Genomic DNA, 52796 nt, shown 5'->3' on the forward strand with positions numbered 1-52796 from the left:
TGGTACCAGCCCTCTTATATCAAGGACACCTGCCAGTTCTTCTGAATTAAGAACACCTTCCAACAAAAATCTAGTTTCACCTGCTATTGTGTCAAATCCCATAGATAGCTCCATTTCATAGAGTCAGTAATAACAATATTTTTTCTCCTAGACACCTGCCTTCTTACCTCCCTCAAGAAGCAGGTGTCTCTAATTTCTGGGATGATAGTGAACAGAATGCCTTTCTATACCCACCTGATGTAGGAGAGTCTTCTTTCTATGTGTTGCTTTCATAAGTTAATTAATAAAGAAACTGCTTGGCCTGATAGGTCAGAATATAGGTAGGCAGGGAAAACAGAATTGTGGGAGAAAGAAAGCAGGGTCAGGAGAGCTGCCTGCCATGAAGCTGCCAGTTCAGACATGCTGAATCTTTCCCGGTAAGCCATGAGGTCGTGGTGTTACACAGGTTATTAGAAATGGTTGAATCAATATGTGAAAGTTAGCCAATAAGGGGCTGGAGAGATGGGCCAGGCAGTGTTTAAAGGAAAACAGTTTACGTGTAATTATTTTAGGTAAAGTTAGCCAGGCGGCCAGGAGCCAAACAGGGTGGCAAGCAGCCCACCACTCCTTCTACACCCACCAACTTTCACCTCTTCCACTCCCATGGCTTCCCATGCCCACAGGAAGTAGCCAGACTTGAGTTTACCTCTTTTCCAAAGAGTGCCTAAAATATCAGTCATAATTATCATCTCAACTTTCTGTGACCCCTATATCCAAAGAGTCTGGAATGTTAAGTTGGGAGCAACACCCTAGCCCCTGGCATATATCCCAGACCCCAGCCTGGGAGTTTCATTGGTTTGGACTCCAAATCCCAGCATGCAGGGTCCTGATCCCTTCTCAAGAGAAGGTTAAGACCACTTCAACAGGGTATTAAGTGGACTTCTAGAAAAGGAACCCATAGTCCGAGTTTTGCATGTGCTCCCAGGTTTTCTGTCTCCCCTGACATGTTCTCGGCCACCCAAGAGTGCTGTGCTTAATAAAACATGGGCATTTTAATTGGTTTAATTATAGTTACAATATTTAGTCAACTTACATTTGGCAAAGTAAAGTATATCATCTATCCTACTTTGGTGAGTCTCAACTTTTATATTTACACACACCATAACGAAGGAAAACTATAATTATAGAGTTTTGAATTCAATCAAAGAACCCAGAAAGACATAATATTAGCCTGGAAAGTCTGTGGCAACAAAAGAAGAATCTTCAGTTTTCTGTTGTAAAATATGTGTAGATTATTTTTAATGAGATGCCATAAATCAGTTTTACTTAGCATGAGGAGTTATTTTATTCAACTACATAATTAAGCAAAGTTCCATATTTCAGATATTCATTTATTACTATCACTTTGGATAATTCAGCCATGATCTTCTGTGTAGCAAGGATTTTTTAACTGTTTTTTTTCAACTATATATTTTTCCACTACTTTCCTTTCTTCTCCACTTCCCTTCTCTCATGATCCACATGCTCCATGTTTATTCAGATATTGTTTTTCTCTATGTCCTATGTAGAATAGATCCATGTATGTCTCTTGTAGGCTCCTTTTTGTTGTCTATTCTCTGGCATTGTGAATTGTAAGATGTTTGTCCTTTGTTTTATATCTAAAAGCCACTTAGGAGTGAGTACATATTATATTTGTCTTTCTGGGTCTGGGTTAACTCACTCTTTTATCATGTTTTTTAGATCCAGTAATTTGCCCATAAATTTCAAGATTCATTATTTTTATCCACTGTGTAGTACTCCATTGTGCAAATATACTATAATTTCTTTATCAATTCTTCAGTGGAGGGATTGTTTTCAGGTTCTGGCTGTGAAAAATAATGTTGCTGTGAACATAGTTGAGCACTTGTCCTTGCAGTATGGTTTAGCATCCATTGGGTACATAACCAAAAGTTGTATGGTTATGCTTTGAGATAGGTTGTTACCTTATTTTCTTTCTTTTTTATTTTTTGGTTTTTTTAAGACATTGTTTCTCTATAGCTTTGGAATGTGTACTGAAGTAGCCATTGTAAACCAGGCTAGCCTCAAAATCACAGAGATCTGCCTGTCTCTGCCTCTCAAGTGCAGGGATTAAACGCATATACCATCACCAGGTGGTTTGCCTCCTAATTTTCTGAGAAATCACCATATTGATATCCAAAGTGGCTATACAAGTGGAGGAGCGTTCCCTTAATCCCACATCCTCTCCAGTTTAAGTTGCCATCAGTTTTTTTTTTTTATCTTGGCTATTGTTACAGATGTAAGATGGAATCTCGGAGTTGTTTTGATTTTCATTTCTCTAAATGCTAAGGATGTTGGAAATTTCCCTAAGTTTCTCTCAGGCAATTTAGATTCACGTATTGAGAGTTCTCTGATTGGGTCTGCACCCCACTTTTTCTTGGATTATATCTTCTTTTGATGACCATTTTTTCAGTTCTTTGTATGTTTTGGAGATCAGTCCTCTGTCCAGTGGGGGATAGATGAAGATCTTTTTCCCATACTGTAGGCAATCTTTTTTGTATTGTTGATCATGTCCTTTGGTTCACAGAAATTTCTCAATATCAGGAGGTACCATTTATTAATTATTACTCTCAGTGTCTGTGCTGCTGGGGTTATATTTAGAAAATGGTCTCCTGTTCAAATGAGCTCAAATATACTTCCCACATTCTCCTTTTTTGTGATTCAATATGGTTGGTTTTATGTGGGCTTTTTGCTTTTTCATATGAAGTTGAGTATTTTTTTAAGGTTTTTGAAAAATTTTGCTGAGATTTACATGGGAATGGTATTGAACCAGTTGATTGCTTTTGGAAAGATTTTCATTTTTACTATATTAATTTCAACCTACCAAAGGGCATGGGAGATTTTCCCATTCTCTGGTCTCTCCTTCAGTTTCTTTCTTCCAGAGTGTAAAGTTATTGTCATACAGGTCTTCCAGTTCTTTAGAGTTATTCCACAATATTATATTTTATTTGTGGCTATTCTTAAGGGAGATGCTTTTATGATATAATAATTGTAGCCATCTTACTATTTCAAGAAAATATTCCTTGTAACCACCTTCTATCTTCCATCCTGATGACCACTCACAATATTCTGGTAACCATAATTATACCCCCAACTTATAACAGAAATTTTAAACAAAACAAACAAATGAACTCACATGAGATTTAACTCTTCATGCCTGTCATATTTCACTTCATGGTATCCCTCAGGCTTAAAAACTTTGTTAAAATATTTAGGTTTTCATGATTTACAACATGTTCAGTATTACTTTATAATTGTTATTCTGCAAATTTGGAGTACTTTCTCCCATTCTTTTCTGATTCTAAAAAAGATGAGTCTTAGTTTCTAAAAGTTTAGAATTTGATTACCATTTTTTAAAGAATCATATTATAACTATATTGCATTTCTCATTCATATTCTGTATTATATAATTAGTTTCTGAGTCAATCCTGAACAAGATAAGAGATGGGCTGGATTTTATACTGTGGGATTGGTTACATTTGTGCTGACTTGGAGAAGGGTAGAATTATGGGGCTTTATCACTTGGTTGTGTTTTAAGTGTGTTTCCTTCACTGGCACTTTTTAACGTTTGGCCTGTTTTCAGGGAGACATTGTTTCTTTACCAGTTCTAGATTCAGAGAAAAAGTCCTTTCCTTTGGCTCTGCTTTCAGGTCCAAAGTGTGTTTCTTTGACTAGCCCTTTCTCTCACCCATAGGCACAAAAATGGTTTTGCCCATTAGTGTGCTGGTTCAAACAAAATAAAAAGAGATATCATAGTGCTTGAACAGATTTTTACGCTATCCATTTTTTTCTAATAAATAATTGCTGTTGGTTTACTGACTATATGTGTGTTGGCTTAAGATGTTTTAAAAATAAGTTATGAAAAGCCCTCTGTTTCTTCCACAGGCCCAAATGATTAGGGTAATATGCATAAACTTTATTAGGTTGATTACACACAAAATTGATTACATACTCCTGTAAGTAGTACAAAACATTAAAACACTAAATTCACTTATAGAGTTTCACTATAGAATGATTTTTCTCATGATTTTGCAAAATACATACATTAAATTCAAAGAGTTTTTCTGCAAGATCATTTATTTTATGGATTTGAAGATGATTGTGACAAGAGTTTTACCACAGATTCCATTCACTGTTATCTCTCCAGTCTGTGTACTTTTATGGATTTGAAAATGAGTAAGACGTGAAAAGTCTTTCTTACACTAATATACATTCATAAAAATTCCCTACATTGTGTGTTATTTTATTACCATGAACAGTACAGTGGTTTCCAAAGGCTTAACCACACTGACTATATTCATAGGGGTTCTCTCTCCTGTGTGATCTTTTGTAAATCTGAAGATGACTGTGTTTTACAAAGGCCGTACCAAAATGATTACAATCATAGTGTTTCTCTCTACAATGTGTTTTTTATGCAATTGAAGATGACTGCAACTTGGAACGGCCTTATCACACTGATTACATTCATGGTGTTTCTATCCAGTATGTGTTCTTCAAAGCAATTGAAGATTACTGTGCGGGACAAAAGTCTTACAACACTGATAACATTCATAGTGTTTCCTTCTCTCCAGTATGTTTTCTTTTATGCAATTGAAGACTACTTTGGTGGGCAAAGACCTTGCCACATTGGTAACATTCATAGGGTTTCTCTCTAGTACGTGTTCTTTTATGATTTTGAAGAGCAATGTGTTGCGCAAATGCTTTACCACGCTGATTACATTCATAGGGTTTTGTTCCAGTATGTGTTCTTTTATGGTTTTGAAGACTTCTGTGGTGGGCAAAGGCCTTATCACATTGATTACATTCATAGGGTTTCTCTCCAGTATGTATTCTTTTATGCAGTTGCAGATGAATGTATTGGGCAAAGGCCTTACCACACTGATTACATTCATAGGGTTTCTCTCCAGTATGTGTTTTTTTATGATTTTGAAGACCACTGTGTTGGGCAAAGGCCTTACCACATTGATTACATTCATAGGGTTTCTCTCCAGTATGTGTTCTTTTATGCAATTGAAGACTACTGTGTCGGGCAAAGGCCTTACCACATTGATTACATTCATAGGGTTTCTCTCCAGTATGTGTTCTTTTATGCAGTTGCAGATAACTGTGTTGGGCAAAGGCCTTACCACATTGATTACATTCATAGGCTTTCTCTCTAGTATGTGTTCTTTTATGATTTTGAAGACTACTGTGGTGGGCAAATGCCTTACCACACTGATTACATTCATAGGGTTTTTCTCCAGTATGTGTTCTTTGATGACTTTGAAGACTATTGTGTTGGGCAAAGGCCTTACCACACTGATTACATTCATAGGGTTTCTCTCCAGTATGTGTTCTTTTGTGCAGTTGAAGATGACTGTGCCGAGCAAATGCCTTACCACATTGATTACATTCATAGGGTTTCTCCCCAGTATGTGTTCTTTTATGCAATTGAAGACTACTGTGCCGGGCAAAGGCCTTACCACACTGATTACATTCATAGGGTTTCTCTCCAGTATGTGTTCTTTTATGCAATCGAAGACTACTGTGTTGGGCAAAGGCCTTACCACACTGATTACATTCATAAGGTTTCTCTCCGGTATGTGTTCTTTTATGGAATCGAAGGCTACTGTGGTAGGCAAAGGCCTTACCACATTGATTACATTCATAAGGTTTCTCTCCAGTATGTGTCCTTTTATGCATTTGAAGATGATGGTGCTGGGCAAATGCCTTACCACAATGATTACATTCATAGGGTTTTTCTCCAGTATGTGTTCTTTGATGACTTTGAAGATTACTGTGTTTTGATATGGCCTTACCACACTGATTACATTCATAGGGTTTCTCTCCAGTATGTGTTCTTTTATGCTTTTGAAGATTACTTTGATGGGCAAAGGCCATACCACATTGATTACCTTCAAAGTGTTTCTCTTCAGTATGTGTTCTTTTATGCTTTTGAAAATCACTGTTTTCAGAAAAGGCCTTACCACACTGATTACATTCATAGGGTTTCTCTCCAGTATGTGTTCCTTTATGCAATTGAAGTTTACTGTGTTGGGCAAAGGCCTTACCACACTGATTACTTTCATAGGGTTTCTCTCCAGTATGTGTTCCTTTGTGCTTTCGAAGATCACTGTTTTCATCAAAGGCCTTACCACACTGATTACATTCATAGAGTTTCTCTCCAGGATGTATTCTCTTATGACTTTGATGAGTTTCATAAAGAACAAAGTCTTTATCATCTTGACTGTATTCATAGGGTTTTTTCCCAGTGTACTTTCTTTTAAGCACTTGAATATTACTGTGATAAGCAAAGGTTTTACCACACTGCTTACTTTTAGAGCATTTTTGCCCTATACGTGTTTTTTCATTCTGTAGAAGGTGAGTGTCATAAGGCAAGGCTTTAACACAGTGAGTATACACTGAAAGCTTGTTCTCTCCATTTTGATTCCTTTCAATCCTGCAAGGATAATTGGCACATTTAAAAGATTTACCACATTCAAGACACTGTTGAACCTTATATCTATATGAATTAATTTTATAACTTGATCCAATTCTAAAAGGAATTAGGTATTAAGATTTCATAACTCTGTTTAAAATTATGTTTGCTTTTTAATTAATGGTCAGGTTGCATCTAGGAATATGAGTATAATGATAAATTCCTTTGTTTCATGGTTTACCTTTTCACATTTACAAAAACATTTTATATTATTTTATTCACATTTTTTAAGACAACTGAATACACTAAGAGATTTACCAAAATTACTGCATTCATAAATTTTACTATACTGTGAATCATATATATTTGCAAAGTGAATTACGACATTCAGAACTATCTGCACAAACCTAGAACTCATGTGGCATTTTTGTAATGTTTATATATTAATAATGATGCTAGAAAACCATCAGTATTGTATACTTGAATCAAATTCAACAAGTATACTCTACATGGGAACTACTGCTGATCTTTTTTTTGTCCTCAAGTAGATGTATGTTAAATCTTTCCATATCCCTATGCTCATAAGCTTATATACACATAGGAAAGAATAATTCACAGATATGAAATTGAGGTATAAGGATTTGTGAGGATTTAATAACCTTCTATGCACTTAAAGCTGTGCTTATTTGCATTGCTGCTTTTATTTAAAAGTTCTAGGAAAAATGCAATTTCATCAGAGGCACATTGTTATCAACTTGCACATGAAAATTACCTTGCATGTCTTCTAGAACATTGCCAACATTCTTCAGTGTTATGGTCTTCCCAAATGAAACCTGAAATCAGGACCAGAATATATGTCATATCATTTAACAATGTTCAAATTTAGCTTATTATCTTAAGTGCACCTAAGAACTATGACTGCTTTATTCCCCTCATTCTTCTTTCTAAATCAAATTGCAGAAAAACATCCTTAACCAAGGAAAAGTTGTTTCCATACTTTGAAACATGATGGGAATTCAATTTTACCTATAGAAATGAGGTTCCTGTAGGTCTCCAGCATTACATCTTTATAGAGATTCTTCTGGGAAGGATTCAGCAAATCCCACTCTTCCTCAGTGAAGTTGACATACACATCATCATAGGTCACTGCCTTCTAAAATATACCACACATGTGTAAAATGGAAAGCATGACAGTGATAACGTTGGAAATGCATACTTCTTTTAGAGTATAGACATATGATTCTGGTGTTCCTTACTCTTATTCCATGACATAGACAGTCACTTTTGAAGGAAATTGAAAAGCAAAGTAAACTCTGTCATTTCTGTACTCTTTATATGGGCTATCACCTCAGAAGAGCTATGTCTATTGACAGAAAGAGACAACAGAAAAGATCAACAGTATATAGTATGCATGAGAAAATTGTATGAAGAGTTACAGACCACACAAAAAAAGTAATATGGACACACTGGGTTTATTGTGTCTTCAACCACAACACTCAGAAAACAGAGGTGGATAAGTTGAATGCCAGTCAAGCCTATGCAATCAGGTCCAGGACAGGTGGAAGGAGACATTAAGACACTGTCCCCATTGCAAAATCAGTGAAACAGACAAATGGAACAGAAGGAACTGAAAGACACTTATTGAAGTTCTTGCAAATAATTTTGCATTCACTCCTGTTCTGTATTCATCTTCCAGCTATCTAAGTGCCATAATTTAAACTGTAATTCCAATAACATTTTGTAGAATGAAACTTCATGTATATAGCAGTTAAAATGGACAGATGAAAACACTAGAAATATAAATGTTGGTCATTAATAATCAACACAGGGCTGGTGAGAGGGCAGAGTAATTCAGAGTTCTTGCTGGTCTTGAGTGGTGGTGAGCACATTTTCCAGTACTTACATGGGGATCACAAATTTCCATTGTTCCATGATCAAGAATTCTGAGATCTTTTGATCACCTTGATAACCAGGTACACATGTAATGAATATCCATGCAGACATATAAAATTGTCATATTGATTTAAAAAAAATCAAGTCAAGAATAACAAGCCAGACGAATTTCATGTACTTGTAATTAAGTGACTCAGAATGCTCAGGCAGTATTAATGTCATAAATACCTGATATCCTGGGAATCAGAGTGAAACCCTCTTTCAAATTTTAAAATTCAAGATACACATGAAGCTCAGCACAGCAGCATATACTTGACATATAAAAATCCTATATTCCAAGGCTATCACCCTATAAAATAAAAATGAATAGAGCCAGAAATGATGCCCCCCTTTACGTTCAGGAATTTGGAGCCACACAGTAGGGGTTACTTAGACAAGCAAACAAAATAATTAAAATAGCAGGTTGCCAAACTCTGTAAAAGCAACTGTTTCTGCTATATCTCATTTTTACTTATAGAATAAAGGTAAGATATATAGAATATATAGATCAAGCCTATAATGATAGCAAAATCATTTCAGTATAAGTAAAAAATTGTCAAATTAATGACAAACACAAAATAGTAAATATAAATGTCAGGAAATAGTTGAGGGTATTGAGACTCACCACATACTGTGAGGAATTTCATCTAGGCAGGCTTCTCCTACTAAAGATTCACAGGAAATTGAAAGAAAGTCACCAAGGAGAGGAACTTTTTCAAATACATGATCTTTTCTGGGAGGTTTTTCATTCAATAAGTACATTTTGACCCCAGTCATTATTGATTCATGGTCAACAATGGAAAAATTGCATTTAGTCATTTCAAGAATAGACATTTAATGATCCTCATCTGTAATGGTCCCTACACTGTCCAAATGTGTAATGTCCCCTCTGGCACTCAGGACAATCTGTTGACAACAATATCTTATAAAACCTGAAAACATGTTACCTCTTCCTAACATCAATGGCACAAAATAACATTAACATTCCAAAAGAGAAAAATAAACACACAGTAAGGGATGATTGGACCAAGGCAAGACTGAAGCAGAGCAAGACAAACGTCAAATCCTGTACCTCTCTGGTCAAATGTATGGGCTTCAGTTTCAAATGACTTAAAAGGCCCTATCCTTGCAACTTCTCATGCATTTCTCTCTTTGGTAACTTCCACTCACTATAACCATCTAGGTCTCCATAAAAGTTGTGTCATAAGTTAGGTATCTTAACATCTTTGGGCTCTAAATGTAACCCAGTATGCTGTGAAATAACATATTTAACTGTGATATATTTATTTATGCTGTGGAACATTTGTTTTAATCATGCAAAGAAGTGCTGCATTGGTTTAGTTGTGTGACATTGTGAAGCTTTGCCTATTTAAAATACCTAGTTGGTCTAAAAAAGAATTGAATGACCAATTGCAGGACAAAGGAAAAAAGAATAAATGGTAGGAAAAATCTGGGAGGATTAAAGAAGAGGCAGCATAAGGAGAGAACAACAGGAGCCTTTAATCCAGCTACACAGCAAGCCATGGAGTAAGAAATAAAGAGAGGAATAAAGATAAAGGCCAGGGGGAAATGTAGAGAGAACAATTAAATTAAAAACAACCTGCCTTGAAACAAGCTAAAGTCAAGTATTTATAAGAAAAAAATAAGCCTTCATGTGTGAAATTTAATTGTGAACTGGGTGGCAGGCCCTAAAGGAACAAGGGAGTAAAAGAAACAACCAACAACACCACACCCAGCTTCAATCCTCACAGCTTCATGCAATGAACTCTCACTGTCTCCTCATTGGGCTTCTGACTCTGCCAAACACAGATGCCTGAAACAATGGTAAACTGTAACCATAAACTAAATATCCATGATCCTAAATTTTGATTCTTTCTTGTTCCCAAGACCAACACATTACTGGTGATCCTGAGAAGTAGGGTTATTTTTTAACTGCAAAGAACACTAATGAGCTTGGACCACAAGTGTAGAAGGTTTGGAATGAAGTAGCTTCCTGAGACCGAGTCAGTTTGCTCAACCATCTTTAAATTGAAGGTTTATGTGTATGGAGTCTTACCCTTAGGGTACCTTGATAAGCTTCCAGTTCAGAGCAATGGCTGTTTCTATAATGATGATAAACTCTTTGAAAAATCCTGCCTGTATTAACACATAAATGCCCTTTGAAACTACCTTTTTATTTTCATTTATTTCTGCCCTACTTGTTTTTTTTTTTTACTATACAGCTAAGTAAGTTATCAGTGATAACCATTGATTGTCTTAAATGAACCGCCATTCTGAGCTCTTCTAACTTCAGAATAAGGCTTCTTTTGACACTGAAAATGGTGGTTCAAAGGAAGACCAGAGATACTTCTAAGAAGGACCAAAAATAGTTCATTTTAACTAGCCCTGACTACTACCTGTTTCAAGGTTGTGAAATTTACTCTACAGGATTGCATTCTTTAAGTTTCATTTTATATGTATGGATGTTTGCCCAAATGTGTCTGTGTCAAGACCTGCAGAGGCAGAAGAGGGAATCAGATCCCTTCAACTTGAGTTACAGGAGTTCTAGCAACATGATTCTGCTGTCTTCAAAAACAACCATTGCTCTTAATTTCTAAGCTATCTCTTAAGCCACATTTTTATTAAAAGTCTATTTTTACACATTTAAATTAAAATATATTACATCTCTTTAACCTCTTGTGTCCTCTCTCTATCCCTTTCCAAATATTTCTCTTCCAATTCCTTCATTGTTAAGTATGTACTAATAAGTTTGGACAAATATGTGAATAGAATCTACTGGGTCCATTTCTGTTCGTTGTGTGTTGTGGTTTCAGGACTGAACATGTTCATTTAAACACACAAATAAAGAGTTCATCCATGTCTGAAGCTAATTTACAAACTTGCAGTAAAATTTTACTTGTTTTTGAGCAATATAAGTCTTATCTGTCTTTGACATAAAACATTATTAAAACTATGTCATGAGTATTTATTAATATTTATGTATTTTTAATATTATTACGTATATGTACACGTGAAGAAAACCTACTTAAAACATAGAGTCACCCACAAACCTTTTTCTTTAACATTTGCCAATCTGATGCCCTAAGGCCAGAAGAATGCACCAGATCTTCAGAACCTACAAATACAGGGAGGACTGTCAAATCTGATGTGTGTGCTAGGAATCAAAGATGGGTACCCAAGAGGACTAGTACTCGTGAGACAACTCTCTGGGTCCCACTTATGTCATTACAATTCTGCAGGTGAAGGTGACTCACTCTTCCTTCTGTCTCTTATCACTTGAAAGATAAAGTCACCTCTGGATGGTTGCCAAAGGATCCAATGGACAGAATGTGAATGGAATTTGTATATTCCTTTTTATTTTCATTGTTAAGACAGCTCTCTCTGTGTGAGTAAAGATAAAAAAAAAAAAAGGATGGTTGAATTCAGTCTAAGTCCAGACAAATTTTATTAGGAAAAGTTTCAGAATTTGAAGTAGGCTTTCTTCTAGGACTTTTTTGAGACAGAATATGTCTACATAAACATGTATGCCAGGAATTTATTATGGGGAACAAGCTGGCCTCAAACCCTCAAACTCACTGAGATTGGCCCCACCCACACTCCTGTGTACAGTGATTACAGCTGTACACCTCTAATTCCAGCTGAAATATATATTTTAAAACACATATCATTGAATGAGAGAAAAAAGAATAAAATGAGCTTTAAAGGGTAGCATGATTGCTTTGATGAATGTCAATATTCAGTCTAAGAGTGAGTAAGTAATAAGTCAAAGCCACAGCACAAGCATTCATAAGTTGTATTAAGCTTCTGGGTCAATTGTTTACGAAGTGGCTGCTGTGTATTTGAGAGTTTTTGGTGGGGGCAGAGACATCCATCTAAAAAAGGCACCCAATGAAATGATAGGATAAAAGTGTAGATTATTGAATCTTCTCTTTACCCTTATAATATGCTAAGCAATATGGCTATGGATAAAGACTTGGCTTTGACATCTGGATCCACCTGATTCCTTAGCTTTCTAGGAGTCTAGCCTCATGGTTGAGGTACTGGCAGGAACCATGGTTACTGCCACAATTCTATGGAGTTTCAAGGTCCTTAGCACCACCAAGAAGAATGATGGTAACTGTACATAGATACCATTTAAGTGTTTGGTGTGGTGCTTCTTCAAAGGGCTGCAAGGTTTTTACAGCTAAAACTGAGTCAGGAGGCTTCTCTTAAATGAGCAACACTTGCCTCTATCAGAGCCCAGCTAAGAAAATGTTGATACCAAGAAACCACAGTTAACTCTGTTCTTTTGTGTCTTGAATTAATTTCCAAGCTCTCTCTGGTTTAAATTGGATTTAGTTATTCATGTCGACAACATTTGTTAACAGAGGTTTCTGTTTCACCTGGTCCTATAGTCATTCAGTCCCCCAAAATCAAAGCTCTACATTAATTATAAACTGGTGTTTCTATTAGTTCATGCTTCCTATTAACCCTTACATCCTACAATCACCCATAAGTCTTATCTGTGTCAGTGACATGGCTTGGTACCTTTTATCAGCTAGGCAATCTCATTTATGTCCTCTGCCTCTGGGTGATAACTGCAGGCTGAACCTTTCCTCTTCCCAGAATTCTCCTGCTCTGATCAGCCCTGCCTATACTTCCTGCTTGGTGATCCAGCATATACTTCCCGCATGGCCAGTGGCCAATGAGCATTTTGTTAAAACAATACAATTGACAAGACTTTAAAAAGTCCATGACCCTTGTCTCACAGCAAACTTCCTTTAATTTACAATCAGAAATAATAGGTAAGGAACAGTTCAAAAGTACCCGAATTACATGATCAAATATTTGTACCTGATTTCAGTCTAGGAGAAAAAGTAGCAAGAGAAGTATAAATAATAGTCCCTAAAGGGAACAGGTAAATTGATCATAGTTCTTGATTCAAAGACATCAGAATTTTGGTTTTTAAACTCTTCTTAGTATTTTTATCTATTATACCAAAAAAAGGAAACACATTTGTGGCAATTGGGAATGTCCATATGTCCTTTCCATAGAAGACATATAGTTTTACCTTTGGAAAATTTCCTTTGGAAATGATATGGAAGCTGAGAGGAGTTCACCATGGTGATAGAAGGGGACAGTGACAGTAAAGACATGACATGAATGGGAAGTTTGTAAACCTTCTTCAAATCTAGTACCAATGCATCAACTCTCCCTAGATTTTATGTTTCATACAGAAGTTTAAGAGAACACACAGATTCTAATTCATGCAAAATTACATCTGAAAACTCAGTCAGTTAAAACAATCCCCCTTTTATTCAGAATGAATATCTTAGGATATCTAGTACAACAATGGCCCCATTTCTCCTGTGTGGTTATACAAGTATAAAGACAGTTTCTATTGTATGAAATCAAACAATACATATTACCATATTTTCACACACACACAAGGATATAAAGAAATGCATGTTTGGCCAGGAAGTGGTGATGCATGCTTTAAACTCCTGTACCTGGGCAGAAGAAACAGGCAGATCTCTGTGAGTTTGAGAACAGCCTGCTGTATAGTTTGAGTCCCAGCAGAGCCTGACATACACAGAGAAACCTTCTCTTGGAAAACCCACTAAAGCCTTGTTGGCCGAGAAGGGTGATGTACACCTTTCATCCCAGCACTCTGTAGGCAGAGACAGGTGGAGCTCTGTGAGTTTGAGGTCAACCTGGTCTACAAGAGCAAGTTCCAGGCCAGGCTCTAAAACTCCCTGAAACCCTGTCTTGAAAAACCAAAAAAAAAAAAAAAAAAAAAAAAAAAACCCAACAAAAACAAAAACCAAAAAGACTTCAAAGATACAGAAAACCCCTGTCTTGAGAAAATGAAAAGCAAAGAAACAAGCAATAAGTGGAGAAACTTAAAAACTGAAGTTTAAGAAATACACTCATGATACATTGGACCCTGAATTCTACAAGTCCCACTCTGCCCAAATATTCCATTACACCCCTGCAAACCCCTGCCACAACCTCAATGGAACTCTGAAACACAGCCTGCTACTACACAGAGGGGACCATGCAGCAGGACACCCCACTCTCTAGGCTCTCCATACCAGAGCAAAATCCCAGGACACCTCCCAGTGGCCTCAGTTTCCCTAGCAAGCCAGCATGTTAGTTTCCTGAAAGTAGGCTGCTCCAATACCTCCATCCCTTCCATTGAACCTTGAAAGCAACAAGTCCCACTCTGCCCCAAGCCCTCCTATCCATGCACCCCCAACCTAAGTGGAACTCTGAAGCACAGCCTGCTATTACACAGAAAAGACCAAGGGGTGAGTGATAACCTGACCAGGAGGACAACGTCCCTAGGAATTCCATACTGGGGCAAAACTCTGGGCTCAAACACCACCTGCTTCAGTTCACGTGACAGCCAACAGGGAAGTTTCCTCCAGGTGTGCTGCTCAAACACCCCCACACCATCCATCAGACCCTGAAAGCTACAAGTCTCACTCCACCACCAAAACCCCCCATGCTACCTCCCAGCCACTTGCAACTTCAGAGGAACATTAAAACACAAGATGCAACTTCACAGGGTGGACCAAGACATGGACCCTGAAGCACAAGCTGTGACTGGACAGACTGGATCAAGAGAGTGACTCAGACATGCAGACCAAAGAACAGGCTAAGAGAGAGTGCAAAGACTGACCTCAGTGGCATGGCTCTCTGAAACACCGAGTTGGCCAAGAACAGGTCACAAAGACAAAACAACCACTTCAAGGTTTGAACCAAGAGGCAAAGACAGTACCTGGTACCAACTGAAGGATGAGATGGGTAGGTGCCAATGCAAGAATTCATCCAACATCATAACACCAGAACTCAGTGGTCATACTACAGGAAGATGTAATCATACAAACCCAGCAGAAGCAAAAATAAAATAATTTTCAATGTAACTTTGTGAGGATGATGCGGTTCCCAACGTAAGTATAGGAGGATGATGAAGGAAATAAAGATTCCCTTAATGAAATCAAGGAAAAGACAAACAAAAAATTGGAAGACATCAATAAATCTCTCAAAGAAAACAAGAAAAAACAATCAAACACATGAAACAAATGACTCAAGACTTGACTGAATTAGAGGCTACAACGGAAACAAATGAAGGGAATTCTGTATATGGAAACTCTGGGTAAACAAAAGGGACCTACAGCAGGAAGTGTAACCAACAGAATACAAGAGGTAGAAGAGAGGATCTCAGGTGCTGAAGATACTATAGAGGAAATCAAATCATTGGTCAAAGAAAACAATAATCCAACAAATACCTTACACCAAACATCCTGGAAATCTGGAACACCATGAAAAAAATTAAAACCTAAGAATAATAAGGATAGAAGAAAGAGAACAACACCAACTCAAAGGCACAGAAACTATACTCAACAAAAAAATAATAGATAAAAACCTTTCCCAACCCAAAAAAGAATAAATCTATGAAGGTACAAGAAGCTTAGAGAATACCAAACTAGGATTCTCCAAATTTGGCATATGAAAGTTGACAAGAAAGATGTTTGTACACACAGCACCCTGCTCCCAATTCTCTAAGCGGATTAAGCCCAAAGGGAAAAGTTATTTAGAGGCCTGTCCTTAGGTCTAGGAATTCACAGGACTGATGGGAATATGGCGGCAGGTTCCTGCACGGATCCCAGAAGGACACAATACTGTCTCCTGCACCTCAGCCTCTGCTCCTCCCCATCTGGAGACAGCATCCCCCCTCAGCCCCCCCAGTACCCCCCTCAACTCCCACCCCACCCCCACCCCCGCTCACCATGTTGTGGTTTCTCAGCTTGACAAAACTCTCAGTTTATCATCTCCTGGCAGCAGCAACTTCACCACAACAAAGGAAACCACTGGTGCCAGCTCCTCTGCAAAATGGTGCTGGGAAGAGCCCTGCATGACTTCTGACTGGCAGGTCATCTGGAGGGCATGATTGGCTAGTGCGACCTGAGTGAAAAGAACACCTCCCACAGGGCTAAAGTGTACTTAAAGAGATAGCACACAGGTTTCTGGCCATTCCATCCACCTGAGTCAAAGATCTCTTCTTGATTGGCCAAGATAGGCATTTCAATAGCACTTGCCCCTGGCTATAAAAGCAGACGCCATCACAATCTTGCACTCCATAGGAACGTTCCCTTTTACCTCCAGGACACAACATGGCCAGCTAGCTTGTACAGTGCACTGTGCTGTGCTAGGTGGGTGCAGGGATTCCCTGTCCCAAAGGGGAAAGAATGCCCAGAATATTAACAGCTAAAGACAATTTTGAGGTCACAAAAGGAGATGTTTGTTCTGTGGCTTCATGCTGAGGTCAGATGAAATGAAGAAACTTTGTACATGGTTTTCACAGATATTTCACACAACAGAAAAGAGAAAAGCAGGAGCCAGATCTCAAACAAGATGGTAGGTCTTTCCCCCATCAGAAGGCTGGATGATGGCTCCTTTGCTTCATGAGTTTTATTACTGAAACTTGAAGCAAACTCCAGGAAAATGAATAATAATAAAAAGAGTAATGTTCATGGAAATGTGAATATGTAGAGAATAATGGAGCTGGAAGGAATGTCTTCACAAGCACTATTGTTAGCCTGCACATCTTCCTCCATGGTCAGGTGAATAAAATATACAACTGCAATATTCAAGATTCTCTGCATGAACAGGACAGGTAGAATGAAGCTCAACATGTACCTAAAAAGTGGGCTTATTACAATGTCTCACAAGCTGTGTTTCAGGTTGTCTAAAAATAGCTACTTATAAATGACAATTGAAGGATCCAGTAGATTTCTTCTCAGCCTTTTAGGAAGTTGCATTCTTACACTTCCTCTTTACTTAATTAACATTATTTCATTCCTGGAACTCTGAGGGGGTTGAAGACTACACAGTTATTATCATAGTTTACTATTTTTTTAAAATCAGACTCAGAAAAGAAAATCACTACAGTGGTATAAATTGTATAAGTTTTAAAGACATCAAAGGTTGTTTTTGATAGTAATGCTAGTGAAGATATAAAGTGAATGAGGTATAAGATTTTGGATTCACAAAGGTCTTTCACTTCCTTGGTTAGAGTTACCCCAAGATATTTTATGCTATTTGTGACTATCATGAAAGGTGATGTTTCTCTGATTTCCCTTTCTGCTTCTTTATCCTTTGTGTATCGGAGGGCAACTGATTTTTTGGAGTTGATCTTGCATCCTGCCACATTACTAAAGGTATTTATCAACTGTAGGAGTTCTTTGGTAGAGTTTTTGGGGTCGCTTATGTACACTATCATATCATCTGCAAATAACAAAAGTTTAGCTTGATCCTTTCCAATTTGAATCCCTTGATACCCTTATGTTGTCTTATTGCTATTGCTAGAATTTCAAGCACTATATTGAAGAGGTATGGAGAGAGTGGACAGCCTTGTCTTGTTCCTGATTTTAGTGGAATGGCTTTGAGTTACTCTCCATTCAGTTTGATGTTAGCTGATGGCTTGCTGTATATTGCTTTTATTATATTTAGGTATGATCCTTGTAAACCCAATCTCTCCAACACCTTTATCATAAAGGGGTGTTGAATTTTGTCAAATGCTTTTTCAGCATCCAATGAAATGATCATATGGTTTTTTTCTTTCAGTTTATTTATATGATGGATTACATTGATAGATTTGCATATGTTGAACCAGCCCTGCATCTCTGGGATGAAGCCTACTTGATCATAATGGATAATTTTTCTAATGTATTCTTGGATTCGGTTTGCCAGTATTTTATTGAGTATTTTAGCGTCAATGTTCATGAGTGAGATTGGCCTGTAATTCTCTTTCTTGGTTGTGTCTTTGTGTGGTTTTGGTATCAGGGTAACTGTAGCTTCATAAAAAGAGTTTGGCAATGATTCTTCTGTTTCTATATTGTGAAATACATTAAGGAGTATAGGTATTAGCTCTTCCTGGAAGTTCTGGTAGAATTCTGCATTGAAACCATGTGGTCCTGGGCTTTTTTTGGTAGGGAGATTTTTGATAACAGCTTCTAATTCTTCACAACTGACAGGTCTATTTAGATTGTTCACCTGGTTTTGGTTCAACTTTGCTATATGGTACTTATCTAAAAAAATGTTCATTTCTTTAACATTTTCCAACTTTGTGGTATATAAACTTTCGAAGTAAGATCTAATGATTCTCTGAATTTTCTCTGTGTCTGTGGTTATGTCCCCCTTTTCATTTCTGATCTTATTAATTTGCATGTTCTCTCTCTCCCATTTGATTAATTTGGATAGGGGTTTGTCAATCTTGTTGATTTTCTCCAAGAACCAGCTTTTTGATTCATTGATTCTTTGGATTGTTTTCTGTGTTTCTATTTTGTTGATTTCAGCCATCAGTTTGATTAGACAAGAAAGAAATTTAACTAGGAAAAAAAAAAGACAGGACTCAGACAGATAGGGAGCCCGGGCAACAGAAGAACAAAGACAGAACCTAGAAACAACCTAGGTGCCCCTCAATAGAAGAATGGTTAAAAAAGGTGTGGAACATATATACATTAGAGTTTTACTCAGCAGTAAAAAACAATGACATCTTGAATTTTGCATGCAAATGGATGGAAATAGAAAACACTTTACTGAGTGAGGTAAGCCAGACCCAAAAAGAGGAATATGGTATGTATTCACTCATATGTGGATTCTAACCATAATTAAAGGTCTTTGAGCCTATTATTCGTGATCCTAGAGAAGCTAAATAAGAAGGTGAACCTGATGAAAATCATGTAGCTATCTGCCTGGAGATTGGAAATAGACAAGAGTCCCCGGTTACCTCGGATGCATGGGGGGGAGGGTTGTTGGAAGGGGAGAGGGTTAGAGAGAAGGGAGTAGGGGAGGAATGGGGAAAGCGCTGTGGACTGGGATGGGGGGAGGGAGGAAGGATGGATATGGGATCAGGGAAGAATATATTTCAACTAAGGGAGTCATTTTAGGGTTTACAGGAGACTTGATTATAAAGGGGATCCCAGGTCCAAGGAGAGATCCCCAGATTGTTCTCTGTTCAGATTGTTCTCTAGACAGAAGAGAGGGTGCCTGAAACGGCCTAGGCCCATAACCATACTGATGAATATTTTGCTTATCACCATAGAACCTCCATCTGGCAATGGACGGAGATAGAGACAGAGACCCACATCGGAACACTGGACTTATCTCCCTAGGTCCAAACGAGAAGCAGAAGGAAAGAGAACGTGAGCAAAGAAGGCAAGACCAGAGGGAACCTTCATCCGACAATGGATGGCGATACAGACGGAGACCCACATTGGAGCACCGGATGGAGCCCCCCAAGGTCCAAATGAGGAGCAGAAGGATGAAGAAAATGAAAAAGGAAATAAGGACTGGGAGGGATGCGATCACCCACTGATACAAGGGGACGGATCTAATGAGAGTTTACCAAGGCCAGTTGGACGGGGACTGAACGAGGACGCGATCCAACCAGATTCTCTGAATGTGGCCGGATTCTCTGAATGTGGCTGGCCCGGAGTCTTTCTGAAAAGCCATTGACAATGACACTGGGACTTGTTTCCTCTGCATATACTGGATTTTGTGGATCCAGTCTATCTGGACACTCACCTTCCTGGACCTGGAAGGAGAGGGGAGGAACTTGAACTTTCCACAGGGCAGGAAACCCTGACTGCTCTTAGGGATGGAGAGGAAGGAGGAAAGGGAGTGGGGGGAGTGGGAGGGTGTTGGGGGAGGGGCGGAAATGGAAACTTTTATAATTTAATAAAATTACTTTAAAAAAAGACACAATATTGTAATAAAAATTTAGAGTTCCTAAAAAAAAAAAAAAGATTTTGGATTCACCAAAGATAGGACAGATAGTAGTGTATTTTCTCTGAATTTTCAAACAAAACTGGACTAAGCATTGTGATTTACTTATTGCCTGTATATATTATACATTGTGATTTTACTTACATAGCTTTTTTGTATTAGTTATAAACTCTTTTTTGCTATTTTAGGAGAAAAGGAAATTTCTGGATTTTTTTTGTGATCTAACAAACAAAGCTTGCCTAAAGATCAGAACATGGTTCCAAACATCTAGTTTTCCATATAATCCAGACATTGGTGACACACACCTTTAATCCCAGAATTGGGGTGGTAGAGGCAGGTGGATCTCTGTGTGTTCTAGGCTACCCTGACCTACATGTTATTGATCCAGTCTGAAAGCAGAACACAGACAGGTGGTGATGCCTCACATTCTCATAACTTTAATCCCAGAATTTGGCAATCACACACACTCAATTCCAGCACAAGGAACATGAATACAAGAAGGGATATGACTTGGTAGAGTGAGGAATATATTGTGGGAGAGGACAGAAGCCCATGGCATTTAATCTGAGTATTCATGGAGACAGGAACTTGCCAATCTTATTCTGAGGATTTGATTGATATAAAAGAACTTTATAGTGTTTGACTCCTTTATTTCTCTGATCTTTCAGTATTTATCCCAATATCTGACTCTGTCTTTTTATAATTAAGCATAATTAGACTTTGTGCTAAAGTGATATGCAAAATAAATTTCATTAATTCATTTACTTCCAAAAATCTTACAAAACATTTTTGTATATAGTTTTTATTTTTTTATTTTATATATTTAAGAGATTAATTTATTATGTACACTGTGCTATGCCTGCATGTTATGCCTACAAGCCAGAAGAGGGCACCATGTCTCTTTACAGATGGTTGTGAGCCATCATGTGATTGCTGGGAATTGAACTCAGGAACTCTGAAAGAGCAACCAGTGCTCTTAACTACTGAGACATCTCTCCAGCCCCATGTATATTGTTTTTTTTTAGAGTCTAACATCATAATTAACACTTACATTTAGAGCTTTTGAATTCCAATTTTATAGCTTCAAGTTTATGAACTGAAGCATGCAAAAATACTTCTGAAAATCCATTAAGTTAGGATGATAATAGCATAAGATATCTCCATTTAGAAGGTAATGTTGAAATTCATTCAGTATGTTAAATTTATTTATTTTTATTTTATGTGTATTTATGCTTTCCATTCGTGTATATCTGTATGATAGTGTCACATCTTTTAGTATTAGAGCTACAGACAGTTGTGAACTTCCATGTGGGTGCTGAGAATTGAACCAAGGTCCCCTAGAAGAGCAGTGAGTACTCTAAACCACAGTACCATCTCTCCAGCCCCATCATTCAACTACAATTCAAATTATGGCTTTAGAACTGGAAACAGAGTTTACTTTCTCATTCTTTTGTAGGTGGAGCTTTAATGGTGGTATTTCTCTTTTAAGCTTCAATTTACTTAATTTTTGAATTTAATACACCTAAAGAACAGATGACCACAAGATAAAACTAGTAGAAAAATAGCTTTCCACTAAAAAGTACCTATCATCTTGATCAAAACAAATAACCAAATCTTATTGTGAATCTAATAACTTTATAAATATTTCATCAGAAATGGCACTCAACCCTATGTGTCACTGCTTCCCATATTATTTCTTATTACACTATGAAAGATTATTGTCTTTAAATGTATATAATGTGATATCAAAGTATTTGCTAAAAATGTTTCAAATGTGTAGTTGCAGTATGAATAGAAAAAAATAGGAACTAAAAGTTTAAAATTTTTTTCTTTCTTTTTTTTAAAGATTTATTTATTTATTAAGTATAGTGTTCTGTCTGTCTGTATGATTTCTGGCCAGAAGAGGGCACTAAATCTCATTACAGATGGTTTAATTTAATGAAAAAATCACACTATATTAGTCAGGGTCCTCTAGAGTCCACAGAAATTATGGATTAAATCCTTCTCCATTTGTCCATGCATCTATCCCTCTATCTATCTATCTATCTATCTATCTATCTATCTATCTATCTATCTATCTATCTTTCTATCTACCTATCTATCTATCTATCTTTCTATCGATCGATCGACCTATTTATCCCTCTATCTATCTATCTATCTATCTATCTATCTATCTATCTATCTACCTATCGATACCTCTATCTATCTATCTATTATCTGTTCCTCTATCTATCAATCGATCAATCAATTGATCGATCTTTTTATCTATATGTGTTTACATGGGAATTTATTGGAATAGCTTCAAGACTGCAGTCCAAAATGGCTGTCAGTGAAAGAAAAGTTCAAGAGGCAGATCCAGGGGAAGAATATACATCCCAATCCACATGGAGCAACCTATTTTGCAGAGCTATGGGAACATTTGTCTTCAGAAAAGTAAATGTCATTTCTGTGGAAACCTTGTAAAGCCATGATTCTTCCCTTTGAAATGGGATTTATACCAAAAACATCTCAGCAGTGTGACTTCTTCAGGACCATGGGGTGACCTTGCTCCATTTCCCCACACCAGAAGGCCTTAGAGCAATAACATTCATTCTTTGTTCTAACAGTCAAATTTACATAGAGTCAATCCCGCAAAACTACCCACTAAGAGACCACATAGAATTTCTACAGAACATAGGTACTGAGCAGAAAAGGCAGCATGCCCCACGTTTGCTAACAAACAAATCTGTGTATCCCCAAAGATGGTATTCACCAAAAAGATTAGATGAGGAAAATGGGTGGATTCAGGCAAGTTTGTTGCAAGGAGAGGGCTGCTTGTTCTTCCCGCCTAGCTTAGACCCGAAGCTGTACTAATTAAAACACTGATTGGCCCATTAGATCTAACTTTTTATTGTATGAGAAATTTTGTGAGAAATTTTGTGGTTCCAGTCTTTGCTTCTTATGGTGGCTAGTGAATCACGGAGAAAATTTCAATACTCCTGATACTGGGTACAGTTATTAGTCAGATTCTATCTGTACTGGTAATGGAAGCAGGATGCTCTGAAAAAATATTCAGTGCTCTTAACGGCTGAGGTATTTTCCACTCTAAGTTTTCTATTCTTGATTATGTTTCCTGTCCAAGGATGCCTAGTCATGGTCAGAAACTTAATGTTGATTAAAAAGTAGATTTCTCCTCTATTTGACAGAATTAGTCTTAGGAAGGGAACAGCTCCCTAACAGTTTATCCAATGGAAAGTAATCAGTCCATTAGTCTTACATACAGAACAAATTAAAATGGAAGCAGTGAATTGTATTCATGTATTTCAGCATACGTATTCACCCACACTTAACAAGGATGAGTTGGAAGGGATTTGTGGCAGGGAAGAAATGTACAAATAAAGCCAAAAAGAGATGTAATTTCTTTCAATTAACATTCTTGAGTCTTAATTTGAAATTAAAAAGAACAGCTAGATAGATGGCTCAGCAATTAGAGCACTGGGTGCTTTTACAGAGGATGCTGATTCCTTTCCTGGACCCTGCATGCTAGCTCACCATCTGTTCTAATTCCAGTACCAGGTATGTCATCCCTTCTTCTGCCCTCTGTAGGTACTGTGCACAGACATATTCAAGCAAAACACCATACAACTAAATATTTTTAAGGTTAGAAAATATAAAGGATGAAATTCTCTACAGTAATGTCACAACCCTGAGAGAGGCAGCAAGGCAGGTCTAGTTAAAATGGACTCCTTGTCTTCTATGGAAGCAGCTGTGGCCTTCTGCACTGCCACCCAGCACAGAGCAAAAGCAGCTTTGTTCTGAGATTACTAGAGATCATCATAACCATTCTTTCAGAAGTACTGTACAGAGGGCTGTAGGTGACTTTTCCTTGAAGTTTTCTGGTTTTGTGTTCTCCATCTTTTGTGTCTGTGAAAATTATGGTTTTGGTACAGTTGTCATTTAGGTCAAACATCAAGATTAACAATCAACTTTCACAGCGTCATCTACTTGATTTTCAACTAAGAGTTTATGGTATCGGGGCTGGAGAGATGGCTCAGAGGTTAAGAGCACTGACTGCTCTTCCAGAAGTCCTGAGTTCAATTCCCAACAACCACATGGTGGCTCACAGCCATCTATAATGAGATCTGGTGCCCTCTTCTGGCATGCAAGCATACATGGAAGGAATGTTGTGTACATAATAAATAAATAAATCTTAAAAAAAAAAGAACACGGACAGCAAAGCAACAAAGCACCTGATTACAAAGCTGGGCCTGGCAAGACAGCTCAGTGAGGAAAGGCGCTTGCTGCCAAGCCTGAGGACCTGAGTTCAATCCCCCGGACCCACATGACGGAAGGCGAGATATGCCCCCCTGAACTCCACATACCTGCCCTGGTATATGCATGACCAAATAAAAATAAAAGTTTAAAAAAAAAAGAGTTTATGGTTTCATATGAACATGCCAGAGGCATTTCTTTCCATCATTTGTCTCATTTACATATGTTCCTACATGACTTTGAGGTAAGAATATCCCTAAATATCTGTTTTTACATTGTGCTCATGTTCAGTAGTGGATTTATTAACTGAGCATGCTTAAGAAAAGGGAAAACATTACATGAGCATGTTCAGACATCCCAAGTAAAATCCCCATTCTTCCTTTGTTGACAACAACCACTGTTTTGAAAATTACTCCCATGCACTTTGAGCTCCTACAAGCAATAATTTTTTCTCATTTTGTTTGTCTTGACTTTTGAGATGCTATTTTTGGTAGTCAAACTGACTACCTCTAGGATTAACTAATACACAAAGAATTGATTATATCTGAGAGAGATTTTACTTAAAGGTTTTGAAATGGGAAAACCCTCCATTAATCTGGATAGTTTCAGATGACAGGAACGACCTTTAGCTGTTTGATGTCAGTGCACACTTTTAACATTGTGACTGAAGAGGCAGAAGCAGTGGGTATTTCTGAGTTTGAGATCAGTCTGGCCTACAGAATGAGTTCCACAACTACACAGATAACTCCAGTCTTGAAATCACTACCCCCGAAAAAAAATCTGAATCAAATGGAAATTATGATCTAACTTTAATCAGGATCTTACATTCTGATAGCAGCAGTTATGTAGAAAGTATATTGAAGAAGAAAAGTCTGCTTTTTTGCCTCAGTGCTCTAGCTCTGGCTACCAAGCTCATTCCTTTACCAGAATTAGAATCTACTTCTTTGAAATTTTGGTGAATACTTAAAACCATCTGCTGTGGAAACAGCAGCCCTGAGTAACAATATCCCTGCTCCCATTTGAGGTGCTTATGTGTAAAGAAAACATGTTTGAATACCCTCTGCTCCTGGAGTGGGGGAAGGAATTTTAAGTGTAGGGTGGCTATTCTTTGATTTCTGCTGGGATCAAGTTACAGTCTCTTCGCAGCCCCTTCCTCATTTGGGGCTATGGAATAAAAGCCAGCCCCACCCAGCAGAACAATAAAGAAGCTGTTCCACCTCAACTTCATGCTCTGTGTATTCATTCAAACTGGAGACCCTCCACCGTGATTCTTGGACTTTAGGGCTGTGCTGGCGCAGCAATCTGAGACATTGAGTCTTATGGGCTGAACAACTACTGGATTCTTCTCTTGATCTTTGGGAAAAGGCTGAGAAGAAATCTATTGGATTCTTCAATTCCCATTGGTAGGCTGTTATTTTTAGATGACCTGGACCACAGCTTGTAAGACAATCTAATAAGTCCACTGTTTAAAAAAGTTTTATAATTTATTTATCTTTTATTTTATGTGCATTGGTGTGAAGGTGTCATGTCCCCTGGAACCGGATTTTCAGACAGTTGTGAGCTGCCATGTGGATGCTGGGAATTGAACCTGGGTCCTCTGGAAGAGCAGTCAGTGCTCTTAACCACTGAGTCATTTCTCCAGCCCCTAAGCCCACTTTTTATATACATAATGAGATTCATTCTACCTGTCCTGTTCATGTAGAGAATCTTGAATACTGCAGTTGTATATAGGGGATGTGCTGGCTGACAATAGTACTCATGAAGACATTCTTCCTAGCTCTATTATTCTCTATGTATCCAAATTTCCATGAACAGTACTGCTCTAGCAACATAACCTCTGCCATCTTCAAAAACAACCATTGCTTTAATTTCTAAGCTATCTCTCAAGCCACATTATTAAAAAATTTATTTTTACACATTTTAATTAAAATATATTACATCTCTTTTCCCCTCATGTCCTCTCTCTATCCCTTTCCAAATATTTCCCTTCCAATTCCTTCATTGTTAAGTATGTACTAATAAGTAAGGACAAATATGTGATTAGAATCTGCTGGGTCCATTTCTGTTTCTTGTGTGTTATGGTTTCAGGACTGAACATGTTCATTTGAACATGCAAATACGAAGATCATCCATGTCTGAAGCTAATTCACTCACATGCAGTAAAGATTTACTTGTTATTGAGCAACATGATTCTGATCTGCCATTGACAGAAAATATTATTAAAACTATGTTATGAGTATTTATTAATATTTATGTATTTTTAATATTATTAAGAGTATGTAAACATGAAGAAAACCTATTTAAAACATAGAGTCACCTACATACCTTTTTCTTCAACATTTGCCAATCTGGTGCCCTAAGGCCAGAAGAATGCAACAGATCTTCAGAACCTACAATTACAGAGAGGACGGACCCATCTGGTGTGTGTGCTAGGAATCAAACTTGGGTACCCAAGAGGACCAGTACTCATGAGACAACTTTCAGGGTCCCACATATGTCATTACAATGCTGCAGGTGAAGGTGACCCACTCTTCCTTCTGTCTGTTATCACTTGAAAGATAAAGTCACCTCTGGATGGTTGCCAAATGATACAATGGACAGAATGTGTATGGAATTTGTATATTTCTTCTTATTTTCAATGTTAAGACAGCTCTCTCTATGTGAGTAAAGATAAAAAGGATGGTTGAATTCAGTCTAAGTCCAGTCAAATTTTATTAGGAAAAGTCCCATAATTTGAAGTAGGCTTTCTTCTGGGACGTTTTTGAGACAGGATATGTCTATATAAACAAGGATGCCAGGAATTTATTATGGGGAACAAGCTGGCCTCAAACCCTCAAACTCACTGAAATTGGCCCCACACACGGGTCTGCCAGGTCCTCTAGCACAAGGTAATGCAGATAATGATCAATTATTGATTGGTAGTGTGCTGCAGGCATCTGAATTTCATAAAAAGCATCATGTCAATAGCAAAGGCTTGAAAAAAGAGTTTTCTATTACATGGCAACAAGCTAAGGAGATTGTAAAGAAATGCCCTACTTGCTCTTTTTATAAAAAAAAACACGATTGCCTGCAGGGACTAATCCAAAAGGTATTAAAAGGAATAAAATTTGGCAGATGGATGTGTTCCACTTTGCAGAATTTGGAAAATTAAAATATGTACATCACACCATTGACACTTATTCAGGCTTTCAGTGGGCAACTGCTTTAAGCTCAGAAAAAGCTGACTCAGTAATCACACATTTATTAGAAGTTATGGCCATTATGGGTATACCTGCACAAATAAAATCAGATAATGGTCCAGTTTATGTCTCTAGGAAAACGAAACGGTTTTTTGCTTAGTATAATATTAAGCATGTTACAGGTATACCATACAATTCTACAGGTCAAGCAGTCATAGAAAGATCAAATCGAACTATAAAGGATATGTTAAATAAACAGAAAGGGGTGGAAAATGCCCCCAGAAATAGATTACATAATGCCTTATTAACCTTGAATTTTCTTAACGCTAATGAGAAGGGAACAACAGCGGCAGAAAGACAATGGATAATGGAAAAGTCTGCTTAACTAAATCAACCAGTTTATATCAAGGATGTGCTGACCTCTCAACAGAAGCCAGGAGATGTGCTATGATGGGAAAGGGTTTTGCTCTTGTTTCCACAGGAGAAAAAACATTGTGGATACCATCAAAATAAAGGTTAGATCTGAAGAGAAGAAATCTCTTGGAAAGGAGAAATGACAGCATCTACAATGATGATAACCATACAGGTGGTAAGAAAAACATAGAATGGGGGCAGGGTTCTGTTCTTATCTCCACAGGAAAACACTCATCTTTGAAAAATTCAAAGGACCCTGGATGTTTGAATACTCACAGATGGAAAAATAACTACCCAATATGAATTATCAAGAAAACTGAATAGGTTCTGTGAGTATCAAGCTCTGGAATATACTAAATCATATTTCTGAATTTATAGAGTTGGTTTTGGAGTTGGACACTTGGCTCGGTCCCTCTCTAATTCCAAGCCTGTTGTTAGGAGAAAAACCCAGAGTTTCTGGAGTTTCTGTCTTATGGCAAGAGCCATGATATGAGACAGAAAGAAATATGAGTTTAGAAAACATCTTTGCTTTTCTTCATATCTATCATACTTTTCATTGAATTTGTCTATCATACCTTTCATTGAATATATGTTTGTATATGTCTATATAATTAATGTTTAAGTTTTCCACAATGAACAGTGAGTATTCTCTGCACTGATATTTGAAGTTTCCAGGAAGAAGATGGGACCCCCCATAACAACAACTCCAATCGGTTGATATGACGTCATGATACTGATAGTGCTACTACAAGTCCTGTTCCAGGTATCAGCTGCACAGATGACTCCAACTTGGTTAGCTGAAATGGTGCGCATCTTGTACAACATTCTGGCCAGACTTCCACAAAATACTCAGAGACTGTTTGCAATTTTAAAAGACATTGATCTTGAAATTTAACCATCATTTTACTTTCACAGGATCCTCCAGAAAGAACCTCACCCCCATGAAAGCTGGAAGTAATTCTAGAGGACGATGTCCCCTCTCTCAGCAAAGTTTGTCCTCAGGTTTAGGAACAATATTTAGGGAGTGATTATAATTAGTATACGGTTGAGAGTTGGGAAAGGAATTTTATAAGCTCAGGGATCTTTTGGAAAAATAAAGGGATAATTAGATAGATAATAATGGTATTTGTGAGTTATTGTTTATAGATAATTACATCGGCATATATTGAATATTGTATGTATGCATGCTTCTACCTGTTTAAAACATTTCTATGTATTGATATATATTGTATTGATATATGTATACCATATTGCAGTGTACATTTCTACCTCTGATTAAGATACTCACATATTGTTTATGTATTGATATTTATTGTTTACATTTGGAGGTCATTGTCCTCATTTATTGCACAGTTGTTTATTCTCTTAGTCTTTAAGTTAGATATATGTTAAGAATTGTAGATCAATAGTCATCTATGTCTGTCATATTTATGGTTAGACTAATCAGGTTCTTTAGATACATAGAGATTATATATAAATAGTCTTCAACCTCTTCAAAGAGCTGTAGAAAATGGCATTTAATTTAATCTTAGAGTTCTGTGTAGTGAGACACAATCACTCCTGGCAACACCGACCTATTCCCGAGAGATTGTTGAGCACCAAAGACACTCCACTTGGAGCTTGTCTTCTTGACAAAACTGGTCTCTGGGTAAGGAACTGCCCATACCTCAACTACTGACAAATACACGGTATCCGGAAATGGATAAACAGAACTGTCAAATCTTGCCAAGACAGGGTAAGATGGTTTTGAAAAATCTCTTGCCTGTTAAAATCTGGAAATGGATAAAATACAAAAATGGAGAGATAGAACTGTTAAATCTTCCCAAGACAGGGTATGATGGTTTTGAAAAATCTCATGCCTGTTAAAAATAATCTGTCAGTTATTCTAGGCCTTAGTCAAACTTGGTTGCTTCAATGTTGCAAACAGGTCTTTGGTGATTGCCCAGGTAGCCAGTTGTCTCTGTGATTTGTTGCATGATTTGGAAGTTCTTTGATTGCACTTCCTAATTACTCAGGAAACATTATTTCCCTTCTCGGATCTTCTATGGGGTTGAAGACTAGATAAATGTAGCTACTTTCCTCTCATGTCATGGCCAAGTTATTTATTATACAAGACTTTAGCTAGTTAGAATAGGATATTTGTACTTATTGTATAAAATTTTGTAGGTTTGCACTTACTGTATATAATTTTGTAGTAGGCTTAGAACTCTCTTACTTAAACAAAAGGGGGAGGTGCTGCGGGAGTACCTTCCTGCTGCTTCAGCCAATAGTCGCTGAAGCACAAGCCCACAGTGCTGTGGGAGCGCCTTCCGCTCTCTCAACCAATAGCTGCTGAAATACCAGCCCAAAGAGAAACGGCAAGCCTCAGCTCGGGCTCTTGGTTCCAGCTCTTGGTTCCGGCTCCTGCTCCAGCGACTAGGCTCCCTTGCTGACGATTTATGGTGTATGTAAGTTTAACCCCCTAAAATAAATACCCCTTTAAAACATAACTGGTGTGGGATTGATTCGCCATTAGAACACAAATACAAAAATATGGGAAAGTGCTGTCCACATTATAAAAGATTGTCTTAAATGAACAGCCATTCTGAGCTCTTCAACTCCAAAAAATCAGTTGCCCTCCTATACACAAAGGATAAAGAAACAGGAAGGGAAAACAGAGAATCTTCACTTTTCACGATAGCCAAAAACAGCATAAAATATCTTGGGGTAACTCTAACCAAGGAAGTGAAAGACCTATTTGACAAGAACTTTAAGTCTTTGAAGAAAGAAATTGAAGAGGATACCAGAAAATGGAAAGATCTCCCCTGCTCTTGGATTGGGAGGATCAACATAGTTAAAATGGCAATTCTACCAAAAGCAAGCTATAGATTCAATGCAATTCCCATCAAAATCCCATCAAAATTCTTCATAGACCTTAAGAGAACAATAATCAACTTTATATGAAAAAACAAAAAACCCAGGATAACCAAAACAATCTTATATAATAAAGAAACTTCTGGAGGTATAACCATCCCTGACTTCAAACTCTATTACAGAGCTACAGTATTGAAAACAGCTTGGTACTAACTTCAGAATAAGGCTTCTTTTGACACTGAAAATGGTGGTTCAAAGGAAGACCAGAGATACTTCTAAGAAGGACCAAAAATAGTTCATTTTAACTGGCCCTGAATACTATCTGTTTCAAGGTTGTGGAATTTACTCTACAGGATTGCATTCTTTAAGTTTCATTTTATATGTATGAATGTTTGCCCAAATGTGTCTGTGTCAGGACCTGCAGAGGCAGAAGACAGAATCAGATCACTTCAACCTGAGTTACAGGAGTTCTAGCAATTTGACCCTGCTGTTTTAAAAAAAACAACCATTGCTCTTAATTTCTAAGCTATCTCTTAAGCCACATTTTTATTAAAAATAAATTTTTACACATTTAAATTAGAATATATTACATCTCTTTATCCTCTTGTGTCCTCTCTCTATACCTTTCCAAATTTTTCTCTTCCAATTCCTTCATTGTTAAGTATGTACTAATAAGTTTGGAGAAATATGTGAATAGAATCTGCTGGGTCTATTTCTGTTCGTTCTGTGTTGTGGTTTCAGGACTGACCATGTTCATTTAAACACACAAATACGGAGATCATCCATGTCTGAAGCTAATTTACCCACTTGCAGTAAAGTTTTACTTGTTTTTGAGCAACATGATTCTCATCTGCCTTTGACAGAAAACATTATTAAAACTATGTCATGAGTATTTATTAATATTTATGTATTTTAATATTATTACGAATATGTACACATGAAGAAAACCTATTTAAAACATAGAGTCACCCTCAAACCTTTGTCTTCAACATTTGCCAATCTGGTGCCCTAAGGCCAGAAGAATGCAACAGATCTTCAGAACCTACAAATACAGGGAGGACAGTCAAATCTGATGTGTGTGCTAGGAGTCAAAGCTGGGTACCCAAGAGGACCAGTACTCATGAGACAACTCTCTGGGTCCCACATATGTCATTACAATGCTGCAGGTGAAGGTGACCCACTCTTCCTTCTGTCTCTTATCACTTGAAAGATAAAGTCACCTCTGGATGGTTGCCAAAGGATCCAATGGACAGAATGTGAATGGAATTTGTATATTCCTTTTTATTTTCATTATTAAGACAGCTCTCTCGATGTGAGTAAAGATAAAAAGGATTGTTGAATTCAGTCTAAGCCCAGACAAATTTTATTAGGAAAAGTTCCATAATTTGAAGTAGGCTTTCTTCTGGGACGTTTTTGAGACAGGGTATGTCTATATAAACATGGATGCCAGAAATTTATTATGGGGACAAGCTGGCCTCAAACCCTCAAACTCACTGAAATTGGCCCCACACACACTCCTGTGTACAGTGATTTTAGCCATACACCTCTAATTCCAGCTGAAATATGTATTTTAAAGGACATATCATTGAATGAGAGTAAAAAAAGAAGAAAATAAGCTTTAAAGGGTAGCATAATTGCTTTGATGAATGTCAATATTCAGTCTAAGAGTGAGTTAGTAATAAGCCTAAGCTATGATGCAAGCATTCATAAGTTGTATTAAGCTTCTGGGTCAATTGTTTATGAGGTGGCTGCTGTGTATTTGAGAGTTTTTGGCGGAGCAGAAACTTCCACCTAAAAAAGGCACCCAATGAATTGATAGGATAAAAGTGTAGATTATTGAATCTTCTCTTTACCCCTATAATTTGCTAAGCAATATGGCTATCGATAAAGACTTGGCTTTGAAAGCTGGCTCTACCTGATTCTTTAGCTTTCTGAGAGTCTAGCCTTAGGGTTGAGGTACTGGCAGGAGCCATGTTTATTACCACAATTCTGTGGAGTTTCAAGGTCCTTAGCACCACCAAGAAGCATGATGGTGACTGTACATAGACACCATTTAAGTGTTTGGTGTGGTGCTTCTTAAAAGGGCTGCAAGGTTTTTACTGCTAAAACTCAGTCAGGAAGCTTCTCTTAAATGAGAAATGCTTGCCTCTATCAAACAGAGCCCAGCTAGGAAAATGCTGATACCAAGAAACCATGCTTAACTCTGTTCTTTTGTGTCTCAAATTAATTTCTAAGCTCTCTCAGGTTTAAATTGGATTTAATTATCCATGTTGACAACATTTGTTAACAAAGGTTTCTGTTTCACCTGGTCCAGTAGCCATTCAGACCCAAAAAACAAACATAGGTCTACATTGATTATAAACTGGTGTGTCTATTATTAGCTCATGCTTCCTGTTAACACTTACACACTACAATCATCCATAATTCTTGTCTGTGTCCGTCACATGGCTTGGTACCTTTTATCAGCAAGGCAATCTCATTTATGTCCTCTGACTCTGGGTGATAACTGCAGGCTGAACCTTTCCTCTTCCCAGAATTCTCCTGCTCTGATCAGCCCTGCCTATACTTCCTGCTTGGTGATCCAGCATATACTTCCCGCATGGCCAGTGGCCAATGAGCATTTTGTTAAAACAATACAATTGACAAATCTTTAAAAAGTTCATGACCATTGTCCCACAGCAAACTTCCTCTAGTTTAAAATCAAAAGGAATAGGTAAGGAACAGTTCAAAAGGAGCCAAATTACAGGATCAAATATTTGTACCTGATTTCAGTCTAGAAGAAAGAGTAGCAAGAGAAGTATAAATAATAGTCCCTGAAGGGACCTGGTAAATTAATCATAGTTTTTGATTCAAAGAGACCAGAATTTTGGTGTTTAAACTCTTATTAGTATTTTTATCTATTATGCCAAAAAAAGAGAAACACATTAAAAAAAAAAAACAGAATGGAGTCAGGGCAATTGGGAATGTCCATATGTCCTTTTCCATAGAAGACACATAGTTTTAATTGAAATTTCCTTCGAAAATGATATGGAAGCTGAGAGGAATTCACCAGGGTGATAGAAGGGGGCAGTGACAGCAAAGACAGGAAATGAATGGGAAGTTTGTAAACTTTCTTCAAATCTAGTACCTATGCATCAACTCTCCCTAGATTTTGTGTTTCATACAGAAGTTTAAGAGAACACACAGATTCTAATTCATGCAAAATTACATCTGAAAACTCAGTCAGTTAAAACAATCCTCCTTTAATTCAGAATGAATTTCTTAGAATATCTAGTACAACACTGGCCCCATTTCTCCTGTGTGGTTATGCAAGTGTAAAGACAGTTTCTATTGTATGGAATCACACAATAAAATATTACCATATTTTCACACAATAAAAAAGACATAAAGAAATGAAAGTTTGGCCAGGAAGTGGTAGTGCATGCTTTAAACTCCTGCACCAGGAAGGAAGAAACAGGCAGATCTCTGTGAGTTTGAGAACAGCCTGCTGTATAGTTTGAGTCCCATCAGAGCCAGATATACACAGAGAAACCTTCTCTTGAAAAACCCACTAAAGCCTTGTTGGCCAGAGAAGAGTGATGTACACCTTTAATCCCAGCACTCAGGAGGCAGAGACAAGTGGATCTCTTTGAGTTTGAAGCCAACCTGGTCTACAAGAGCTAGTTCCAGGCCAGGCTGTAAAACTACCTGAAACCCTGTCTTGAAACCCCCCCCCAATAAAACAAAAAAAAAAAACCCAAAAAACAAAAAAACTTCAAAGATACAGAAAACCCCTGTCTTGAGAAACTGAAATGCAAACAAACAAACAATAAGTGAAGAAATTTAAAAATTGATATTTAAGAAATATACTCATGATCCTTTGGACCCTGAATTCTACAAGTCCTACTCTGCCCCAAATCTCCTATTACACCCCTACAAACCCTTGCCACAACCTCAATGGAACTCTGAAACACAGCCTGCTATTAGACAGAAAGAACCAAGGGGTGAGTGATGACCCGCCCAGCAGGACAACCACTCTAGGACCTCCATACTGGGGCAAAACTCTGGACACAAACACTACCTGCCAACAGGCAAGTTTTCTCCAGGTGTGCTGCTCAAACACCCCCACACCATCCATCAGACCCTGAAAGCTACAAGCCTCACTCCACCACCAAAACCTCCCATGCTACCTCCCAGCCCCTTGCAACTTCAGAGGAACATTAAAACACAAGATGCAGCTTCACAGGGTGGACCAAGACAGGGACCCTGACGCACAAGCTGTGACTTCACAGACTGGACTAAGTGCAGACTAAGAGAGAGTGCAAAGACAGACCTCAGTGGCATGGCTCTCTGAAACACAGAGTTGGTCAAGAACAGGTCACAAAGACACAAACAACCATGTTAAGGATTGGACCAAGAGGCAAAGACACTGCTGTCACCAATATAAGGATGAGATGGGTAGCTGTCAATGCAAGAAGTCATCCAACAACATAGAAAGCAATATGGTAACACCAGAACCCAGTGATCAAACAACAGGAAGACTTAATCATCCTAACCCAGAAGAAGCAAAAGAAAATGATTTTCAATGTAACTTTGTGAGGATGATGGGGTCCCCAACGTAACTATAGGAGGATGATGAAAGAAATAAAAATTCCCTTAACGAAAGCAAGGAAAAGACAAACAAAAAATTGGAAGACATCAATAAATCTCTCAAAGAAAACAAGAAAAAACAATCAAACAGATGATACAAACAGCTCAAGACTTGACTGAAATAGAGGCAATAAAGTAAACACAAATGAAGAGAATTCTGTATACGGAAACTCTGGGTAAACAAACGGGAACTACAGCAGGAAGTGTAACCAACAGAATACAAGAGATAGAAGAGAGGATCTCAGGTGCTGACAATACTATAGAGGAAAGAGATTCATTGGTGAAAGAAAACAATAACTCCAACAAATTCATTACACAAAACATCCTGGAAATCTGGGACACCATGAAAACCATTAAACCCTAAGAATAACAGGGATAGAAGAAAGAGAACAACAGCAACTCAAAGGCACAGAAACTAAAAAATCATAGAAAAAAACTTTCCCAAACCAAAAAAGAATATCCTTATGAAGGTACAAGAAGCTTAGAGAACACCAAATAGACTGGACCAAAAAGAAGCCCCCCCCCCCCCGAAAATATAATGATCAAAATGCAAAACATAGAAAATGAAGAAAGAATATTAAGAGCTGAAAAAGATAATGATCAAGTATAATATGAAGGCAGACCTATCAGAATAACACCCGAATTCTCCATGGAAACCATGAAACCAAGAATGCCCTGGACATATGTGCTGGAGACAAAAAAGAGACACAGACACCAGATCCACCAAAGCTTTCAACCACCATCAATGGAGAAAACAAGATATTCCATGGCAAAACCAGATTTAAACAATACCTATCCACAAATCCAGTCATACAGAAAGTACTAGAGGGAAAACTTCAACCCAAGGAAGCTAACTGTAAACACAGGCAAGAGATATCTCCACACCCACAAACCCTAAAGAAGGGAAACACACAAACACCACTTCTGAAAAATACCAGGAACTAGCAATCACTCGTTATTTACATCTCTTAATATCAACAGACTCGATTAACCTATAAAATGGCACAAGCTAAGAAAATGGATACAAAAGCAGGATCCATCCTTTTGCTTTATAAAAGAAACACACCTAAACCTCAAAGACAAACATTGCTGAAAAATAAAGTGTTGGAAAAAGATTTTCAAATCAAATGGACCTAAGCAGCACACAAGTGTAGGTATCCTAATAGCAAACAAAATAGACTTCAAAAACCAATCAGAATAGATGAAGAAGGACACTTCATACCCATAACAGAAACAATACATCAAGATGAAGTCTCAATCCTGAACATCTAAGCCCATAATATAAGAACACCCACACATGTAAAAGAGACATTACTAAAGCTTAAATTGCACATCAAATTCCATACAAGAATAGTAGGAGACTTCAATGTCCCACTGTCCCCAGTGAACAGGTCATCCAGACAGAAACTTAACAGAGAAATGAGACAACTAACAGATGTCTTGATTTAAATAGACTCAACAGACATCTACAGATCATTCCACCCAAACACAGAAGAATATACCTTCTTCTCAGCACCTCGTGGAACCTAAATGGACCACACACATGGTAACAAAGCAAACCTAGACACACACAAAGAAATGGAATAACGCCCTGTGTCTGATCAGGTCACCAAGTTTTAAAGTTAGGATTTAACAGCACTAATCACAGAAAGCCTAAAAACTCATGGAAATTGAACAGTGCTCTATTAAACCACCCCTAGGTCAAGGAAGAAATAAAGAAAGAAATTAAAGACTTTGTAGAATTCAACAAAAATGATGGCACAGAATACCCAAATCTATGGGACACTATGAAAGCAGTGGTAGGATGAAAGTTCATAGCACTAAGTGCCTACATAAAGAAAGAGGAGAAAACTCACACCAGTGACTTAACAGCACACCTGAAAGCTCTAGAACAAAAACAAGCTGACTCACCCAGGAGGAGTAGAGCATAGGAAATAATCAAATTGAGGGCAGAAGTCAATAAAACACCAAAATTAAATCACGACCAGATGAATAATTCAAATCAGCTTATATTTAGCAAGGAAAGAGAAGAAGTCATCAAATGCCTACCAACTAAAAAAGCCTATAGCAAAAGAGTTTCAGTTCAGAATTCTGTCAGAACTAAGAACTAATAACTATACTCCTCAAAGGGTTCCACATAATGGAAACAGAAGTAAGATTGCCAAACCCCTTTTATGAAGCTACAGTTACCCTTATACCAAACCACACAAAGATTCAACCAAGAAAGAGAATTCCAGACCCATCTTACTGATGAACATAGATGAAAAAATACTCAATAAAATACCAGCAAATCAAATCCAAGAACACATCAAAAAAATCATCTACCATGATGAAGCCAGCTTCATCCCATAGATGCAAGGATGGATCAACATACAAAAATCTATTAAGGATCCTGCCCTCTTTAAGTTCCTTCGCTGACATCCTTAAATAGTGAACAACAATGTGGCAGTATAAGCCAAATTAATCCTTTTCTCCCAATCTTGCGTATAGACCATCGTGTTTCATCACAACAAAAGACACCCTAATTAAGACACCATGTTTGGTTGATATGTAAGAGAGACCTGCTCTTCTCTAAAGTTAAACAAAGAAGAGAGATTTGGGGGAAGGTTGGGACAGAGAGCAAAGCTGGGAGGAAACACTGCAGTCAGTATGAAAGAAGAATAAATAAAAGACAAATGAAAGAGAGAAATGAGAAAAACTGAGGGAAGATTGGATCAAGAAAAGATAAAAATTCAGCAGGGCAAAATGACAAATCCTGTGGCTCTATCTCAGGTACATGGGCTTCATTTTCAAAGGGCTTAGAAAGTTCTATTCATGCTGAAGCATTAATACAACTGACATTAAATATGAGAAATCAGGAGTCAGACAGCAGGGTGAGAAACTGAAAGATCAGAGAAGCAGTTGACCAGCAAATAGTGACTACCACCTCTTCAATTTCTCCATGTTAGTAAAGTGTTAATGTCCTCTCAGGCCTGCCTTAGTAGTCCTGACTCCTATCTGTCCGGAGTCCGCCAAACCTTCTATGGTAATTTTTGGTCAGGTAGTGATTAACAATGCTGTGACTCTAAGCAAGCTTTATTATCAGAATATAATCAAAATATCACACATTTCCCTATTTGTCTAATTAAAAAGTGAAGGTTTTAACTAACACAGTAAAGCTATATACACTAAATACAATAACTATATATAATATATACATTGAAGAATTATACTAACAATGTCCAATCCATTTGCATTTGGTAAATTTAGAGAAAATGTTTGATCATCTATCCTATCTTAGTAAGCCCAAGATGTTGTACATTAAATACTTTTTATCCTAAACTTACCAACCTTAAATAATCTTTCTATGTCTCTTAGCCTTATATACTTTATACAATTTTATGTCATTTTTTTCAATTTGTTAACATGCATAATTACAATTATCGAGTCTTTAGCTCCATCAGAGAACCCAGAAGGATATAATATTACCTGAGTAAACAGGAAGTATAAAGCAAACAACATTTAAAATGAAAAAACAACACCACCTCTCTATTTAAAATAAATTTTGCCAGGCCGTAGTGGTGCATGCCATTAATCCCAGCACTTTCATAGCAGAGGCAGATATATCTCACTGAGTTCGAGGCCAGCCTGTTCTACAAAGTGAGTTCCAGGAAAGTCAAAGGAACACAGAGGAATCTGTCTTTAAAAAAAAAAAAAGGAAAGAAAATGTCTTTTTGTTTCACCTTGAAAACATAACTAGCATGATTATAATAAGTGACAGTTAGGCCAATTTATTCTTTTGGACGGGGATATTTTATTTGGATGATGGGTTATTTTTTAGATATCTCAGTCGTCTAGTGGTTTTTAGATTCCTTAGTTTGATGTTTTCATACTTTTGTAAAGACAAAACAAAACTCTGCATTAACCCTAACTTTATGGAATTTTATTTTTTGAAATTATATTTAATCAAAAGGAAAACATCTGCTAGTCTTACGAATTAGTAAAGATTGAATGATAATGCTCTCTGATGAACTATTGTCTCTTTTCAAGTTCAAGAGAATTTTTTGTTTGAAATTAATCTTTAAGTATTTAAGTGGTCTCTATAATTTTATTCCCCAATTTAATACATATCTTGGTTTTTATTCAGAATGGAATGTATCTTTAAAACATACAGATTGGTTTAATTTAGCAGGGCTTTTTTATTATCTAATGTTTACCCACACCTGTTGTTTCCTTTTTATTAGCATTTAAAAATTTAAGATTTAATAATCTATTCTGTAACATATCTCTGCAAGCCTTAATACCCCTTTTTGCTAACTGAGCATATATTTTAAGATGCCTGATGAAGTGTTAATCTAATTAACCTTTTTCAAGCCCAAAACAATCTATAAAATGATTTAAAATCTGCTTCCTGCTACATGGCATAGAGCTGAATATGTGGATTGTGCCCTATCTACCTGTTTAATACAATGCACACCTGAGAAATCTCTGCAAATCAGAAACTCCTTTTGTCCCCTGGAACTAAGCTTCACTGAATCACACCATTGCAGCTAGAGGCACCACCAGGTTAAAAGCATTCTACTCAACTATCGCTCTACCAGGTCCTAAACTATTTGTAATCTTTATAACGCAAACAATAGGAATGCAGTATTTAGAAGTTCTAGAAACTAAACCCTCAGTTTTCTAATCTCTCTTTCCACTGTACAACAAAAGCAGTGCCCATGTGTGTACTCTGGACAGAGATACATCCAGCATCATATCCTTCCATTCCAGGCCTTCAGAGTCTCCCCTTCCCCAATATTTCCATACACAAAGAGGCTCAGAGAATAAGGGCCACTGCCAACATGAACCACATGGACCAACATAACTACAGTCTAGCTCATGGTACTTCCAAGTCCCACCAGAAATGACAGTTCAACAGACCTGCTCTGAACACCCCCCACTCATAACGGGATAGCTTATGGTCTTCCTTACCACTCCCTACAGCAGAGACAGAAGAGAATTATGAAAAGAACTCACAAACTGTCTGCCACTAGTACTCTTGATTGCTAACCCTTCCCAGAATCCCTCACTGGCAAGGGACACCAAGCTGGGTCTCTCAATATTAGCAGCTCCTCTACAGGAGGATCAGAGATCAAATGACTCAGACAGCACAGGTCTTCCATGTCTGCCCTTCCAGCCCAGCATACAGGGCCCCAGTTTAGACAGTTTGTATTTCTTACACATTTTCCCACTCTCCTAGAGCATATCCTCTTCCTCATCTAAAGCACAGGGTCCTCTGTGTGCACATTCTGTTACATAGTTACTTTCCAGTGCAGTCATTCATTGGCTCAGAGATGGGAAATCCTAAAGACACAGGTCACATTCATATAGTAACTACTGTTACTGTGTAACTATGCTACTTGTAACTGTTGTTAAAGAAAAACAGACCAGGAATTATAAAACAATCCAGGCATATTAGGGCATGGAGGCAGCAAGGAGAATGCAAATATGATGTAGTTGTGATCTCAAAAACTACTTCGAAAACTTAAAATAGACTTTAGGGTCATGTACTCCAGAGACTAGGGATTATTATTAGAGCACATTAAAAATTTCTCATGTATTTTCTCGAGAGATCAATGCCTTAATAGTGAAAAGTCCTGTTAAGCAGAGCCACAACTTCTATTTTAGATGAACTACTGTAAATATAGCAATTAGGTTTAAAGATAAGGTAAGTCCCTTTCCCAGATACCTTGTTGCGCTGGTCTGTGGACTGCAAACAATGGTCAATCAGGACACTGATAGAACATCTACAATTAACTACCTGATTACACATAGCTAACTTCAACTACTGTTGAAGGGGGAAAGTTTTTACCCTCAGTCCAGCCTCTCCTTTCTGCACTGTGTCTCCAGGAGCTTCAATAAACTCTTCCTCCTATTGTGGTCTGAGGACAGATGTAATGCTCCATATGCAAATCCTTTCCCTGCAACCGCATTGCATAGTTAACTACATGATTCAAATGCATAATTTTAAAGCTGTGTGGTGGTAATATCATTTTTTTTTAGGAATTTTGAAAGTGTAATGTACAGGAGAGCAAGATCATTGCCATGGACAGCAACAGAGCAAGGCCACTTGAGTCAACATAAGAGAACTTGTCTCAGAAACTATTTTTTTAACAGGATGGAAATACAGCTGTTCAAGAATTAATATACCTTTCCATTGAGAAATCACTTCACACACTTAGGGTGCCAACCTGTAATGCCTCCTTGAAAGGCTTGCTTGAGGTTTGATATGGGGATGTGCCTGGTGTCTGGTTTTAAATCAGTGGTGGCTTCTTTGTAATGGTTTGGGGCCAAGTATCTGAACAATCCAGTTGAACAATGTGTACCCTAGCATCCTAAACTCTAACAGCCCTGATTAAAATACATTTAACTTTTGGGTGATTTAGAGGCAGTCCTTCCTCAGCTAAATTCTACTTTGTGAGACTGAACTCTTTCCAAGGCATTGGCAAATCCTTTGTATCAGCAATTCTACTCTTCTATGTTGCAGCTTAGAAGTACAGTGCTGCCCAACAGGTGAGATGCCTTGATATCATCCACATAGTTAAAGATAAATGGAGATTCTACGTAAGGTTAAATGCAAAGTGCTCAATATCGAGAAGTGTATATAAACTTGTATAAACTAGACTTCTGCGACTTTGGCATATTGTAGTTGAGAAGAAAGATGTTTGTACACACAGCACCCTGCTCCCAATTCTCTAAGCCGATTAAGCCAAAAGCGCAAAGTTATTCACAGGCCTGTCCCTAGGTCTAGGAATTAACAGGACCGCATGGGACTTCACAATGCAGGGAATCTGGCGGCAGCTTCCCACACGGATCCCAGAAGGACACAACATCCTGTCTTCCGCACCACACCCTCTGCTCCGCCCCATCTGGAGAGAGCATTCCCCGCTCACCAAGCTGTGGTTCCTCATCTCGCCAAAACTCTCAGTTCATCATCTCCCTGCAGCAATAACTTCACGGCAGCACACTGAAACCACTGGCGCCAACTCCTCTGCAAAGTCCGGTCTGAATGCGGAAGCCCGGAAGAGCCCTGCGTGACTTCTGACTGGCAGGTCATCTGGAGGGCCTGATTGGCTAGTGCGGCTTGTGTGACAAGAACAACTCCGCAGGGCTGACGTGTACTTAAAGAGACAGCACAGAGGTTTGACTCGTCCACCTGAGTCAAAGATCTTTTCTTGATTGGCCGAGATATGCATTTCAATAGCACTTGCCCCTGGCTATAAAGCAGAAGCCATCAAAATCTTGCACTCCATAGGAACTTTCCCTTATTCCTCCAGGACACAACGTGGCCAGCTAGCTTGTACAGTGCATTGTGCTGTGCTAGGTGGGTGCAGGGATTCCCTGTACCACAGGGGAAATGCCCAGAATATTAACAGCTAAAGACAATTTTGAGGTCACAAAAGGAGATGTTTGTGCTGTGGCTTCATGCTAAGGTCAGATGAACTGAAGGTACTTTTTACAAGGTTTTCACAGGGATTTCACACAACAGAAAAGAGAAAAGCGGGAGCCAGATCTCAAACAAGAATATTGGTCTTTCCTCGATCAGAAGGCTGGATGATGGCTCCTTTGCTTTGTGGGGTTTATTACTGAAATTCAAAGCAAACTTCAGGAAAATGAATAAAAATAAAAATAGTAGTGTTCATGGAAATGTGAATATGTAGAGAATCATGGAGCTGGAAGGAATATCTTCATGAGCACTATTGTTAGCCAGCACATCTTCCTCCATGGTCAGGTGAATAAAACATACAACTGCAGTATTCAAGATTCTATACATGAACAGGAGAGGTAGAATGAATCTCAACATGTATGTAAAAAGTGGGCTTATTATTATGTCTCACAAGCTGTGTTTCAGGTTGTCTAAAAACATCTTCTTTTAAATGACAATTGAAGAATCCAGTAGATTGTTTCTCAGCCTTTTCCCAAAGATCAAGAGAAGAATCCAGTAGTTTTTCAGCTCACGAGGCTTGATGTCTCAGATGGTTTTAAGTATTCACCAAAATTTCAAAGAAGTAGTCTCTAGTACTCATAAAGGAATGAGCTTGGTAGGCAGAGCAAGGTGACAAAAAAGAGACTTTTCTACTTCAATATACTTTATATGTAAGTGCTGCTGCCAGAAGGTAAGAAAATTAAAGTTAGATCATAGTCTTGTTTGATTCAGATTTTCTTGTTTTGGTGATTTCAAGACAGTATTTTTCTGTGTAGTTGTGGAACTCATTCTGTAGGCCTGACTGGTCTCAAACTCAGAAAATCCCAGTGCCTCCTGTTTTGCCCAGATTATGATCCCCAGAGAGAGACCACTAGAGAGACACAGACTGTAATCAGCAAGGTTTAATCAGCATAATACAGACATGTTTGGAACTCATCTCCATCCCCTTACAGCAAGGTAGAGAGGAGTTGTATATCCTCTGTGGGGTAAGCTTTTAAAGACATAACTACAAAGAGAATCTTTGAAGCTGCTTTGGCATGGGTACAAGGACTTTTGCTCTCTCCCATTCTGTTAGGTCAGCTTTCTCCTTGTTCTTAGAGCAAGGCCACTGTTCTTGAATTAGGCCATCTTTAACAGCCTATACCATGTGTCTGGCTGCGCTGAGCTAAGTGACCTTGTGCTCGGAATCTCTTTGGTGGGAGAGGGGAAGGCCACTATCTTCCGGGAAAACACTCTGCTAAGAAATTTCTTCTTGCCCCTTTGAGAATAAGGGGTGAAGATTCCATACCTCTGGCTGTTGAATCATGGTGTTAAAAGTGTGCATGGCCACCAAGCAGCTAAAGGTGGGTCCTATTATCTCAAACTATCCAGATTAATGGAAGATTTTCCCATTTCAAAACTTTTAAGTAAAATCTCTCCCAGGTATAATTAATGCTTTGTGTATTAGTTAATCCCAGAGGTAGTCAGTCTGACTACCAAAAATAGCCATTTCAACAGCCAAGACAAAAGAAATGAGAAAAAATTATTGCTTGCAGGAGGCATGAAATGCACGGAAGAAATTTTCAAAAAAGGGTTTTTTGTAAACAAAGGAAGAATGAGGATTTTACTTAGGGTGTCTGAACATGCGCATGCAATGTTTTCCCTTTTCTTAAGCATGCTCCGTTAACAAATCCACTTCCAAACATGATCACAATATAAAAACAAATATATTTAGGGACAAAGTTACCTCAAAGTCATGTAGGAATATATGCGAATTAGACAAATGATGGAAAGAAATGCCTCTGGCATGTCCACATTGTACCATAAGGTCTTAGTTGAAAATCAAGTAGATGACACTGTGAAAAGTTGATTGTCAATCTTGATGTTTGATCTAAAAGATAACTGTACCAACACCATATATCTCACAGACACAAAAGATGGAGAACACAAAACCAGAAAACTTCAAGGAAAAGTCACCTAACAGCCCTCTCTACAGTGCTGCTGGATGAACAGTTATGATGATCTCTATTACTCTCAGCGCAAAGCTGGTTTTGCTCTGAGCAGGGTGACAAGGCAAAAGGCCACAGTTGCTTCCATGAAAGACAAGTAGGAGTCCATTTTAACTAGACCTGGCTTGCTGTCTGTCTCAGGTTCGGGACATCACTGAAGAGAATTTCATTCTTTTCTTTTTCTAACCTTAAAAAAACTTTAGCTATGTGGTGTTTTGCTTTCATATGCCTACGCACAGTACCTACAGAGGGCAGAAGAAGGGATGAGAAACCTGGGACTGGTACCTATATAGCTTATTTAACAACTTAATGCAAATTTGTAGGCCTTGAAAAGTTATTATTATCAACTAATTAGAATATCATGAAATATAAATCAGTAGTCATCAATTATAATCCATCTTGTAGTTATATTAGATATATTTTCAAGGTCAAGCTGAGATATATTTTAGATACACATGTCATCTTCAAACACTTCAGAGATCTGGAGAATATGGCACTTCGGATGTTTCAATAAAATAGTTTCTCCTTTTATGACAATGAGACATGTTTGTTCATGTTAGCTCCAATTTACTTTGGAGAAGATGATAGTTATTGAAAGAACACCGTGGGGAATTTACTTTCGTTGTGACAAAAGTAAGCCAGTGGACAAGAAAGTACTCTTGTCTCTACTGCTGACAGTGTCTAAATTGGACAAGGAGGACACAAAAGATAGTGACTGCCTAAGCTTACCAAGACAAGATGAGACAGTCCTTCATTAATCTTGCTTCATGAAAATGTCTGCCAAATATTCTAGGCCTATAGGCAAAAGTGGACGTCCCAACAGTGCTGAGGAACCTTGGGTGACTGTCCATGCACCCAGCAATTTCCGTCATTTCTTACATGTTTAGGAAGTTGCATTCTTACACTTCCTGTTTACTTAATTAACATTATTTCCTTCCTGCAACTCTGAGGGAGTTGAAGACTACACAGTTATTATCATAGTTTACTATTTTCTTAAAACCAGACTCAGAAGAGAAAATTACTACAGTGGTATAAATTATATAAGGTTTAAAGACATCACAGATTGGTTTTGATAGTAATGTTAGTTAAGATATAAAGTGAATTAGGTATAAGACTTTGGATTCACCAAAGATAAGACAGATAGTGCCATGTTTTCTCTGAATCTATCAAACAAAAATGGACCAGACATTGTTGATTTACTTATTGTCTGTATATATTACACATTGTTATTTTACTTATATAGCTTTTTTATATTAGTTATAAACTCCTTTTTGCTATTTTAGGAAAATAGGGAAATTTCGGGATTTTTTTTTTTTTTGTGATCTAACAAGCAAAGCTTGCCTAAAGATCAGAGTATGGTCCTAAACTACTAGTTGTCCATAGAATCCAGACATTGGTGGCACACACCTTTAATCCCAGAATTGGGGTGGTAGAGGCAGGTGGATTTCTGTGTGTTCTAGGCTACCCTGGGCTACATGTTATTGATCCAGTCTGAAAGCAGAACACAGTCAGGTGGTGATGGCTCACATTCTCATACCTTTAATCTCAGGATTTGGCAAACACAAACTCAATTCCAGCACAAGGGACATGGATACAAGAAGGGATATGGCTTGGTGTAGCAAGGAATATATTATGGGAGAGGACAGAAGCCCATGGCATTTAATCTGAGTATTCATAGAGACAGGAACTTGCCCATTTTATTCCGAGGATTTGATAGACATAAAAGATCTTTGTAGTGTTTGACTCCTTTATTTCTCTGATCTTTCAGCATTTATCCCAATATCTGACTCTGTCTTTTTATAATTAAGAACAATTAGACTTTGTGGTACAGTGATAGGTAAAATAAATTTCATTAATTCATTTGCTTACAAAAATCTCAAAAATTTGCATATATTGTTTTTTATTTTTTATTTTATATTTTTAAGAGATTTATTTATTATTTATACTGTGTTCTGCCTACATGTTATGATTGCAAGCCAAAAGAGGGCACCATATCTTTTTACAGATGGCTGTGAGCCATCATGTGGTTGCTGGGAATTGAACTCAGGACCACTGGAAGAGCAATCAGTGCTCTTAACTACTGGGCCATCTCTCCAGTCCCATTGTATATTGTTTCTTAGAGTCTAACATCATAATTAACACTTACTTTTAGAGCTTTTGAATTCCAATTTTATACATTTAGGTTTAGCAACTGAAGCATGCAAAAATACCTCTGAAAATCCATTAAGTTAGGATGATAATAGCACAAGATACCTCCATTGTGAAGGTGATGTTGAATTTAATTCAGTATGTTAAATTTGTTTATTTTTCTTTTATGTGCATTTATGCTTTCCATTCGTGTATATCTGTGTGATAGTGTCATATCCTTTAGAACTAGAGCTACAGACAGTTGTGAGCTTCCATGAGGGTGCTGAGAATTGAAACAAGGTCCCCTAGAAGAGCAGTCAGTACTCTAAACCACAGTACCATCTCTCCAGTCCCGTCATTCAACTACAACTCAAAACATGACTTTAGAACTGGAAACAGAGTTTAGTTTCTCATTCTTGGTGGTTGGAGCTTTGATGGTGGTATTTCTCTTTTAAGCATCAATTTACTTAATTTTTGAATTCTAATACACCTAAAGAACAGATGACTACAAGATCAAACTAGTAGAAAAATAGCTTTCCACTAATAAATACCTATCAACTTGATCAAAACAAATAACCAAATCTTACTGTTATTATAAAATCTAATGACTTTATAAATATTTCATCAGAAATAGCACTCAACACTATGCTTTACTGTTTCCCATATTATTTCTTATTACAGTATGAAAGATTATAGTCTTCAAATGTTTATAATGTGATATCAAAGTATTTGCTAAAAGTGATTCAGATGTGTAGTTACAGTATAAATAGAAAAATTAAGAACTAAAAGTTTAAAATTTTAATTGAATGAAAAATCACAAAATATTAATCAGGGTCCTCTAGAGTCCACAGAAATTATGGATTAAATCCCTATCCATTCGTCCATGCATCTATCCCTCTATCTATCTATCTATCTATCTATCTATTTTTTATCCCTCTATCTATCTATCTATCAATCGATCTTTTTATCTATCTGGGCTTATATGGGGATTTATTAGAATAGCTAAAAAAGTGAATTCAAAATGGCTGTCAGTGAAAGAAAAGTTCAAGAGGCAGAATATACATCCAAATCCACATGGAGCTACCTATTTTGCAGAGCTGTGGGAACATTTGTCTTTGGAAAAATCAATGTCATTTCTGTGGAAACCTTGTGAACCCATGATTCTTCCCTTTGAAATGGGATTTATACCCAAATCATCTCAGCAGTGTGACTTCTTCAGGACCATGGGGTGACCTTGCTCCATTTCCCCACACCAGGTGGCCTTAGAGCAATAACATTCATTCTTTGTTCTAACAGTCAAATTTACATAGAGTCAATCCCACAAAATTACCCACTAAGAGACCACATAGAATTTCTACAGAACATAGGTACTGAGCAGGAGGACAGCATGCCCCACCTTTGCTAACAAACAAATCTGGGCATCCCCAAAGCTGGTTTTCACCAAAAAGATTAGATGAGGAAAATGGGTGGATTCAGGCATGTTTCTGTACAGAGACTGTATTTTTTTCTTCATCTTAGATGCCTGCCTATTTCCATTTTCTGGCATATCTGTGTGTTCCAGTTGTTGCTATAGTCACATTTGAGTCTTTCCTACTTACGTATTGATATGATTCACACATAATCCCAATGAGCATTGAGTGTTTCCATCGTGAATGTAACTTTGTGATTAGCTTTCCTTTTTTAAATTGTTGAACAAAGTTATTCGATTGTATTCATTTAATGGTGCAAATTTACTTTACAGACCCTCTAAATTTTGATGCATCATGTTCCCAAAGATCATTTATCTACTTCTTTTGTCAAAACACAGTATGTTTTCCTTCCAGAGTTTCTGGCTTAGGGCAGATGTGTGCTGTTGTTGCTCTACTGGCCCAGGGATGAAAATCTCTAAAGGTCCTAATGACTTTGCCACAGCCTCTAAGTCATGGCTTACACTGTTCTCACTATCTTGAATGTTCTCATTTCCCCCTCACCTGTAGTAGCTGATCTGTCTCTTCAGACTAGTTCTGGTTGCCACACACCCTATTGTAAACCTGTGAGGAGGCACACCCCTCAGAGCATGATGTTAAAGAAAATCAGAAATTTTGTCTCATGTCAACAGCCTTCTGGTATGGGACAGAAAAAAGACAGATTTTTTAAGGAACAATTTACTTTCCTTCATGCCTATTTTGTCTACATCTTATCTTTCACTGAATATATGTCTATATGAATAATGTTCACATTTTCAACAGTGATCAGCTTCCAAGAAAAAGACATTGGAGCCCCACAATGTCTCTACCTGGTTGATATGACGGCATGATGCTGATAGCACTACTATGAGACCGATTTATGGGTACAAGCTGCAGATATGGTGCACCTTCTTACAACGTTCTGGCCAGAATTCCAAATAAAAACTTCAGATGAACCCTATCAAATACTCAGAGATCATTTACAATTTTACAAAACAACAATCTTGAAATTTAACCATCATTTTACCTTTATAATATCCCATAGAAAGAACATCACCCCGATGACATCTGGAAGCAATTCTAGAAGATGCCATCCCCTCTCCCAACAAAGTTTGTCTTCATGGTCAGGGGCAACATTTAAGAGTTGATTATTATTCATATAGGGTTGGGGTTGCGTGAAATTATGTACACCCAGAAATCTCAAAAAAAGAAGGAAAATTAAATGGGAAAATAGGTAGATTGCTTACTCACACCAATAACAATAGTGAGTAATAGAATGAATAATTGTGAGCTATTATTTATGAATAATTTACATTGGTATAGACTTTTGTATATTGATAAAAGTTCAAATTATAATTATTATATGGAATATGTTTCTATTTTATTTAGAATGTTTGTAACACCTATGCAAAGTTATTTTGTCAGATTGTATATATGCATGATTCTACCTCTGTTTAAAACATTTTATTGATACAATTTTATGATATGTTTATAATATTGCATTATATCATTCTACCTCTGACCAGATGTTTATACATTGCTTACATTTTGAGGTCATTGTCCTGTTTTACTGCACAGTTGTTTAAAGATTGTTTTATATTCTGATATGAAGTCTTAATCTTCAACATTGTAATGAGACTTTGGTTGATTGCTCAGGCAGTCAGTTGTCTCTGTCCTCTACTACACTTTTTGGAAGCTGCTAGACTTCACTCCCTGCCTACTCAAGTAATATTATCCCTCTTCTCAGGCTTTTGATGAAATTGAACATTAGATAATCATAATTACCATCCTATTATGATCTAGCCAAATCATTCCTACTACAAGACATAGACTCCTTAGGATAGAATGTTTATCAAAACATTAGGATGTATTCCTTGTTTAATATGGTTTATGCTGGTTGTCATTCTAACTTTATACTTGATATCTGTTTCTTTTTTTCTTTTTTTTTTTTTTTGAGACAGGGTTTCTCTGTGACTTTGGAGCCTGTCCTGGAACTAGCTCTTGTAGACCAGGCTGGTCTCGAACTCACAAAGATCCACCTGTCTCTGCCTCCCGAGTGCTGGGATTAAAGGCATGCGCCACCACCGCCCAGCTTTGATATCTGTTTCTTGTATACATAGTTTTGTATTGAGTTTGGAATTTCTTATTTAAGCCAAAGGGGTAGGTGCTGTGAGAGCTCCTTCAGTCAATAGCCTTTAAGATACCAATCCATTTGGGCATGGTCTCTTACATTACAAATGAATCTGTAAAGTATGTGGTCACTTTCTTGATTCCAGCTCTTGATTCTGGCTGCTAGATTTATTGTATACATGATCCACTCATCTTTAGGAGCTCAATCTGACCTATAAAAGACCAAGACATTCTTACACTATAACTTTGTATTTTCAAAAGTCAAAGATTCAATTAGTACTTGTCTAGCTTCAGGGTCTGTCACTCTGACTTGTACAGCCTTCAAAACACATCATAAAAACATGAACTCAGTGTTGAATGATGAATTTAGAATGAATGCAGCTTTATTAGGTAAAATCAAACACTTCTTTCTCATGTATGTGTGTGTGTGTGTGTGTGTGTGTGTGTGTGTGTGTGTGTGTGTGTGTGTGTTTATAGATTTGGGAACATGGGATATGGTACAAATCTTCAATTTTCTGTTGGAAAATATGTGTGGATTGTTTTTAATTAAATGTCAGGAATCAGTTTGCCTTAGCATGAGGAGTTATTTTATTCAGCTACAAAATTAAACAACATTGCATATTTCAGCTATTCATTTCTTACTATCTTTTTTGATAATTAGCCCATGATCTTCTGTGTAGCAAGGATTTTTTTAACTGTTTTTTATTCAACTATATATTTTTCCACTACTCTCCCTTCCTTCCCCCTCCCCTTCTCCCGTGATCCACATGCTCCCAGTTTACTAAGATCTTGTCTTTGTCTATGTGCTACGTAGAATAGATCCATGTATGTCTCTCATAGGCTCCTCTTTGTTGTCTATGTTCTTCGGCATTGTGAATTGTAGAATGGTTGTCCTTTGTTTTATATCTAAAAGCCACTTAGGAGTGAGTACATATTATATTTGTCTTTCCAGGTCTGGGTTAACTCACTCTTTTATGATGTTTTCTAGATCCAGCAATTTGCCTGTAAATTTCAAGATGTAATTATCTTTATCCACTGTGTACTACTCCATTGTATAAATATACCACAATCTCTTTGTCCATTCTTCAGTGGAGGTGATATTTTTCAGGTCCTGGCTGTGAAGAAATAATGTTGCTGTGAACATAGTTGAGCACTTGTCCTTGTGGTATGATTGAGCATCCATTGGGTACATATCCAAAGTGGTATTGCTGGGTTTTAAGATGGGTTGTTTCCTAATTTTCTTTCATTCTTTTTTTTTTATTTTTGGTTTTTCAAGACACAGCTTCTCTGTAGCTTATGAGTTTATTCTGGAACTAGCTCTTGTAGACCAGGCTGGCTTTAAAATCACAGAGATCTGTCTCTGTCCCCCAAGTGCAGGGATAAAAGGCATGCAACACCACCAGGCGGTTTGCTTCCTAATTTTCTGAGAAATCACCATACTGATATCCAACGTGCCTGACTCAGTTTGCACTCCCATCAGCAATAGAGAAGTGTAACAATGAGGGGCCTTGCTAGTTTGTGCTTTCTATTCCTCCCCGTTCCCCACAGCCGGCAAGCCCAAAGAAAACCACACAAAGATCTCTATTATTTATAAAGCTGATTGGCCCATTAGCTCTAACCTCTCACTGACTCTCTCTCATATCTTGATTAACCCATTTTTCTGATCTATTTTAGCTATGTGGCTCAGTACCTTTTTCAGTGAAGCAGCTCACATCCTGCTGCTTCGGTGATCTGGGTAGGAGTGGGAGGAATCAACTTTCAACTTCCTCCTCCCCAGAATTCTCCTGCTCTCTTTGCATCATTTCCACTTCCTGTCTGGTTTTCCCGCCTACACCTCCTGCCTGGCCAATCAGCATTTATGTAAAACATGATTGACAGAATACAAACAATTCTCCCGCACCAGAGGAGTGTTCCCTTAACCCCACATCCTCTCCAGCTTAAGTTGTCATCATTGTTTTTGGTCTTGGCTATTGTTACAGATGTCAGATGGAATCTCCGAGTTGTTTTGATTTTCACTTCTCGATTGGCTAAGGATGTTGGAAATTTCCCTAAGTGTCTCTCAATCATTTTAGATTCATGTGTTGAGAGTTCTTTGTTTAGGTCTGTACTCGATTTTTTATTGGATTATTTGTTCTTTTGATAACCAATTTTTTTTAGTTTTTGTATGTTTTG

The 52796-nt window shown here is 37.6% G+C and overlaps 1 protein-coding gene across 1 annotated transcript; it reads right to left on the minus strand.

Moving 5' to 3' along the window:
- Window positions 1-1246: 1246 nt before the first annotated feature.
- LOC148117686 (uncharacterized) lies at window positions 1247-42551 on the minus strand. Its single transcript, XM_087902448.1, has 4 exons — window positions 42402-42551; window positions 7481-7607; window positions 7227-7287; window positions 1247-6475 (listed from the first exon to the last, which is right to left on the minus strand). The coding sequence occupies exons 1-4, from the start codon at window positions 42417-42419 to the stop codon at window positions 4585-4587; spliced, it is 2097 nt and encodes a 698-aa protein (XP_087758574.1). The 5' UTR covers window positions 42420-42551; the 3' UTR covers window positions 1247-4584.
- Between the last annotated feature and the right edge of the window lie 10245 nt (window positions 42552-52796).

Source organism: Myodes glareolus, chromosome 27 (assembly GCF_982192425.1).
Source record: "Myodes glareolus chromosome 27, mMyoGla1.1, whole genome shotgun sequence".
Lineage (NCBI taxonomy): Eukaryota > Metazoa > Chordata > Mammalia > Rodentia > Cricetidae > Myodes > Myodes glareolus.

Coding starts and splice junctions, on each gene's coding strand:
- LOC148117686 (XM_087902448.1), bottom strand. Junction 7,288..7,480: donor CAGGAACCTCATTTCTATAG/GTAAAATTGAAT, acceptor TCCTGATTTCAG/GTTTCATTTGGGAAGACCAT. Junction 6,476..7,226: donor TGTTCTAGAAGACATGCAAG/GTAATTTTCATG, acceptor TTATCCTTGCAG/GATTGAAAGGAATCAAAATG.